Here is a 53340-nt window from a genome sequence, read left to right as displayed (position 1 = left end):
CCAAACTAAATCTAACCCCCCCCCCCCCGGCGTAGTAGATCTACATATTGAATCTAAAAAATAAATGTATTTAGGCCTACATCATGTACATGTATATCTTTTTATATTTATATGTGATGGATATTAAAAATGTGACTCATACGGCACATCATTACAAATCAACGGCACAAATAGACTGTCCTTGCAAAGAACCTCTTGTGCAATCTGCCCGTAAGAAATTTTACAAAGAGCCCTGGGCAGGCAACTCCCTATTCAATGTTAAAACTTCCCCAAGAATGTGGCAGATGTGGCCAATAGATTCTGAAAAGTAGCCCAATACATGTAGACCCCCTATACATTTTTTTTTTTTTCTTGTCTGGCGAGATATGTGGAGTCTGGAGAACCCCCCCAAAAAAAAATTTAAAAAAATAAAAAAATGAATAATAAACTTTTTTTTAATAAAAACAAAAGTCGAAACAGCAAAATTTTCACTTTATCCCAGGCCAAGGAAAGTCATAAAAAGGGAGGTTAACGTTAGACAGACCTTTAAAAAAAGAGAGACAAATGGAGAGGAACTAGTACAACTAGAAGTAGAAGGTACATGTACTGTAGTAATGGAAGTCTTTAATTTCTATTTACTGGATGGCTATTCGCCGCTGAAACCGATATAACTTAAAGAATTATTTCAAATAGGAACAAAAATAATCTTTGAAGGTCATTTTCGATGTTTCATACATAATTAGAGCCTACACATTTACTTGCTTCAGGGTGACTTTTAACAGCACTGCACCGGCAATGACCTGCCTAACCCAGGGAGCTCCGGCCCGCGCAGCTCCCCCCCCCCCCCCCCCCGCTGCGCGGGCGGGAGCTCCCTGGGTTATGACCTGCCGTGTTGTTGATACAACCGTGCATTACCGACACAAAAAGTCAAGTGTGGGACTGGGATTACAATTGTGTGGTAGAAAATTTGTTGAAGGTGAAATTTCGACCGGCGATAAAGATACATTTTCACTCTTTTCAAAATAATTTTTTCCCTGGCATAGGTCTAAAATATATAAATTCTCTGAAAACATACATAATGGAGAAAGAATTGTCTGAAAAATGAATATTTTCTACTTACTCTCTTCCAGATCCAGGATTGTTGCAAGCCATTATTTTGCTTTTTTGGCTAGTCTTGTGCTGCAGACCCTGTTTACAGCTGCAAATCAGCTGCAACTTGCGTTCAATCGCAAGCCTTTTTCTTGCAACGCAAATTGGCGATTGATTGCTAATTGCAGTCGATCGGAATCGGCTGCAAAGTTGCAGTCGATTTGCAATCAATTGCAACGTAACTTTCTTGCAACACCCCATAAGGCCCATTAGTGACTATCATCATGTTGAAAAGTTTCGCCCAATTTGTTGCATCTGCGTAGATGAAGGTCACCAGAAAGACACTAGCAGTACGCGCTGGTCTGACGCGTGTTCATGCGCGTGCTGGGACAAGTACAAGTACGTGTGATTTTTGCTCACCTCATGTACAGCGCGCATGACCTCGATGCGTGCGCTGTGCTGACAAATTACGTACCAATTTAGTGATCAGTCTGAACCAACGAACGTAGAGGGCAGCAACACACAAGCGTGTTGCTCTAATGGGGCGTTGCAAGAAAGTTACGTTGCAATTGATTGCAAATCGACTGCAACTTTGCAGCCGATTCCGATCGACTGCAACTAGCAATCAATCGCCAATTTGCGTTGCAAGAAAAAGGCTTGCGATTGAACGCAAGTTGCAGCTGATTTGCAGCTGTAAACAGGGTCTGCAGCACAAGACTAGCTGATGAAGCAAAATAATCCTTGCAATAATCGTGATTGTGGAAGAGAGTAAGTAGAAAATATTCATTTTTCACAGCTTTCTTTCTCCATTAAGTATGTTTTCAGAGAATTTATATGTTTTAGACCTATGCCAGGGAAAAAATTATTTTGTAAAATGTGAAAATGTATCTTTATCGCCAGTCGAAATTTCACCTTCAAACATTTTTTTACCACACAGTTTAAACCCAGTCCCACTCTTGACTTTTTGTGTCGGTAATGCACTGTTGTACCAACAACACGGCAGGACATTCCCGGTGCAGTGCTGTTAAAAATCACCCTGAAGCAAGTAAATTTGTAGGCTCTAATCAGGGGCCGCGGAACGGTTTTCAAAGTGGGGGGGCTGACCATGCTAAAAATCACAATCATATGATCATTTTTGACGTTTTTGTACACGGTTTTGGAAAAAAGTGGGGGGCTGAAGCCCCCCCCCCCCGGTTCCGCGGCCCCTGCTATTGCTAATTATGTATGAAATATCGAAAATGACCTTAAAAGATTATTATTGTTCATATTTGAAATGATTTTTAAGTTATATCAGTTTCAACGGCGAATAACCATCCAGTAAATGGATTCAATGCAGTCGACAGAAAGCAATTTTTTGTTTTTAACTAAAGGATTTTTAATTTAACGTTAGGCTTTAAATCAAAGACTTCCATTATTAGATCCTCTCCATTAGTCTCTCTTTTTTAAGAGTCTGTCTAACCTCCCTTTTTATGACTTTCCTTTGCCTGGCCTGGGATAGAATGAAAATTTTGCTCTTGACTTTGGAGGAATTTTTTTAATTTTTTTATTATTATTTTATTAATTTATTTTTTATTTTTTGGAGGGGGGGGGGTTCTCCACAATTTTCGCCAGGCCAAAAAAAACCAAAGGTATAGGGGGTCTACATGTATATTATTAATTATTTTAAAGATGTTATCGGGCTAACCTATTGGCCACATCTGCCACATTCTTGGGGAAGTTTAACATTGAATAGGGAGTTGCCCGCCCGGGGCTCTTTTTAAAATTTCTTACGGGCAGATTGCACAAGAGGTTCTTTGCAAGGACAGTCTATTTGTGTCGTTGATTTGTAATGATGTGCCGTATGAGTCACAGTTTTAATATCCATCACATATAAATATAAAAAGATATACATGTAAGCCTAAATAAATCTATTTTTTAGATTCAATATGTAGGTCTACTATGCCGGGGGGGGGGGGGGGGGAGGTACTTAGATTTGGTTTGGACAAAGGTGTGTGGCTGAAGGTTTCAAACCCGTACCCATATTTACAGGTCATTTTGGGATTCATTGCAGGGGCGGATCCAGGATTTCTACAAGGGGGGGGGGGCACATTTTCGCCTGGAAAACTTGACAAGCAAAAAAAAAAAAAAAAGGTTATCGCCCAAAATGTAGTAAGGTAATTTTGTATTTGCACCTAAGACATTGGAGTAGTATATGGACCCATGTTTAAGGCCAGTATCTAAAATTGGGCCATGTTTAGGGATTTTCCAGCATAAAACCATACCCCATGTTTAGGGATTTCTTCCAAAAAGGCAACCCATTCCAGCGGGCACATCCCCATATGCATTATTTCGTGAGTCCCCCCCCCCCCCGGGCTACTATGTAACTGACTCTAGTCTTAACTTGATTTTTATGCAAGCACATGAGGTGCTATATAGATGACAGATTTTTTTTCACTTTAAATTGTTTAAAGGATGATTACAATGCTTTTCCAGGTGCTTACAGTAAAAGGGTGTCTCATATGGTGCATCATTATCATTTTATTAATATTGAATGCATAATCATGATTTTTTTTTACATCCTTTTACATCAAGCACAATACTCGGGGGGGGGGGGGCATATGGTCCCCCTTCACATTTTTCAGAATAAATCTGCCACTCAAAATTTTATTACCGCACCACTGACTGGCGTTTTACTTTCAAGTCTCACGCAACTTTTGAGACCAAATTTGCAATTCCCAGGTACAAAAAAAATACATTTAAGAAGTTAAGAAAAAATATTTAAAAAAAAAACATGAAAGGATTTTTTTTTATACCAGATTTTTTAAAGTAAAGTTGTTAGGAATGCTCTAGAAAGGAATATGTACACCAAAGTTTAGCATTCTATTTCAAGCTTTTTTTTAGTAAATTAAAGCAAAAGGTATGATTCATAAATTTGTTATTGCGCCGCCCATGGCTGAGGAACCATAGTGCCCCTCCCCAGGCCAGAAGTGACTTTAATCAAAACACCCTGGGACTTCTATAATGATTAACACACTGGCAACTGAGCTTAATTTGTATATTAATTTCATGAACATGTTTTATCTCTTTGCTTTTTGCTTTTAATTGCTTACTACAGTTATGATGACAAAGAAGTCTGGAATAAACAAGAAACCTCAGAACCACCTTAACTGTGTCTGCTACAATGTGTGTTCTTGCAACCAGCTGATTGATTCATTTTATCAACTCTTAAATGGTAGGTTACATGTAAACTGTATTATTATTAATAATTCACCATGATCGTAATGCAGATGGGGGTGAAATCTGTACACATTGACCCAAGGATAATGCAAAATGAAAAAGGCAAACACAAATCCCTATCTTGACTGGACTTCTCAGCAATGAAGACACCCCATTGATGGGGGGGGGGGGGTTGTTGTGCTCATCCAAGGTGTACTGTATGAAAGTGTGTATTTTGCTTTCATTGATTTAATTTATTGCATATTTTAATTTCCATGATTCTTTTATTTGGGGAAAAACAATCAGTTCACACTTTTTTAGATTACATCATGGCAAATTGCCAATTACTATGGTCTCAGGAGTAAGCCACTATCCCTCTATCATATCATCATTTGGGTGCAAACAAGGCCCTTACCAGCAGACATAGGGGCATTTCTGCACCGATGGGTGCACAAAATTTGTTTGCTAAGGGCGTTCTTGCACTGAAAGGACAAAATTTGAACTAACCCAAGCTATGTATAGTTATGGGCTTGCATTATTTCCCATATTATTATTTTTTTATGAACAGGTTGATTATCAGAACTGAATTCAGAGCTGCTCCTGTCTGTAGTATCATTATTAGAGTGGACTTCAGAATGAGGGCGTTGCTTGTTTAAAAACTTCACTCCATGAAGCTCTCCAAATTCACCTCAAATTAGACTGCTTCTGGAAACCAGATTTGTTCCTTCAAGCAGAAACGCTTGTGGCTTTCCTGACTGGACTTCTATGGATTCTTCATGCCAACCTTAAGGACTGTGGTCTTCTGCATGATACACGTCAATTTCAAACAAGACATTCTGTGGTGAAACACTTGATGTACTGTTAGATGATATGAAATTTTATTTCATATAACTGAATCTCAGAAGTAACTCCTTGGGAGCAAGAAACATTGAAAAATAAAAAATAAAAGGTCCATCAATAATGAATGTCTTGAGCAGTGTTCTTTTTTGTGCACAGATCAATGGATCTTTTCAAGTCCAAGCAGGGATGTAGTCAATGCTGACCTCGAGGCAACATTTTGCTGGCCTTGGTCCGAGTCACTGTACAGAATCTATGGGAAGTTCTCTCAAGCTGCCTCATGACTCGGAAGAATCAGCCTCGACCTCATCCCTGTATGCAAGTGTGATATATATCTACGATGCAATCTCATGATTAAAGAGAGAGAAACAAGAGAGCTTCAGATTTTGAAGTGTAGCAATCTCCTGAAATGTATGTTTTATTTGAAAATCAAACTAAAATAACTTAATTGGGCATGTTATTCATTATGATATGTATGAATGAAAGCATTTAAGCAATTCAGTGCTCTTGCAAAACATATTCTGAGTTGTATTTACTGCAAACGCTCAGAAATATTGATAAGCATTTGCCAGTGCATGAAGTGTTTTTAATAAAGAGTGGCTTTTGTGCCTATGGAGAGTTATTATTTCTTCAACATTTCTTCATACAAATTATTTCAGAAATCACAATTTGAATATTCCATGACCTCTGATAACAAGAGCAGAATATTTTTGGTTATTGACACACTTTAAAATGATATTAGGAGAGAATGTACTGAAATTGTGTGAAAATAATGGCATAATTGCTGAAGAGGCCTATAAAGATTGAAAATAACATTATTTCAAGTTTTTCTTGAAAAAACCCATGGAAAATTGAAAATGGCATAATTTACACAAGTTTTCAAAACAAAATACAAAAAAAAAATTTTTTGCAGAATTTTTAGTACACAAGCCTATGGACAATCAATTGAACGTAAATCGAACGCAAATTTTGCGCATCCTCCAAAATCTTACATAAGTTACGTTCGATTTGCAATCAATTGCAAAGCTTGCGCTTGATCTACGTTCAATTGATCAAACGCAACTTCTTCTTGCAACAGGATTGAACGTAACTTTCGTTCAATTGCAGATTTGCGTTTAATCGGAGGACTTACGCTCAATTTTGGGAGTTGCGTTCGATTTGCGTTCAATCGCAAGTTTCTTGCAACACCCCATAAGGAAGGTCAACTCCGCTCGAATTTTGTGACCACTTTAAAAAATAAGGTGGGGTTTTGGGAAATTTGTCGAGTTGATTTTTTTTCATTTGTTAATTTCAAATATTTTTTAATGAACAATTATTAGATCGGTTATTCTGGGTATAAATATTAAAAATATTACTTTCATTTTTAAAGAAAATATTTAGCTTAAATAATCATGATTTTGACATTTTTCCTCATTTTGGAATATTAAGCCTGTGACGAGGATACCTCATATCTCTTATTTTCTTCTGCTGAATTTCGCTGCACCACTAATAAATGCATAGACAACCACCGTAATAATCGAGGTCATTTTTCTGGCCTGGGTGCGCCGAGTCTGGGCCGGTCGCGCAGCTAGCTAGTGACGTTGATGATGCGCTGGGGCTTCAGGCGACTCGTCATAGATCTAGCAACTTAGACAATGACATCTAATTTGCCTGGCCTTATTTGAAGTGTAATGGCTTCAGGGCTGATGTTTATCAACGATGATTGTTCAAGGTTAGATTTCAAATTTTAAATGTCATTTGACTTTTAAGTCTATAAATCTGAAATAAAGGCGCTGTATCCCCGAAATCCGGGTCTAAATTTCAACTCTGAGTCCGAGACCATGGCATGGACGGCGAAAAAACAACCCATGCATCGGATGCATTGCATTGGCTGCGCGCTGCGCTGCAGCTGCACTGTGATGATGGGTTCAGCGAAGAGCTCAGAGAAAATAAGGTGGTTATATTCAATCCCGAAATGCTTTGCGAGTGGTCACAAAATCGTCTCGACGCAAATCACCTAATACAGCCGTCTGGTGAAATCGCTGATAACAACAATCACCGATTTGGTAATGATTTTAGTTTCTTGAAACTTATATTTGTAAAGTTTTAAATATCAAAGTATGTTTTTATATGTATGTATATTCCTCAACATATTTTTTAAGTTATCTTTGATATTGTTGTAGTCATATTCTTTCATATTCGTTTTTTGATCGCTACTAATTTGTTGTTGTATTGGATCGGCATTTGATTTCGTTGGCATGAACAATAAAATACGCGCGCAGCTCAGCTGCATGCGCGTATCGAGTTGACCTTCCTTATAGCAACACGCTTGTGTGTTGCTGCCCTCTACGTTCGTTGGTCTGAACCAAGAGATCACATTATATCAATCATAAATAATCTATCAATTTTTATTTCTTATAAGCTTTTAATTATGAAAAATAAATAATTATGTGAAAATATGATAAACAACTGACAGCTAAAACTTCGCAAATATTAAAATCAAATAACATGGCGATTGCATAAGCATTCGTTGCAAGTGTATAAATGCGTAATCAAAATTGGCAACAGATTACTGAGTACTTCGTGACCCCAAAGAAACCACTTCTATTCATAAAAAAGGCCAGAATTCTATACAGCCAATATGAAGGACGAATAGAAAAAACAATGTACTCGTTCTCTTCTAGCTATTAGACATTTCCACTGGTACATTTCTGCCACAATTAGAAACACTTCTAACCAATCAACAAAAATCACCTTGTCACTGTACTGTGGTTCGACATCTTTCCCCATAGACATACGTGTAATTAGGGGCTTTTTGATTTTGTGTGAAAAGAAAAAAGGGCGTTTTAAAACAAAAAAGGCCGGAATTCTACAAAAGATACGATATAAATTGTGTGGACAATAGTTTACATGTTTATTCAATATTTACATTCTTTTTCCTCTGGCTCGAATAGTTGATCAATGTAAAAGATATGGGTAATTATAAAAGTAGAAGTTCAACGTTTTTGTATTTAATGTACACATGTCTATGGAGCAGGCCCGTAGCCAGGGGGGGGGAGGTTTTTTTTTTTTTTTTTTTTTGGGGGGGGGGGGGGCACGTGCCCCCCCCCAAGATCACACACCCATCCTCATAGACCCCTCCCCAGGACGTCGATCAATTACATGTATGTGCCCCCCCCCCCCCAAACATCAAACTCTGGCTTCGGCCCTGCTATGCTGGAGAAGGTTTGGCTCGCACTGTACTAGCGCTAGCGGATAGGCAGACGCGCAAAATGCAACAAACTTTTCGGTATGAAAAACATAATGGCAAATGCTCTTCGACTTCCTGGCTATTTGGGAATAAGTAAGACATGTGTCAGTTTGCAACAGAAATGGAAAAACGCGCATTTTGTTGAAATATCACGAACATTTTATAAATCACTTGTATGAAATTGAAAATAAGTCATGGTTCAATTTCATTGGGGGGGGGGGGGGGGCTAGCGCCCCCAAGACCACCCCCCCACCAGTAGGCCTATACGCCAGTGCGTGGTCTTGAAGAGGAGGGAAATGAATTGGCGGGAAATAAATTGGCGGGAAATGAGGGGTAGTTAATTAATATCAACGGGTTAATTGCCGTCACGTATTAATTTTGGAGGGGGACTCGGATCACGAGGAGTATATTCCTCGTGGTGTAAGTCCCCCTCCTATGGGAAATTTGATGATCTTATATTAAGATTCTTAACACGTAAGGGGGACTTACACCACAAAGAATATACAGACATGCAGTGTATGGTGTTTTTCAGAGTTTTGGCGGCACCTAAAGGCAATACATCTGTTTTTTTTAGGCCTCATAATATGCTATATGCATATCTCATGCACATGCAGCTGCAGCTCTCTACTCTAGCAAGGCACAAAATAAGTGGAGTTATGTGGATCATATCTAGATCTAAGTATTAAGTAAGTATATCTGTAAGACTGTATTCATATCTTCTGTAGATCTTTTCACTGTTAAACTGTCCTGCAATTGGACCATTTTTCACACGAAATGTCCTGCAATTGGACCATGTAAATGATGTAAATCATGTAGGCCTAGGAATAGGATCATTGTACTAGAGATTAGCGTTTTAGCATTCCAAATAGCTAGGCCCTTGCGCGCATCGCGCAGCGAACGTGCACGTCATAGTATAACTACAGTTAGAATCTATCCAATTCCAAGTTGTCTAGGTGACTAGGTCTATAGTGTCAAGTTCGCAAAGTTCTGATTTGAATAATAAAATAATAATTCATCTTAGAAAAAAGTCTAGGTCTAGACCTCTAGATCTCGATCTATTTACTAGGCCAGTTAAACAATATGGCATCCAGATCCAGTCTGCCTACTTTGGCTAGCTCAATCCCTTCCTTTTCGATAACCATTCCTTGTTCATTTGTTGAACACATTAAAATTCTTTGTCAAGATTTTGATGTTGGCTGTTATGCCTGTCCCTCAATTTATACCCCCGAGAGTACCTTTTTTTCCGGTCTTTGAGGGATTTTGATATTTGTTTAATGTTGGTTAAAAGCTTTGAGATTCCATTTAAAAGTGCATCTCCTGAAGGAGTTATAGTCAAAGTAACAAAAACCGTGAGTGTGACAGCGTTTCCCATCTAGATTCAATTCGCCTCCAGGTAGGTCTAATCCCCAAGTCCTTTGAAAGTTTGTTGGAGGGGTGATACAACCTCGTAAATAAAAAAATGTTAGCTTTGTTGCTGTGCAAGCCCCATATATTTGCAGTTACTATTCTTAGGGTTAACTTGTCTGACAGTTTCCTTTCAAAGTTTCAGTTTCAGGCCCTCAAATATTATCTAGATCTAGTAGATCTAGACGGTAGACCTAGTCTAGAGTCTAGAGCAATTAACATTTTGATTTAAAAAAATAATATTTGGTAGGACCTTAAAATACTTGCCAAATATATGGACCGTATTGTACATCGTTCAACGTTTTCACCCATATACTGTAGAGGGTCTACATCATACATGTATGCCTTAATTAGTACATCATGTATGCAATGATGCATGTACATCAATGTCTTTGCTATTATTATTAAATTTGCTATTGAGTATTGTCCAAAGAAGACTGTTCTTCATTAACATGTACTTTCTCACTCTCTCTCTCTCTATTTTTTATATTTTTTGATGCAGTATAGAGGCTAGAGGGGAACATACATGTATCTGCAAGAGAATAAGGTGAAGATAGGGAGAAACATATATACCCCAGGGAGGCTGGAAGCTTCATTTACTTTTTTGGGAAGAAAGTGTGGTATGTACCTCTATTAAATTTAGTTAGCTCTGTATTTATTTTTACCGCCTGTGAATTGTATTAGTTGGATGTAATACATGTACATACTACATGTAGACTAGTGTGCATCAGCACCATCTACAATAACTGTTTCAGATACTTTCAAAACATGGATTTTTTAGTGTTAATAATAATAGGGGTATCTATGAATCTAAGTATGCATGATGTGTAAAGGTAGTGCTATAGACTCACTTATTAGAGTGGCACCCTGTTTCATTTGGAAGTAATGTACATGTATCACAAATACCATGGTGTTGGACATACGTGCACAAAATAACTTTTTCAGACTTAAAGATTATAGTGTTCAAAACTCTTGTGATGTGTGAAGGCTTGTATTTTAAACAGTAAAATTGGTACCAGTTTTGATTGTATGAAGGATTGAACTTTATAACATATATCAGCATTATGTATAGATCTAAATCTGTTCTGAAAGTTGTGTAAATCATCAAAGTATGTTGGTGTCGGACGTACATTGTATGGTGTTGGACGCACCCGTGTGAAATAATCAGACGGTACGTCCGACACATGATCCCGTTCATAAATTATGAACTACTGTACATGTACAAAGAATATGCAAGTAATGATTCATATTTCAGATGCTAGGTCATACAGACATATTTGTTACTACCATATTTTGTATGGAGGTGTGTTATAGTAAAATCTATACTTAAGTGTTTGGTGACGCTGCCACCTGTGTTCCGTCTGTTACAGGCCAAAGGTCATATTTTAGTGGCTGTCTATGTGACACTCTGTGGTCACCAACGTCATAGAATATGTTACATAGTCTAGAGAGAGAGATGCGCAAAGAGTTAAATCAACCCATGATCACAAACTTTGCTTTACAGGAAACCATAACAAGCAATGGAACGTCGTACATGTAGGCGCAGATGCCAAAATGCCATCATTGAGGAGTTGGCCGGACTAGAGCGGGACGCGAAATTATTTTTCCCACCGAGTTCTGGACCAACATATGAATATTCATGACTTGCGTCTTCGGATTAAGAGTACGCATGCGCGTGGACTTCGCCTCGACCAGTGCCGGTAGGTCGTAAGCATTCACGTTCAGTTGCTCAGAATGAATTAGCATCGTCAACTTACCGGTACCCTTACATAGTTACATAGGCCTTACAGGCTTAGATCTATATATATATATCCAATTCTTAAACATTTATCAATCTAGCTGCCATTAATGGCAAGACATGTGCTAGGCTAGGGCTAGCTTAGGCTAGCGCATTAACTTTACCTCAAATCTGGACCTGTCTAATGCCTAATACTAATAGTAATGGCCGACTAATGCCATGGTTAACTTCGGACCGTTAAATTCCGAAATTTACGTTTGATTTTAATTACCATGGTTTAATATATGTCTAGTCCGTATACAGAACCAGTCCTAGCTCTAAAAAAACAATATCTTAGTTCTAGTTTAGTCTCTAGATCTAGACTCTGATCTACGCTGTATCAGCATGGAACAACCAGTGTGCCAAGGGGGGGGGGCAGACTGCCCCCTGACGATTTACAACTGATCCAGGGGACGTGCCCCCCCCCCTTTGAGAGGCCAAATTAATAATTTGTAATGTAAAAATGCAACCAAAAAAGACTTATGTGCCCTCTTTTGAACGTGAAGATCTTTTTTTTGCTTGTCAAATTTTTTTCAGCTAAGAAATCCTTAATTTGGGGTGAAGACGGGGATCAAGATCACTGACGTTAGTTTGTGCCTGACGTTAGAATATGTTCCATGCACTGCAGTGGCGTAGCTAGGATTTTTTTCCGTGGGGGGTCCTTGCTTTTTCAGGGGGGGGGGGGCACCGGCCATTTTTTCCGGTGTGTGTGTATGTGTCACAAGGGCGGATCGGACTTTCGCCAATAGGGGACGGGGCCCGAAATTATCTTCACCTATGTTTTCCCCGATCAGTCACTTCTTAGTTTTATTCTTATAAAACAACATAAACATGAAATAATCTCATAAGCCTTATAAAAAGTGTGAGCGCGAAGCGCGAGCGATTTAAAAAAAATAATATTATGGGCAATGGTATGTGTGATCCTGAACAAGATTCGTATGTAACTAGATGGTTATTGCAAACGCCAAGCACGAGCAGAAATTTGTATTAACTGTTCTAGCATTATCGAAAAGGGACCTGTTAAGGACTGCTTTCAGTTACCCACAAAGACGGTATATATTTCAATAATGCGAGCGCGAAGCGCGAGCAATTTTTGACATTCCGACCTAAAAAAATGGTAATTCTAAGCACTTTTTGTATTAATAAATGGGATAGGTATGTAACTAAACAATTGATGCGAGCGCGGAGCACGAGAGGAAGGAAATTGAGGTTTTAGACCTAAAAGCAGGACACTCTATTCATTTTTGTAATCATAAATAGGATATAGTTAATTGGGTATCATTAATAATGCGATCGTGAAGCGTGAGCAGACAATTATTGATATTCTGATGTGAAACTGGATAATTTAAGTACATTTTAAATAAAGAACATGCAGGCTATCGCGCATGTTTTAGATAATAGACCTAGAATCTGGGCATTCTAAATACATTTGTTTAATGGAACATTATGGAATACACGTAGACATTATGAACCTGGCAAATCAAACAATGTGACCACGCAGCGTGAGCTTAAAATGTTGATATGTAGACCATAAAACGGACATTTTACAGAGCACGTAAATTTGTAAATGAAAACAAAAATAATGAAAGCTCGAACGAAGTCCGAGCTAAATTATGTTTTGTATATTGACTTCAAAACTTGCTCCATATCAGCCTATTGAGCAAGATATGAATCTCATCGAACAGGCAATTCTGGCGCGAAGCGCAAGTAAAAATTTTATATAGTAACATGAAAGATTTTCTTTTCAAGTCTTCCCCTCACATTATTTCATTCACTCCCCTTCCTCCCCTTATTTTCCTCTTTTTTTTTCTTCTGTCTTTATTTTTCTTTTCCTTTTTCTTTTCTTCTTTCTCCCCCCCCCCTTTTTTTTGCTCTGCCAATTTTTTTCTGGGGGGGGGGGGCACCTGGGGGGGGGGCACACCAAATCTCAGGGGGGGGCACGTGCCCCCCAGCCCCCCCCCCCGTAGCTACGCCACTGATGCACTGGCGTACCTAGGATTTTCCAAAAGGGGGGCAAATTTTTGGAGGATATTTCTTCCGCGAAAAAATGTGACAAGCCCCCCCCCCAAAAAAAAAAAAAAAAAAGATCTTCACGTTCAAAAGAGGGGACATACGTCTTTTCATTGCATTTTTACATTACAAATTATTAATTTGGCTTCTCAAAGGGGGGGCACGTCCCCTGTATCAGTTGTGACTCGTCAGAGGGGCAGTCTGCACACCCCCCCCCCTTTGGTGCACTAGTGGTTCCATGCTGATACAGCGTAGATCAAAGTCTAGATCTAGAAACTAGACTCGAACTAAAATCATTTTTTTTAGATCTAGGACTGGTTTTGTATACGGACTAGACAAACCATGGCAAATAAGCTAACATCTGTCTAAACCTTATTAAACGTAAAGTTCGGAATTAACCAGTTCGAAGTTAACCATGGCATTAGTCGGCTATTCAGTGTTGTAGCCAAGGCTCAAACCTCCAAGGCCAAGGCCAAGGCATGGAAACCCAAGGCCAAGGCCTGAAAACTTCAAGGCTTAAGGCATTTCAAACTTACGATATACAGAACAATGAACTAACAATACTTAGGCGGCAGACATCACACATGGTAAAATGTATGTGAGCGAGGGGACTGAGCGAGAAAAAAATTAACCTTTGTACATTTAAAACAAAAATAATTTCATGATAGAGACATATTAAAATAATGATATAGTTACCTGTGTACACATAATCCATAATTTTTCTAGGCAATTTACATTGCAATAATTATTATTACCACGGTCATCTGATCCTGGCATTCTCAACGTATGTTTTTCTCCACTCCCTGGGACAGGGGCAGCAGAAAATTATTATTGGGGGGGGGGGGGTTCAACGCCAAAAAGGCACTCATTTATAAAAATGAGTTTTTTGTGCAAACAAATACATGTATTTTCAAAATGAGATTATGAACTGCGTGAAGTAATTGTGTGTTTTGTAGAAATTAAGTTGAGCAAAGGCTTTATAAAGTGATTTTTAATTATAAGATAGATATTTTGATTTAGGTTTTACTTCTCAGCGGCAAAGCATAGCGAGCAAGCGGTTTTGAAAAAAAAGTTGTAAAACTTGATTTATGGTCAATTATGGGGCTAATCATTGTTAAAAGGGCATCCTTGCGCAATGTTGCCAGCGCGAACCACCAGCTCAAACTTCTTGACATGTCGTGTAATAAGACATGGAAATTAAATATTCTGAGCTGGTTTTGTAATCATGAAAAAGATGTGTATCTAACTAAAAATAACTGTACGCTCGCTAATTTTTTTTTATATACTCACCAGTAAAGGAAGCAGTTATTTACTGCATTTTTAATAGGATACATAACTCACCAATAAATATAATGCGAACGCAAAGCGCGAGCTCAAAAATTTGTGATATTCCAAAGAAAACTGGACATTCTAAGCATTTTTTTTTTGTGAACGGGAAGAGAACGAGTACAATAATTGATGCGAGTGCAGGAAGCGAGCCAACAATTTTTGATATTCCAACCATAAAGCAACATTCTATACATGTTTGTAACCATGAGCAGGATTAGTACTGTACTAAACAAGAATTGATGCAAGCACGATTCAAAATCTGTGATTTTCGAACCTAAAATGTATTATGTCTTATTATTAAAGAAGGTATATTTCTTTTTTAAAAAGGGCATATTTCATTTGGAAAAAAAAATCCTACAGGGATTTTTTTTTGGGGGGGGGGGGGGGGGGCAAGAGAGCACAAAGCGCAAGCTAAAATTTTCAAATGCTTAAACTGAAAATGAGTCATTTTTAGGACTTGTCAGTTTTCATATTTTTTTCTGCTTACAACCACTTTTAAATTTCAATTCTCATTTCTTGTATCTTCTACACTTATTTTTACCTTAAAAAAACAGAATAAAGAATACTTACAAAATAAAGTTATATTCAAAAGGATATAAAATAAACAGGGTGCACCCCATATCCTTAGTTGGGAGAGGGTAAATCTTAATTATTTCTTTAAACAGTTAATCAATCATTAATTATTAATACTTATTGATAAAATTGATAATTATTAATTATTCAATTATTATTTTTTATCAATTATTATTTCTTGAAACCATATTGACACAAAACAAATACGTTGTTTATTTCCTTGAAACTGTAGAGACATGAAATTCACTGTTGAACGATATATGATTAAAAAGAAGTAAACATTTTTTCCCCTTTGTTTTGTCAATCTGACCCAAAACAAATATACAATTTAGAAAAGAGATAGAGAGAAGAAGAAGTTCCACCACCAAGAATAAACTTAGACAAGGGGAGAAAGGGAAAGGAAAAGATGGAGTATAAATGTGATATTATTTTTTAAACAATCTATCGCAAAATTAGCTTTTCCTATAGAAAGAGGGGGACAAATTTTGTTCACTCGCTCGCTTCAATCGTTTTCTTCTCTTTTTTTTACAGAAATTTTGCTCTATATGCCATGCTTGGCCCCTCAAAGTTTCTGGCTCATCATGCCATTGACATAACCTATTTGGATATGATAAAATTGAAGACTGTGTTCAAGTTTACCAAATCTTTTCAGAATATCTTAAAACATTCTTGTTGGCCAAAGAAAATAATACAAGGAAAATCCTAATGGAATAGATATCAACCTTGTTATCGTTCTTTAGAATTAGCTATGTTTACAGTATGAAAATTGTTGTCAAAATTGCTGTCAGATGTCAAATTTATTCTTGTCATCAAAGCACTATTATCTTGATCATGATCATTATTATTTACTGTCATTATCATCATTAGTCATGATTACAACACATTACCAATACATAATGCTATTTTTCATAACTGATGTATTCTTTGTTTGAAAATTCTTGATAATGGTGACAAAGTCCCCAAGGCCAAGGCCCTCTCAAGGCCAAGGCTTTGAAAAAGTAGGCCTTAAGGCGCCTTAAGGCCAAGGCCGAGCATCAAGGCACTACAACACTGATTAGTATAGGCATTAGACAGGTCCAGATTTGAGGTAAAGTTAATGCGCTAGCCTAAGCGAGCCCTACAGTCAGTCCGCAGCCCGTCCGAAAGTGCTCTATTTTATTCAGCGGTATGCATAGCCGTCCGTGGTTTTGCATACGTAATGAGCTGTGAAGACGAACTTTCCGATCGGTGTTTTTTGCTCTTAGAATCGTTTATTCCTCACAAAATTGGTCTTATTTTATAGATAAAACTTTGAAATTTCTGATCAGCTAAATAAAATGCACATTTAATGTATTTTGAAGACCGATATTTAGCTTAGAAAAAATGATTTTTTTCAAGAAATATATGTGAATAAACAGAGCGCATTTTTGCACCGAAATTACACTTGCGTCAAATTGATATTATAATCAATATAAAGCGTAGACATTCTTCTTTACGACTGAAAAAGAATTATGAAATTTCATGATGTAGCAAAGTCAGGAACCACAAAAAACCCCGGCAATGTCCATCGCAAAATGATTGGAATTGCAGTAGAATTGCCGACGCGTTCTGATTGGTCAACAGCGGCGCACAGACTTGCAACATTTTATATAGCTTAAAAAACCCTGAAGTAGTATGGAAGAGATCGATGGCGAATTGCGTAAGTGCATTGTTTTGGCGTGTGCAAGGACCCTGGTTCGAACCCGCCGGACTGTTTTTTTTTTTTTTTTTTTTTTTTTTGGGGGGGGGGGGTGATGGGTATATGTTTATGCTTTTTCTTTAAATCATATTCCTTCATCGTTCCTCCCCAGCTTTATTCTCTTTTTACTTTCATGTGAAGTTCTATTTAGGCCTGTATTTATTAAATCATGGAGCTATTAATAGCTCTATGATTAATTCTTTCTTCTTCTTAATCACTGCTTTTGATTTTCAAGTTCTTGATTACACTTATTTGGGCAGGGGTGGGAAGGGAAGTGAGTTAAAGGTCAAGTGCACATCAACAAAAAATTATTTGAATAAATCCAGAAATTTCCCTTTTTTAACACAAAACAGTTATATACACAAAACAATGGTATGCAAATAGAGTTGATTATGTCACTTACATCACATTACTTTTTAAATTTTTGTTGCATTTTTATTACATAAATTTTAGCAAATTTGATCTAAAAAATCTTCCTCGAATCACAATAGGTTACATTTATGGAAACTACGAATGTTAATGGAGGAATTAAAATCCCTCTCAAAATTTGTTAATGAAAATTAAAATAAAATATACATGTCATGTACATGTATCAAACAAAAAAATACACAAGAATTTAGAGTGCTTGTGACATAATCGGTTCTGTAATTTGCACATTGACCAAGATGAGCATATAATTGTTTTATAAAATTAGGCAAATTTCTCAATGTCAAAATAGTAATTTTTTTAATTTTGAATCATAGTTTTTATGAAATTTTCTGCAATACTTTATTTTTCTTTAAATTCAAATTAATTTTTTGGTGGGGTGGACTTCTCCTTTACTCTTTGCTTGGAATAGGGAATGCACATTAATATTTATCCACGAACAAAATTGTCTAAACATATGCAAATCCGTAATTGGACACATGCTCACTTTCCTTTCATCCAGGCCACTCCCTCACATCCACCAGGTTTACAGTCTTATAACAAAAATGATGAATTAATTATAATACCATCACACCATAGCTCCATGATCACACAACATTCATACAGTGCTTCACAACAAATATTTCACTTCTGTTCATATATGCAATAATTACTGTGGAAAACAAAAACAAGGCGTAACCACATTCAAATACCGTTTAAAAGGACAAATATATTATACCTTCGAAAAAAAAAATTGTGAACATACATGGCACTTAACCTTCAGCACATTAGATAACATATAACAGAGTTGCTTGAGAACAAAATATGATTATGGGGCATTGCAAGAAACTTATGTTCAATTTCAATTGCAAATCAACTACATGTTTGTGTTTGATCAAAGGACTTACCCTTAATTTTGGAATGTGTGATTGAGTAAAAAGTTTCTTGCAATGCACTATATAGTAACATTAAAAATGTTCTTTGGTTTTGAATTGTGAATTTTTATTTTTGTCAAGCTGTATTCCTGTCCAAGTCAGTATTCTTAGTCCTCCCCAAAACTGTGCTCTAATTTTTTTGTTTCCAATATCGATAAAGATAAATTTTCTGTTGTATCAGTCCAAAATTTGCAAACGAAATAAGGGCTTTGTCGAAATCATAGTCTGACCATTATAGTACATGATGGACTCTCCCAGAATGAAGTAGCAAGCAGAGACCAGAGTCAGCAAGTATGCAGATCTGTGTGTAGAAGAGACAAAAAAAGAGAGAAATAGTCTAAATTACTAAATAACCATTCAAAGTATGAATTATGTTACATGTACGTCAATTAAGAGACTAACTATTAAAGTTAAGTCTAAGTACTGTCTGTGACAGCCACAATTTTTTTATTTGAACAAAATGGTTTATAAATACGGTAGTACCAGACTTTTTAGTTTGACTTTAAACTGTTTATAGTCTCTAGAGTAGACTGTCTGAGCTAATCATCATTTAATTCTTAACCGCAGCCTGGGCTGGGCTGGGGCAAAAATCATCATGGGGCTCAACTTCGACTAATTAAGAAAAAAGGTTAACAATTTTCAACATAAATCAAGAAATATCTCAATCTATAATAAAAACTTGATGGAATTCGGAAACCTGATAATCATTGAATAAAACTTTAGAAGGGATCTACTTATTAAGCTTCGTTTATATTAAGTCTTAATTTAAAAAAAACAAGTCCACCGTCCACAGACACATATAATGCGAGCCATCTGCCATCATTACAGAAGTTTCAACGTATGGGACCAAAGGCGAAATTCTACCAACCCGCGACGAACGTAATTTTGGCGTTATTTCGCGCCATCGTGGAGTGAACGAGAAGGTTACTTCCGGGTAAAACGTAAATTTCTCGATTTTTAGGGTATCATTTTCTCTAAAATAAAAATATAAGGTGAGTTTGCGTCAAGTTGGTTCTGACATATTTTGAACAGTGACTTTTCTTCTTTCTAAAAAATCCTGATCGAAACAATTTGGTTATGTAGCAAAGTCAGGAACCAAAAGTGAAATTCCGACTACAAAATCACAGTTAAAATATTACTAAAATAAGCATCAATTAAAGAGGTAAAAATGGTAGGTTGAAAATGTCGAAATATGGAAAATTATATACCAAACTGTAGATGAAGGTCTTGAGAATAACTTACCACAATTCGTTTCGACGTAAACTGAAGTTAGCGACCAGTACAGAGCTATAACTTCAGCCCCTCCAATTCAGTGGGAAAATCAAGCCAAATTGATCGCACGTTTTCCTTCGGAGACCGCTAGAGGGCCGCTGAATAAATTTCCGTGAATATGCTCATTATCGCGCGAGCTGCGGTCTGACTGCTAGCCTAGCACATGTCTAATTGCCATTAATGGCAGCTAGTTTAATAAGTGTTTAAGAATTGGATATATATATATATATATATGTATAGATCTAAGCCTGTAAGGCCTATGTAACTATGTAAAGGTACCGGTAATTTGACGATGCTAATTCATTCTGAGCAACTGAACGTGAATGCTTACGACCTACCGGCACTGGTCGAGGCGAAGTCCACGCGCATGCGTACTCTTAATCCGAAGACGCAAGTCATGAATATTCATATGTTGGTCCAGAACTCAGTGGGAAAAGTAATTTCGCGAGCGGGACAAGGAAGGATTTGAAATAATAATCCTGCCTAAAAAAGGTATACTATTCTGTATTGAAACTTCGATTTTATTTGCATCCTTTTGTGTGGTATCCATCATTGTGTGTATAGTGTGCATACATGTATACTTCCCATTGCCCTGTTCATATCATGCAGTGTATATCTTTTCACGAGGTACTTCTGGCCCAAAGATTCATGGACTATGTCTCACATGGTTCAAGGTTTAATTCCCGCTGCAGCACTTACATGTATGCCCTTTGGCGAGGAATTAATCTACATTTCTCACTCTCCACCCAGGTGCAGTAATAAGTGGGTTCCCGGTAGGAAAAAATTCCTTGAATGCTTGGAGCGCCTTATCATTGTAGCTTGGCTACAGCTGGGGTATGATATGATTGCAGCTAGGCCCTCAGGAAGAATAGTATACATGTCATGACATGTTGAAGTATATGTGTATTTTTAAATTGTGCGCTTGCGCGTGTCCTTGTACGTAGACTAGTTAGAACAACACGAGTTCGTAAAATCACAGCAGTTTGCTTCATTCGATTGATCACAAGATTTCCATAGTTTTCACGCTTTATGCTATGCAAGGTATGTTGAGATTTGCTCAAAAACTTTTGTAGATTTAATGAGAATGTGTAGTTTATTAATATCTTTGTATTCCTCTTTTAAATACCTTGTTGAAGAGATTTAGGTTTAGATTATACTTTGAAAATCCATCACACTTTCCAACGAAGGACCTTGCGTATCTTGAATACACGCGGAAGTTCTCTGCGGTCGATATCTTCAAAATATTGTCTTGTGACACGCAATTCTTAAGATGTACTCATGATTATGACTCTACGAATTTAGAGTATTTTCTTAAATCCAAGTTTGTAGGATTTATTGTTGTTTAACATATTTACAAGCCAGTTTAGTTATGCACTATTTTTCCTACTCATTTGGTGTGGTATGGCCACAAACTTACGTGCGAGTTGGCTCGCGGATTGATATTTCCAGGAATTTCGGTGTGATCCGCCGCCCGGAGTTTACACGTGTTATAGCAGGGTTTCATGACGTTATTGTTTATCTTTCAGTAGTATTGATAGTTAATGTTGTCTTACAGTTAATTCTTGTTGATAGTTAATGTTGTCTTACAGTTAATTCTTGTTACTTAGAAGTGATGTCTTTAAAATTACATTGCTTACACAAAATTCGTGAAATAATAATTCAATCACCACTAATATTGATAATTGTTTTTCAAGTGAATTTTATTGATTCAGAAGGGAAACAAAACAATAGGAATTTTCTGTTACAGTTTTAGAGATTTAAATGATTAAATCTATACCTTTTGTTATTTTGAAGACAAATATATTTTCACAGATGTTTGTTGCTAGATAATTATGATATCTTATCATATAGGGTAGATTTGTTGGAATTGGGAAACAATGATATTAAGACTGAATTAGGAAAGTTTCATTAATTCTCTCTTATTACTTTCAATTAAATTCTACCTTTGACAGCAAAATGGTTAAAGGGCATGATTGATTATTCCTTATGTCTTTAATGAATTTTTTGGGAAAGAATGATGATACATGTACAGAAATGCTTTCTTTACTAAGATATGTTTATCCTTTATTGTTTATTTACAGGAATCAGTTGTTGAATAACTGAACTCTACAATGTTATTAGACATAATCTAATAAATGGGAGCATATAGTTCACAGACGCCTTCCTTGTAGTTCATTGCAACAACGTGTCAGAACTTACGAATTCGTGACATCTTCAACAACTATTATAATAGTGTATATCAACCTGCTTCAACTTACATCATGGCTGACGTCAACAAGTTGAAGCTATCAAGACGAAACATCAAGGGTCAGTTGACGCAAACATTATCGACAATTGACAGCCTTACAACAGATGCCGTTGGTGATCTAGACATGTTAAAGAAATACATCACTAAAGCTGAGCAACAATTTGAGAAAGTGGAAGAGAAACATTCGGCGCTGATGGATATCATCGAAGATCAGAGAGAGTATGAGGTGGAGGAGAAATGGATGGGAGAATGTGAAAATGAGTACGTCCAGGTGTTAATACGGGGAAGGAGGGTCGTCGACCGTCAGTCTCAATCTCCCCTGGACAATCAACAGTTTCTCCCCTCTTCACCTACAATTCCACATCCAAGATCCAGTCCAGCTTCATATGCGCCATCTCCTATGCCCCACACCGCTACGTCGGCTGCTCCAAGAATGGCAAGAATGAGATTCCCAACTTTCAATGGGAACCTTCGAGACTACAAGCGTTTCAAAGAATTGTTCACCCACTGTGCAACAGAGTTAACAGAGATGGAATGCTTCCATCAACTGACCGAATCAATGATTAATGTCAAAGAACGCGACAAAATCAAAGGGTGCATTAGTGTTGAACGAGCCTGGCAGGTACTTGATGAGTGTTACGGCGATCAGGACAAAGTAGTAGACAGCCTACTAAAAGATCTAGAGAACCTGAGGACATACGAGATCAAAGGCAAAACAAACCTCCCCGCCATGGGTCATTTTGTCCAGACTCTTCAAAACTTCGAAACCCAAGCTGAGACCATTGGCCTATCTGGAGAGCTTAACAGTAAGATCATGTTGAGTCAGATTAAGCAGAAGCTCCCAGAGGAACACCGCATCGCATATTATAAAGGTGTTAGAGATGACAGGATTGATGATTCCCTCACCGGTCTGGTCAAGTGGTTATACAGCCAACTTTTGCTGCTCGAGAAGGCGAAGCCTAACAGTGGGGACAATTCGCCTGGCCCTCCACAAAGACAACATAAGGTGTATAAGTCTACAAGCGCTGCTTCATATACTTCTGATAACCAGAGCCAACCAAGCAAGGCCAGACACTCCGGGGTCGCCAAGTGTGCCATCCACCCCAATGCAGACTCGCACTACTTGAAGACCTGCAACAAGTTCAAGAGCCTGCCACAGAATGAGAAATATAAAGTAATGAGAAAGAATGGTATCTGTTACCGATGTGGGCATAACAACTGTGTTGCTGGCAAGCCTCCACATGACCAAAACTCTTGTCAGTTTGTTGCTCCATGCAGAGTCCAAACGTGTGGCAGTGACTCACACTTCGCAGCTGTCTGCCCTGTCATATACGGAGAGAGTGGTCAAGGTCCTGCAAACCAAACACGCAACACTATGGAATCTCCACGTTCAACCTCAATCAACGTGACAACAGCCCACACCAACGAGACAGGGAAGCTTCAAAGCACTTTACCTACTGTTGTTGGTTATCTACGATGTGGCGATGTCCGGCACCTGGTGCGCATCCTGTTGGATGGTGGCAGCCAAGCTACACTGTTAAGGGAAGGGATTCTTCCAAGGACAGAGAGAGGCCTTTTCCAGGACCATGATCTGAGTCTTGTTGGTGGCAGCAAGATAACAAGGAAATTGAGACTGTTCGACTGCTACATTGAAGATATTGCAGGGAATTGGTCATGTCCTTTAACCATGACAGAGATAAATCAACCCTGCGGTGATACTCCTATTGTACTACCAGAACAGCTTCGGCAGTATGAGCATCTGAGCGCCATTGATATCCATGCTGCCCCATCCGAAACCATCGACGGACTCCTTGGTGTGGACAACACACACTTGATGATCTGGGAAGAATACATCCTTGGCGAAAAGTTTGATGATCCTGTCGCTGTAAGATGCCCCTTTGGCTGGTTTGTTCAAGGAGGACGGTCTACAAGTTCAACTTCACTGCTGAACTACATCAATGTGTCAGCCATTGGACCATTGGAAGAGTTCATAGGTCTGGAGACTGTGGGTCTGGAGCCCAAGAAGTGTAAGTGCTCCTCAGATGTATTGGACAAAGAAGCAACTGAGGCAATGCAACGGAGCGTAACTCAGCTTTCTGATGGATCGTACGAAGTCAGACTGCCATGGAGGAAGTCACCCGATGACCTGCCGGACAACTACAACTATGCTGTCAAAAGGTTGAGAAGCCTTGAGAATCAGTTCAAAAACAGGCATGAAGATTGGGACATCTACTGTAGACAGATGAGAGACCAGTTAAAGAGGGGTGTTTCGCGCCATGTCTCAGAAGAGGAGCTACAGCGAGACAGAAGCACTGGAAAAAAGATGTGGTTCCTGCCACATTTCGCTGTCACCAAGGACTCGAAGACAACTCCTGTCAGAGTGGTATATGACGCGAAGGCCAGGTTCCAGGGCCACTCATTGAATGACTACCTCATGAAAGGTGAGAATATCAACTCTGATCTCTTTGAAGTTGCCCTGAGGTTCAGAGAGAACGAGGTGGGCATCATTGCAGACGTCAGCAAGATGTTTCAAGCCATAAAAATCAAATCTGATGATGCTCGATTCCACAGGTTTGTGTTTCGAGAGAATTCTAGCCACCCAATTCAAGTCTACGAACTGACAACTGTCACCTTTGGGGACAAGCCCTCACCAACTGCCACTATAGTCACCCTTAGACATGTGGTAGATGAACATGCACCGGAAGACGACAAACTCAAGGAAGTGGTTGCCAGGCAGTTCTACGTTGATGACCTCAATGAATCTGGCACTAATGTCCCAGAGGCTCTAGAGCTCAAATCTAAGCTTAGCAAGACTCTTCAGAAAGGCAACTTCACCATCAGAAAATGGCAATCGAATGCGACAGAAGCCTGCGACGAAACAGAAGACAGCACAGATGCCACTGCCCTGGGCACTAAATGGAACCTCTCAAAAGACACGTTGAGGGTAAAGGAGGTGAAGTCGACTCTACTTGTTCCTACCAAGTGCAATATCCTGGCCCAAACTGCTTCGTATTACGATGTGTTTGGCATGTTATCTGGGCTCCTCGTTAGACCGAAGATTCTCCTGCAAAAGCTATGGCAGCTAAACCTAGACTGGGTTACCCCTCTCAACGACAAGGGTGAGCTTTGTGCCATTCTACGAGACATCAATAGAGACTTTGAGGAGGTAGCTAGCATTGAGATTCCAAGGTGCTTGATCCCAGAGCCTTTCAAGGGGATAAGGCCTTTACCAGAAGTGTCCCTGCACGGAGCAAGCGATGCTTCAGAAGATGCCATGGGTATTGGTGTTTGGCTACGATGGTCTCACCCTGAGGACACTGAAGCACATCTATCATTTGTATGTGCAAAAGCCAAACTCACTCCACTGAAGCAGTCTAGCATTCCTCGAAAGGAACTTTAGGCGATCCTTCTGTTGTCGAGGCTCATGCTTACTGTGAAGAAAGCCTTGCGGCTCAACATCGCCTATTCCAAGATCTGGACAGACAGCATGACTGCCATTAGCTGGGTAAGAGGTCAATCCAAGTCCTTCCGGTCCTACGTCGCATATCGTGTTGGCGAGATCACAACAGAGTTCGACCCCATCAAGGACATTGCATATGTACCATCAGATCAGAATGTTATCGATCTGGTTTCCAGAGGAGGAACTGCCAATGAAATGAGACAAGTCATTGAGGGACCACTGTACTTGAAGCAATCACCTACGTTTTGGCCAAAGACACCAGAAAATGTTCCTGTGAGCCTTGGAGACGAAGAACAGAAAAAATTCCATGTCCGGAATGCCAAGACACTGGCTCTCAGAATCAACGTCGTCTCTAAGCCTTCTCCGATAGTTGACTCAACCAAGTTCTCCAGCTGGTGCAGGTTAAAGATGGTGACCGCTAGAGTTCTCTCCGTGAAAAAACTGCCCAAGAACCAATGGCTGAAGCAGCTCGCAAAACAGATCTCTATGTACCCTTCTCCAAAACTTGTCAAGGAGGCTGAATTATACTGGATAAGACAAGCACAGCGAGATGTTGACTTCCAGGATCCTAACATCATGAAACTGGACCCATTCTTCGATGAAGAAGACCAAGTCTTCCGTGTTGGCGGACGAATTGACAGGGCTCCATTGTCATATGATGTGCGACATCCTTATCTTCTCCCTAAGAAGAGCCACATCAGTCTGCTGATCGTGAGAGATAGACATGCACATGCCCTTCACGGGGGTCACTTGAGAACGGCAACAGAAGTTAGGAAGCATTACTGGATTGTCGGAGACGTGAACATATCCAAACGCGTGGTGTACGACTGTGTCGTATGCAGGAGACACAGAGGCAAGCCAATTCAACAGAAGATGGCCGACTTGCCAGAATTCCGAGTCACTCCTTGCTCACCCCCATTCAAGACTACATTGGTTGATTACCTTGGACCAGTGAATGTAAAGCTGAACCGGAATACCACGACAAAGGGCTACTGTGCTGTGTTCACGTGTGCAGTGACCAGAGCCGTGCACCTCACCTGTGTTCAAGACCTGTCTACACAAGCGTTCCTACAGGCACTAGAACGGTTCATAAGCATCAGAGGGGCGCCATCCTTGCTGGTCAGCGATAATGGCACTGCCTTCAGAGGAGCTGATAACACCATCAATGAACTGAACTTGAAACTGAATCAGACAGTACTGAAGGACCATTGCCAACGGTACAATGTTCAGTGGAAATTCGGACCTCCAGGAGGACCTCACCACCAGGGGGCCGTTGAACGATTGGTCCAAGAAGTTAAGAAAGGTATGAGACACCTGGTGATAGCTGATCGTTTGACTTTCGTCGAGTGGGAGACTGTTTTCTGCCAGATATCCAGCCTGATCAATGGTCGACCCCTAACTGCAAAATCATCGTCACCGGATCATCCTCCACTAACGCCAAACCACTTCCTGATAGGTAGAGGTGACTTACCATGCCCCGAAGTCCCGTGTGAAGAATACAAAGGAAACCACCGGAAACGTAGGGAGATCTGCAATTTCATGGTAGATGGGTTTTGGCGACGTTGGATGGAGTGCATCCACAAACTCTCACCACGCCAGAAGTGGCAGAAATCTGCTGAGAACTTAGGAGAGAGGGACATCGTACTCGTCATCGGTGAGAACCTGAAGCGCGGCTCCTGGAAGATGGCGGAAGTCACGTGTGTCTACCCAGGAAAAGATGACCTCGTCAGAGTAGTGGACGTGAGATTCGCGGACGGTACAAAACTGAAAAGACCTGTGACAAAGCTTGTTCTGCTAATGAAGGAATCTGAACGTTCATAGATTAACGTTTTAGGCTTTAGTAGTTGGGTGACACCGAACTCTGCCAAATTTTCACCTTGAGATATTTTCACCTTGGGATATTTTCACCAGACTCTTAGTATATCTAACTTCGAACTTGAGTGCATCAACATCAAACTTTGGACGTTTTTCATCGAAATCTAAGTGTTGAATTTCGAACCTTGAACTCTGGACTTCTATCAACTGTTTTGTTTATTTTTATATGAACAACCACCAGTGATATTTTCAGTATTGTTATGTTTACAATGTATGTGTATTCAGTGACATTCCGTCACCTTTGGGGGGATGGGATGTCATGACATGTTGAAGTATATGTGTATTTTTAAATTGTGCGCTTGCGCGTGTCCTTGTACGTAGACTAGTTAGAACAACACGAGTTCGTAAAATAACAGCAGTTTGCTTCATTCGATTGATCACAAGATTTCCTTAGTTTTCACGCTTATGCTATGCAAGGTATGTTGAGATTTGCTCAAAAACTTTTGTAGATTTAATGAGAATGTGTTGTTTATTAATATCTTTGTATTCCTCTTTTAAATACCTTGTTGAAGAGATTTAGGTTTAGATTATACTTTGAAAATCCATCACACTTTCCAACGAAGGACCTTGCGTATCTTGAATACACGCGGAAGTTCTCTGCGGTCGATATCTTCAAAATATTGTCTTGTGACACGCAATTCTTAAGATGTACTCATGATTATGACTCTACGAATTTAGAGTATTTTCTTAAATCCAAGTTTGTAGGATTTATTGTTGTTTAACATATTTACAAGCCAGTTAAGTTATGCACTATTTTTCCTACTCATTTGGTGTGGTATGGTCACAAACTTACGTGCGAGTTGGCTCGCAGATTGATATTTCCAGGAATTTTGGTGTGATCCGCCGCCCGGAGTTTACACGTGTTATAGCAGGGTTTCATGACGTTATTGTTTATCTTTCAGTAGTATTGATAGTTAATGTTGTCTTACAGTTAATTCTTGTTGATAGTTAATGTTGTCTTACAGTTAATTCTTGTTACTTAGAACTGATGTCTTTAAAATTACATTGCTTACACAAAATTCGTGAAATAATAATTCAATCACCACTAATATTGATAATTGTTTTTCAAGTGAATTTTATTGATTTAGAAGGGAAACAAAACAATAGGAATTTTCTGTTACAGTTTTAGAGATTTAAATGATTAAATCTATACCTTTTGTTATTTTGAAGACAAATATATTTTCACAGATGTTTGTTGCTAGATAATTATGATATCTTATCATATAGGGTAGATTTGTTGGAATTGGGAAACAATGATATTAAGACTGAATTAGGAAAGTTTCATTAATTCTCTCTTATTACTTTCAGTTAAATTCTACCTTTGACAGCAAAATGGTTAAAGGGCATGATTGATTATTCCTTATGTCTTTAATGAATTTTTTGGGAAAGAATGATGATACATGTACAGAAATGCTTTCTTTACTAAGATATGTTTATCCTTTATTGTTTATTTACAGGAATCTCACACAGTTGTTGAATAACTGAACACTACAATGTTATTAGACATAATCTAATAAATGGGAGCATATAGTTCACAGACGCCTTCCTTGTAGTTCATTGCAACAACATGTCAGAACTTACGAATTCGTGACAATACATGTACCGTATTTGCCGGCGTAAAGGCCTGAGTATTTTCGGAAGAGAAAATATCAAAAAGTCTGGGTGCGGCATATGCGCAACAACAGTATAAAAAAAATCAGCAGTCAAAACATCACATATTCGTACATATGGGACAACAATTATGACTACCAGTTAATGTACAATGGTACCAACTATTAACATATACAGTACATGTAATATTACTTGCATAATTTATATTCTTAATTTGCAGGCCGAGCTGTCATTACACAAATAGGCAGGGTTAAAGGAGAATTTCTCCTTTGCTATATTGGGGAGCTTATAACAGGAGAGGAAGGAGATGGGAGGGAGGCAATGGAACAGACTGGATTCCGCTATTTCTTCAAGTGGATAAACCCCATGACAAATAAAAGAATCGCACTTTGGTAAGTAATAAAGTTTCTGCTTATTATAATATTATACCCGCCAAACAAACGTTGAAGGGGCTCTATAGGAATCAGAGTGTGGTCGGGCAGGCGGTTACAGTGGCGGTGGAACAATTTTGAATGTGGGTGGGCCAGTCATGAGGTAATATTAATGGAAAATGGAAGGTTGCCAGATATTGCGAGGGAGCGTGTGGGAGGGGATTGTCCTCCCTCCCACTCCCGCTTACAACCCTCCCACAGTTGTATAAGTGGCACATACCCGTCTGACATTATACATGAGTGAGTGCCCCCCCCCCCCCTCCCACAGTATTTTTCTTCAAAAACCTGACTATAAAACTCGCAGTTTAGATCATTCCCGAACGGGTTTAATGGGGTGATTAAATGTTGTATAAATTCTGTGCAGTATTGGTGCAGAAATAGTAATTTATCTTGTTTGCGCAAGTAGGGTGTCTGATCGCGCACCCGATGTTGTGTGCTAAAATCCTTCCCATAGAGATTGCACACAGCCCTATGCAGTCTATGTGCATTACGCGATCATGCAAAATTGGTCAAAGTTTTTTTTTTTTTGAAGTTCAAACCTTTATTCTTTGTGATCCTGAAGGTGATACTCAATAAATGAGGTGTCATATGAAAGAGCAGATTAATTCCAATATTTCCAGAGGGGCGTCATCTCGAAATTCTAAAAATATCTTGGTCAAAACAGCTATTTAAACATTGTTTCCTGGCTTACTCCGAAATTTGCCACTTATGAGATATGACGCCCCTGGCGATATGTAGTCCCAGTCGTAAGGAAAATATCCCTACGCTTATTTTTTCGCTAGCCCCCAGGGATCACAAACAATTACAGTTTGAAAATACCCTTCCCCACATTTTTCGGATCAGCTAAGTAGGGTACTAGTATTCAACCCGGCATAATTCAAAGATTTTGACATATTCCCCAAAATATTTAGAAATAGGGAATTTATCTTAATTTCATACCTTTGTTATTTCCAGGGTAATCTGTTGTCGGTATTTTCGTTGTCAATCTGTCGACTGTATGCGCGGAGGATCGAATTATGCGGCGATGGCCTTTTGCACTGAATGGCATTAGTATTCAACCTAGTGAGGATTGATAGCAAATCTCAAAAGGGTTTAGATTGCTAAATTAGATCTAGATCTATGTAAGTCTCTGGATTTGATTAATTCCCTGTTTGGTCTCATCTCAAATGGTCTAGTCCATAGTCGGATGGGACAAGGGCAGATTGAGAGACAGGGCCATCTTTCATCGCTAGGTTGAATACTAGTGCCGACGGGTTGAATACTAGTACCAAAATCCGTAGCCGTATAATTCGATCACCCGCGCACACAGTCAACTGGTTGAAGAAAAAGAATAACCAGCATTTGCTCTTGAAAATAAGACGGGTCTGAAATTCAGGTAAATTCTATATTTCTATATATTTGAGGAAACTCTCCAAACGGGTTGAATACTAGTGCCCTTACGGTATACGTCTTTTTCGTCGATTCTTACAAAAAATGGATGAATATTGTAGGGAATTGAAGGGGCTGTAACTTTTGATAGAAACATCGAAGAGTCTTGAAATTTGAAATGTATTATTCTGAGTAAATAATTTTTTCAATTATCCAACCAAAATGGTGAAAAACGATCCAAAAGGGAAAATTGAAAAATCGTTCAGACACCCTAATACAAGATTGAATGCGAGCGAGCTAACGGAGCGAGCGAGATTTGAATTTGTTAGTACTTTCACATTTTAAGTCATTTCTTTGTATACTTTCGTTGGTACATAAAATATTTTGTCTTCACAATATGAAATGTTCCGACAAAACAAAAATTCACTGACCAATATAGTAGGGGGCCATGCCCCTCCAGTAAAAAAAGTGGGTGGGCATGGTGACTTCTGAGTGTGTATCAAGTGTGCACAGCAGTAGATGGCGCTATACCAGGCAAGACACATTGCCTGAGGAAGTGCTATTACATAATATATTTCATGCTGTTCAATGGTAAAATAAACAATTGACTTGAGTGATAAAGAATTCCGAGTGCACTTTCATCAAAATGGATGTATTGTGGTTGCTCTCCAGAGTCGCCTTTCTGTGGTAATGGTAGAGAAGCAGACTTTTTCCCAATCAGCTGGCTATTTCTTGTGGTCTAACTCTAGCTGAATACGTGTTGTCTGTATTACTCTAACAACTCCCTAAAATTACCTTCATTTGACTTCCACTATGTTTTTTAAATTTTGTTTTTGTATTGCATTTCAGTGTCGATGCTACAGATGAGCCTGATCCCAAGTCCAAGTGCCAACTTGGAAGACTTGTCAATCATAGCAAAGGAAAGGAACAAAACAGCAAAATGACAGCTAAAACGGTAGACGGAAAACCTGTTCTCTGCCTGTATGCTATGAAAGACATTCCAGCCAAGTCTGAAATCTTATATGACTATGGGCTTCCACAGGGACACAATTGGAATACACCATATTATTCTCAACTAATCGGAAGAATGCAAGAAGACTTACAGAAACATACAGTAAGTGCAAACTAATTGTTAGTTATTTAGTGCTGTAACACAAAATAATTTGTTGTTTACCATATGGTTGCAGTGATACATGCATAAATATGTAGCAATGGAAATACCCACATGAAGTATGGGCGACCAGAGTTGGACTTTCATATAAATATTACCAGGGTATTCACAATATCGATGACACCTACAGTACAGGTCATAAGAAAGGCTTCAGCTATTTAGTTGGGAATTTAGTTGTAACCAATTGGTCCATAGAGAAAGCATTGCATACAATTCGTTGCAACCAAAAAAATTCGGACTAAAATAGCCCAATTAGTTGAGACCTATAGCTAGCGCGCTTTTTTAAAAACCTGTACTGTAGTAATTAAAATGTTGACTTGCAATGTCCTAGCAATTATTAAATTGATAGTGGAAGTTGAAAAACTATAAAGATCATCCTTACCTGTTGTTAGTCATGATTATATGATTCTTATGATATTGTAGTCTTTAAAATAATGAACAGTGTTGTAGTTGAGGCCACATCTTCCTAGGCCGAGATCTTTATGGTCTGAGGCTGACTCTCTTCTGGCCGGGACAGATCTGTATTGGCCGAGACCTGGACCTCGAGACCACAACACTGCTAATGAAATATGTGCCTTAAAAATACTTGTATATATATGCTAATACTGAAAAAAATGTGTAACTTTTCAATACACATACATGATGACTTCTGTACGTTGTATTTTTATGCCTCCGCTACAAAGTAGCCAGAGGCATTATGCTTTCTTACTTCTTGTAATGGCCAAAATTAAACTGATTGAATCTTTGTGCAGCACAACACAAACGACCATTCGGTACAATGGTCTGAAAAATCAGACTATTACTTACTGGCTCTATAGCTCCTAAGTCGATTCGACAACTATTAGTCGTTATTTTCCCACTAAAAGACATTTTCAAGCCCCCCTTTTTTTAGGGAAGTTCTAAATTAGTATATTGTCTTTCAAATGCCGTTGGAATTTAACCTTTTCATTTTTTTGGCCTGCAAATGGGACATAGTACCTTTAATGGATTACTATCAAAGTTGAATATTAAAAATTGCTTCTGTTTTGGTTTTTAAAATCGCTCTATGGCGGAGGCATCATTTTCGACTGCGCGCAGTTGAAGTTCCATCTAGTTTTAAACTATAGATTTTCCTTCTGACAAAGAAACAAAATATTCAGGATTAATCATCCAGCTTTGAGTCTTTGACAAAAATTATTAAACTCGGTATAATCGCTGTCGGAACTGAAGGATTTTATGCATTATAGTTTTTGACGCAATTATATCAGAACAATACAAAAAAAGGCACAGATGCACTATACATGTACACTATTGAATGGACATCAGACGGTCACTTATAATATAGACTCATTAGCTATACAACAGCATGAATAATCATGACTTCTTTCTCTGATTTAGCTATCAAAATTCTGGACTACATGTATATATGTCGGAACTTGCTTTAAAAGTACTCATTTCAGGCGCTATATACAATGTAGTTTCAGATGACGAGTATATAGCTAGTCTAGCTGTCGAGTTCATATTGATACCAAATTCTGTACAAAAAACCCATGCAGTTGGATGGCGATCAAGTTGGTCATGTTCTGTGATGTACGACGTTACGACGTAATTAGTCAAGATTGACTCTGAAATTTACACAAATTCCAAATTTAAACTGGGTAGAACTCAAAATAATGTTTTTGTTGAAAAGTAGAAATTGAGAGTAGAAATAATCATATTTTTATTAATTGATTATAAAAACTCAATCTGCATTAGTTTTGTACATAAAATCAAGTTTTGAAACCATTTTTGGTCTGACATTCATATGCAAAATGTGACATGCTGTGCATGCATGAAGTTATTCATTCTGGAAAAATGGACCTTGTGCATGTACATGTACATGTTCTGGCTATAACAATGTAGAACTGAATTTATTATCACTTCCTCTAGGACACCCCAAAAGTACAAGTAGATGGCGAACAAGAGCAAGACAAATTGAAAGGTATGTATATATAGAATAGTAAAAACTGTCCCTGTGTCATATTCTCAGGTTTCTCCTTTTGGATAAAAATATTATTATAGACTAAATACTTCAGAGGCCGTGTCCTGACAGCAACTTATAGATATTATGATATCAAAGTAAATATCTTGGAGAAAATATTGTAAACACTGGTTTAACCCTAAAAGGGCCGGGGTATTTTGGTCACCTAGCTCACAGCCGGGGGGCACTCATGTATAAAGTCAGACGGGTATGTACCGCTTAAAAGACCCCCTTTTTCCCAATGAAGAGGGTTTTCATAGGCCTGTGGTAGCTCCAAAGTCCATGTATTTTGTGTTATTAGTCTGCTTCCTGGACCCCCTAAACTCCCATTTCAGGGATTTTTAAAGTTCCTGTGCATATAGTCGGCTCTTAAGACCCCCATTCAAGGGTGTCGTGGGGCACACCGACGTCAAAAAATAATTTAAGTGCCCCCCCCCCCAGGGTGGTTGGGGGGGGGGGGGAAATCCACTTTACCAATTTAATCAATCAACTTAACCAATCAAGAATTTGTATAGATTTCATGTATTACCAATTAATTATTCGCCATATGGAGTGGGCTTGCAACGAACAGTCACATATCACGTGTCACGCTCACGTTTTGCGCTGTTTCGTGCTGTTTTGTAAAATAGGTGACTCTAATTTACATTGTAGGGCCTACCCTTCGTTGTTTTCCACACCGGTAAAACACGAATGATCATGTACGTCTACCAAAACATGACGTGAGTGTTAATCAATATTTTAAAAATTGCAAGCGCTTGTTACTAAGATTATAGTCATGACGTCACCGTAATATGTATGATTTGTGTATGTACGTACGTAAAGTATACGTATCGCCTGCGCCTAGCTAGCTGACAACGCGTCGCAACGATATTGACGAGGACGAGGCCGGCACGGTTCGACGATGTGGCGATCGAGGCTAGCCATGCAGCGCTCAGTGAGCCGCAGATTAACGATGATACAAAAATGAGTCGAGTGAGACAGAGTGAGAGTAAGACATGGTGACGATGGCCTGGCCTAGTGTTTCCGAAAAGGCAGGCCTGCTTATAGCCTGCCGCAAGCCTGCATATAGCTGCTAAAAAGCAGGTTAATTCCTAATTAGCAAGCAATGACCTGCAAAAACGCTGAAATATGCAAATTAGGCAGGCTTAATTTAGCTTGTACATTTTAAAAGCAGGCTTATTTTAGCCTGCTTATATAAAGAGCCTGCAAAATAATTTTAACCTGCTCAATTAGCCTGCTTTGTTAGACTGCCTATATCTTTAGTCTGCACTAACCTGCAAAAACGCTGAATTATGTAAATTAGGCAGGCTAATCTTAACATGCTAATCTAAAAGGCAGGCTAACATAAATGAAGGTGATTGATCGCCATCACTTATCAGTACTGGTGTTCTATTGGTAAATCGATCTGGGTAGAAGATCTAATGATAAAGTGATACTTCATAATTAATATCCCAGGTCGAAAATCCCATAGAGACCAATAGAGACCATTAGAAAAATTATATTGGTCTCTAATGGTTTCTGTTGGACCCATAGAATTGAATCCAATATAGACCATTCAAACGATCAGAAACCAATAGAAACCAATAGCACCCATAGAAACCAATAGAAATAGAAACCAATAGAAACTAAGAAGACCAATAAAACCAATAGGACCAATAGGACCGATAGGACCAATAGAAACCAATAGGACCAATAGAAACCAATAATTAAGACCAATAAAACCAATAGAACTGATAGGACCAATAGGACCAATAGAAACCAATAGGACCAATAGAAACCAATAGGACCAATAGAAACTAATAAAACCAATAAAACCAATAGAACTGATAGGACCAATAGGACCAATAGAAACCAATAGGACCAATAGAAACCAATAATTAAGACCAATAAAACCAATAGAACTGATAGGACCAATAGGACCAATAGAAACCAATAGGACCAATAGAAACCAATAGGACCAATAGAAACTAATAGAAACCAATAGGACCAATAGAAACTAATAAGACCAATAAAACCAATAGGACCAATAGGACCAATAGAAACCAATAGGACCAATAGAAACCAATAATTAAGACCAATAGAAACCAATAGAACTGATAGGACCAATATGACCAATAGGACCAATAGAAACCAATAGGACCAATAGAAACCAATAATTAAGACCAATAGAAACCAATAGAACTGATAGGACCAATAGAAACCAATAATTAAGACCAATAGAAACCAATAGAAATAGAAACCAATAGGACCAATAGAAACCAATAGGACCAATAGAAACTAATAAGACCAATAAAACCAATAGAACTGATAGGACCAATAGGACCAATAGAAACCAATAGGACCAATAGAAACCAATAGGACCAATAGAAACCAATAATTAAGACCAATAGAAACCAATAGAACTGATAGGACCAATAGGACCAATGAGACCAATAGAACCCAAAGGGACCAATAGAAACCAATATGACCAATAGAATTAAGAAACATAGAAACCAATAGAAACCAATAGAAACCAACAGCTAAACCTATCTCATGCATATTCATGATTACTTTACACGTCTCCACAGAAAAATACATTTATCATAATTTGTTAAGCAACTTATGACAATTAATGCACATCAATTTTGTGATTTTTATTTTCCTTCGGCAATTAATGACCAATAGATTATTTGTCTGATCATGTTACTATTAAATTCACGTTTTAGCAATAGATATATTGATTATAATGATTACTAACCAAGAAACAATTCATGTATGTTTATTATATAGAATAGTACAAGCCTTTCATCGATTAAAGGATACTCTAAAACTCACTTCAAGTGATCTTTGTGATGAAGTTAATGCAATTGAGACTGGAATATACCTTTTCAGTGGACAGTTGATAAAATCGATTTTTGATTTATCATTATCATTATTGATTTACCAATAGGAGCCATTGGACTATTGGTTTCAATAGGGAATTCAGATCATTATCATTATTGATTTACCAATAGGAGCCATTGGACTATTGGTTTCAATAGGGAGTTCAGAATATAGGACCATTAGAAACCCAAAGAAAAGTCTGTAATGGACGAACAGGAACCCATAGAAAATATCTAATGGACCAACAGAAACCCATAGAAGACGTGGGTGGATGTTGGTCCAATAGAAGCTTTCTGTTGGTCCATCAGCATTTTTTTCTGTGGGTTGGTGTTGGTCCAATAGATATTTTCTATTGGTTTCTGTGGGTCCAATATTTCACTTTCCCTATTGAAACCATTAGACACCAATAGCTCTAATGGTTTCTGATGGTCCAATAGGCTATCGGATCCTATTGGAATTTCGACCTGGGATTTGCAAGTGTCCACCAATAGGTATATTCGAATCTCCATTGCATTAACTCCATCACAAAGATCATTTGAAGTGGATTCAAAATTGACTCTGGTAAAAGTGTAGGCTCATACACATATGTATAATAAACATGTACATGTTAAGTTTTTTGGTTAGTAATCGTATAATCAATATATCTATTGCTAAAACGTGAATGTATAATTATAACATGATCGGACAAATAATCTATTGGTCAATAATTGCCGAAGGAAAATACAAATCACAAAATTTATGTGCATTGTCATAATTTGCTTAACAATTAAATCATGATAAATGTATTTTTCTGTGACACGTGTCAGTAAAGTAATAATGAATATTCATGAGATACATAGATCTGTTGGTTCTATTAGTCAGGTGGCTTCAGTCAGACCGCAGGTCCCTATGCTAATGAGCAAAAAGGCCAGATTCATCCAAATCATCTCGTGGCTGAATCCTCCTCCTTGCAAAATCTCGTAATTCGTGAGATTTTCTTTCTCGAAGAATTTACCTGTTTTAACCTCAAGTTAAATGAAATATTATTGCACCATCAGATAGAGTAAATGTTACTCTTTCATATTGGTCATTTATTTTGTATACAATATTTTGTTAAATAAGTAAATGTCTGGCCTGAAAATGTGCCTCAAAACTGAATTTTCTTCCTCTGTTTTCTTTTGCAAATTGTGCAAAACTTTTTATTTTGAGCCTCAATGATATCTATATCACCATAAAGCTGAACTTCTGTACTTTTTCACAATGCCACTCTTGATATGCGGCACCTTTTAATCGGGTCAAGATCACACTTTTCCCACCAAGGTACAAGACGAGATTTCTAAAATTTTGTACTTGCATGAAATCCAGAGTTCTGATTGGCTGGATAAGGTTCACAGAACAACAGGCGCGGGGTATTTGAGGAGATTACCACATGGGAAGTGTGACCTTCCCATGAACCCAGGCACTGGAACCGTTGGAATTTGCCAATGGGTGGTCTCTTTGACCAATCAGTGTGCAGTATTCTTGTTTTCAAGCTGCTTTATGTACTTGGCAAATGAAAAATGTGATCTTGACCCGATTAAACCAATTCTTATTTTGAAACCTATATCATTTTAAAGCATACATATTCAGCTTTATCATGATCTAAAAATCATTTGGGCTCAAACAAAAATAAAGTGTAAAAATAGCAGCTTTTGTCAGGTGAAAATAATTATTTTGTAGCATATTTTAGATCAAAATTTTAACCTACATTACACAATCTTTGAATAAATTCAAACACATGACCTGAAAGAATGATTCTTCTTCTTTACAATGATACCAAATTTATGAAATTCGATGCACAATTAGAGCAGCAATGACCGAATGAAAAGAGGTGTTTTGGTCCGCATCAAGCTCATTAAATATGCAAAACATCTCAAGTCATGAATATCACTTGGATGAAAGAAGCCACTTTCTTGGGACCTGCCGTCTGACTGGCTTAATTAGCATCAAATGTATCAATTATCGAATAATTGCCAGATAAAGCATCATTCTTGGTACAGGGCTTCCTTAGGACCTACTAAACGATATTAGGCTAGGAGCCCCCGGCAAAAATTTCAATTTAAGGGTATGGGGCGGGGGCGACTTTATGGAGCCCCCATATAATTTTATAACATTGAGTCGTTGTTGTACAAATGCCATTTTTGGTACAGGGCTTCCTTAGGACGTATTGAACGATATTAGGGTTGGCTAGTCCCCGGCATAACTATTCATATAAGGGTGTGGGGCAGGGGGCGTCCCCTCGTAGCCCCCAAATAATTTAGAAGGTAATATAACGTTGAGTTTTTGTTGTACAGTCACACCTGTCTATAGCGCCCGCCCAAGGGAAACAGAAAAAGTGGTCTTTGTAGACAGGTGGTCTTTATAGACAGGTTCATTTAGTACATGTTTCAATGAGAAACCATTTTCAAGGGGAACAAAAAATGTGGTCTTTGTAGACAGGTGGTCACTAAAGCAGGTTTGACTGTACTTTTGTTATACAAACGCCACAGCTAGGCCTCCAATCACACACATAATGTATGAATATGTATGCGGGGGGCTCCTATATACCCTACCATCATTGGCCCTGGCGCTGTTGAAGTCCGTAAATTCTGGCGAGCGAAGCGAGCCAGATACGAGGCGCTTGCGCCGAGGGCCTCTTAACAAGTGATCTGAATTATATATTCATAAGACCCGATTTCCTACTGAATTATGCATGTATACGTGAATAATGTAACCACCGCAGCGATTGCCCAAAACAGACCCGGCCCCGGCCAGTCTCACTGCTCTCACGGAGGAAATCCGCACAGAGCGGTAGATATTACGTCATATTAGCTCTCTCTGATTGGATGATTTTCACCGAACTTCAGTTGGGTCGGAATATTCGCCAAACAAGGAAAAACATAAGAAATTCAGATCACTTGTTAAGAGGCCCTCGGCGCAAGCGCCTCGTATCTAGCTCGCTTCGCTCGCCAGAATTTACGGACTCCAACAGCGCCAGGGCCATTGACAAGAGGCTAACTGTTAGCTGGATTACAGGCGCACGCCACTGAACGCCTAGTGTGAAATTTGAAATGTTAGCAGTGTCCTAATATTCAAATTATGCAAGGAAACCTGTTTACTTGCTAGACTTTACTGTCAGACACTATTGAGTGACTAACTGGCTTTTTTTTTGGTAATAACATACATAAAGTGAGCTGTAAAGGGTACATGAGCATTTGTCTACATCAATAACCCACGTACTTCTTGTAATGGCCAAAATTAAACTGATTGAATCTTTGCGCAGCATAAAACGTACGACCATTCGGTACAATGGTCTGAAAAATCAGACTATTACCTAGCTACTGGCTCTATAGCTCCTAATACCCCTTTCATACTACCCTCTTCATTTTTCACCGGCGAACTTCTCCGCCTCGCATTCCTCACTTCCCCGGCGAAGAAAAAAATGTACCCTTTCGCACTGCCATTTCTTCCCCGGCGAAAGTCAACGGGCGATTGCAGAACAAAACGAAAGACAATTGTAAACATTACTTCTTACCTATTACAAAAAGGTATAAAAAAAATTAATTACAACATATTTTGGAAGTATTACGAGAAAAACAAACAATATCACCTTGTTTTTATATTTTAGCGCATTTTATACATGTAAAAAGTGCTTTTTAATAAATATTGTTATAAAAAAAAAATTATGTTCGAGGGTATCTACTTGGCCATAGCATTCAGCTGAGCTTGCAACTTATCGCGCGCGGAATCTCGGTACAGGGGACTTCGGGAGAGAAAAAAATTGACCTCTGACGTCATTAAAGAGGAGAAGTTCTCCGGTTTGCTTTCATACTGGCCTTTTCACCGGCGAACTTCGCCGGTGAAACAGTTTCACCGGCGAAGTTCTCCACCTCTAGAGGTGGAGAAGTTCGCCGGCGAACTTCACCGGTGAAGTTCTCCTGTGTACCTTTCATACTGGACACTTTCCCCTTCGCTGGCGAACTTCGCCGGTGAAAAGCGCAATATGAAAGGGGTATAAGTTGATTCGACAACTAATACCGGTAGTCATTATTTTCCCAATTAAAGACATTTTCAAGCCCACTTTTTTTTAGGGAAGTTCTAAATTAGTATCGTCTTTCAAATGCCGTTGGAATTTAACCTTTTCATTTTTTTGCCTGCAAATAGGACATAGTACCTTTAAAATACGATTTTTCAACAACAAAAAAAGAAAGAAAAAAAATTTAAACCATAAAAATCGCGGAATCGCATAGTAACATGTACAAGTAAACCCCGGAACCCCAACAAAAACTTTGCTTTACAATTTTCTCATTTTTACTTGACCATTATTATAATTCTTACCGTGCAGTTACACATTTTTCAATTTAACACTGATTTTTCTCTCCAAAATCTGATTTTTTATGATATTCACTCTGCATTACGAAAAGCTCTTGTTAAAACTATACCCCGCCACCACTATAACACAGGAACCTATGTAAATCAGGTGGGGTATCCGGACACCACTTTCGTTTCTCTCGTTAAAACTTGGACAGAGCCACCACTATAACACAGGAACCAATGTAAATCAGGTGGGGTATCAGCTGGACCCCACTTTCGTTTCTCTCGTTAAAACTTGGACAGAGCCTTGCAGCTCTGCGTGCATGAGAGATTATGATATTGGATTGCAGCTGTTATCTTCATCATCTTACGTAATAGTGTAAACAAACTCTTACTGGGGCTCTGGCTGAAAGGAAATGAGAAGTAGGAAATATATATTTTGCTTCTTTTAAAGGTAATTAAAGGGGAATCCAACCCAAATAAAAACTTGTTTTTATAAGGAAAAGAAAAATCAGACAAGTTGATAGGTGAAAGTTTGAACAATATTGGACAAACAATAAGTAAGTTATGAATTTTTAAAAGTTGTAAATATTGGTAATCACTATACCCATGGAGACTTCAAATTGGCTGCATATGGGATGTCATAGTGATGTAAGGCAAGGACTACTCTTCTATGTACTCCAATACATACTATGGCTAAAATGTAATTTTTCCCAAAAGTATTATTTCAAATTATATTTTTCTTTCATGAGGACATAAAACAATATACTACCTGGGTTATATTTAGATTACTGCCCCAGGGGAATGGGTACTTAGGAGAAAACCACAAATCCCTGATAATAAAGTACATGGCCTATGGGAAAGTTTTCCTTGCCCCTTGTCATGATTTACTTACCCAGTTGCCAATTTGAAATCTACACAGTATCAGTGATCTCAATTTCAAAGCAGCTATAACTTTCTTATCGCTTGTCCGATTTCTTTCAAACTTTCACCATTCTGTTTAATTTATTTTTCTCCTTCCCAACACAACATTTTATGGCCAAGGCTGGATTCCCCTTTAAAGACCAGTTTTGGAAACGCCCCTCTCTCAAAAATATAAAATGGAAGCTCTCATTGCATATCATGCAGCGCACCGCTGCCACGGACCTCGAACGCATACCGGTACTTGTTTTTTCACAACATGACATCTGTTGATTACAAACCGCTCTCGATAACCTTGTCCTTGATTAAGCCAAAATAGCTCTTCTCGACATTGTTTTTGTTTTGATCACGTTTTTACTGTTTAAGTGTTTCTATCTTCTGAAGTTCTCTTACGCGTTATTATTGACATTTTTAATTACGAGTTAAAACTACGAGAGTTTCATCTTCTTCAGCTGGTACCGCCTACCGGTAGTGGTCGTGCCGTATTTGTTCACTGTCTGTGGTCACTCGCTCCCGGGCGCGGCCGTCCCAGCAGAGCCAGCCAAGCAGTTCGAGCGAAAGCGACGAGTAAAGGGACAATAACTCGGAGTCCACACTTTGTTTCTACAACAAGTCAACGGGCAACTTGCTCAATCGAAGAGGACTGGGGAAGTGTACAACAGGCCTGTCGTTTCCGTCCGGCGAAACAAAGAGATGATGGAGAACTCAGAAGTACCACAACTGAATTGGGAAGGACAGTGAGAAGTCTCTGGAAGACAGGAGATGTGTGTGTATTTGAGTTTTGTCAGACGTGTATCAAGCAGATATGATTATTTACGTCTGGGACCGACCTTTAACATCACAATCTGAAAGACGTGACCAGTGTTCATCCTGGTCCCAGACATAGGCTCTGTTGTTTGTATATACATGTACTGTACATGCACATAGCATTGGTGATTGGATTTCTCATTCAACTATAACAATCCTCAGTGAAACACAAACTTTGTTGTATCCTGATGCATCATCGTATATAACTGCATTCTTCACCTGTTTTTAGTTGAGGCTCATCTTGCTCAAAAGGGAAATTTTACTTCAGTTTTCTGCTTTGGACTTGTATTGCATTGCCATTGCTTTGGAGTTCACCCTATTTTTGAGAGCTACATCACTCCAATTTGTATGGTGAGTTGACCTGCAGCCCAACTAGATACATAATGTCTCTATTTTTAAAGAAGATTTTGCCATCTGGCAAATATAAAACAAGAGCCAAAAAGATCGCTACTGGAGCCAATGCAAGTTTGATTACCGGTACTAGTGAAGAGGAAGATAGTGTGTTAGGATTATCAGAAAATGACCTATCACAAGGGAATAAATCAAGTCAATCTTGCCGTAAAAAGAAAACGGGAATCTCTAGGGGAACAAAGCCAAAACCAAATACTGAAAGAGAAAAGGATAGGAAAGTACCAACCCAATCCAAACTCAAGAGCAGCAATCCTGTTAAACAACATTCTGAGTTTAGCTGCAGCACATGCAATACTACTGTACCTGCTCTTGTTGGCTGTAATTTCTGTGATAATTGGAACTGCATAAAATGTTCTTGTCTCTCAAAAGCAGTGTTCAATGAAATAGGAGAATTCAACAATCTGCATTGGTACTGTGGTAAATGCATAAGTCAGGTAAATATGTTGCTCAGTAATGGAAATCTGGCCCAAAATCACAGGAGTTCCCAAACTGAAGTCTGTGACAGAATACAAAAAGAGAAGTCGCATATACAGAGCATGGAAACTGCCATCATATCTTTAAAATCAAAAGTTGATCAAATACAAATAAGCTGTGACAAGTTGATTGATCAAAGGCAGATATCTGTAGCCCAGAATGCAGAAACCACCCCTGACGATAAACAACCATCAACATCAAAAGTTGAAAAGACTTTGCTTTTCTCTGAAGTTGTCAAAGGAACTCGAAAGGAAAATGATCGTGCAGGACTAGATCTACTTGAAGAACATGCTGATAGAGAAAAAAGGAGTAAGAATCTCATTGTCCACAACATTCCTGAAAGCGAAAGTAGAGATGTGAAGATCAGACAGCAGAAAGATAAGGATATTGTGCAGACAATTATCAACGGCGAGTTACAGATTGACGATGTGAAAATCAAGAAGGCTGTTAGACTTGGTGGTAAATACCAAGACAAGGCAAGACGCCCCGACTGCTTCTGGTAGAAATTGAAGGCTCTCGAGAAGAAGTCCTCTCTAAAGCTAGAAACTTGCGTCATTCTGAAAATTGGGCAAATGCTTACATTGACCCAGATAGAACCCCTCAACAAAGAGCACAGCACAAGGAGCTTCGTACAGAACTCAAAAGACGAAGAGAGGCAGGTGAACAGAACATCAACATCAAACTGGACAAAATCATACAGTCCAGGAAAAGACCCCAAAAGCACAAGAAGCGAGGTACAAGCAGTTCCTGCCGATACTGAACACTTACGAGATGGAACTATTGAAGCTGTAGAGGGTTTACATGTACAAGGAGAAATACAAGCTCAAGGAGATCTTGTGCTAAATCGGAATGGAAATAAGCCAGAAATGAACGAAGAAGGAACTTATCAGGAAACTCAACATTCCTTCGGTAAGGAGCATTCTAAAGATGGAAAACAAGAAATTGATCAGAAAATTGAAGTACATGCCCCAAGAAAACAAGGAATTGATAATGAAATTTGCGGTTCATATGCTGTAGTTGAAAACACACAACCACATGGCATGCCAGAAAGTGCAGATGTCAGGGCCAACTTCAAGAGACCATATGCAGAGGATGAGGGGAGTGAAAGTAGGAAACTAGGAAATGAAGCATCTGCTGAAGCTGAACCTCGTTTACATGTACCTACAAGTAATGAGGGTGGAGCATGTAGTATCTGACTAAATGCTTTCACTCCGAGCCGTGCAGGAATTGGAAAAACAGATAGATCTCACAAGATATCTTCAACATATACATGTATATGTGGATTGGAATCAAGAACAAACCAGACATTTCTTTTAAAAGTATCTGCTCAAGTACATTTAGATGAAATAGAAGAATCTGATGCAGAAATGGAGAAAGAAATAGACAAATCACATGCAGAACCAGAGAAAGAAATAGAAGAATCTAAGGTAGAAACAGAGGAGTCTGGTGCAGAAATAGAGAAAGAAATAGACAAATCCAATGCCGAAATGGAGAAAGAAATTGAGGTATCTGATTCAGAAATGATCAAATTCAATGGAGAAATGGAGAAAGAAATTGAGGAATCGAAGGCAGAAATGGAGACAGAAATAGAGGAGTCTGTTACAGAAATGGAGAAACGACTAGACAAATCCAAAGTAGAAATTAAGGATGAAATAGACAAATCCAATGCTGAAATGGAGGAAGTAATAGAGGAATCGGATGCAGAAATGGAGACAGAAATAAACCTATTCAATTCCATAATGGAGAAAGAATTAGAGGAATCGAAGGCAGAAATAGAGGAGTCTGTTAATACAGAAATGGAGAAAGGAGTATATGTGGACAAATCCGATGCAGAAATGGATAATGAAATAGAAGAACCAGATGCAGAAGTGGAGAAAGAAATAGAGGAATCTATTAAGGTAGAAATGAAGGAAGAAATAGAGGAATCTGACATTGAAATGGAGAAAGAAATAGACAAGTCCAATGCAGAATTTGAGAATAAAATGGACAAATCCAAGGCCAAAATAGAGAAAGAAATAGAGCAATTTGATGCAGAAATAGAGGAAGAAATCAAGGAGTCTGATCCAGTAATTGAGAAAGAAAAATACATAACTGATACAGAAATTGAGAAAGAAATAGCCAAATTTGATGCAAAAATAGAGACAGAAATAGAGGAGTCTCCTACAGAAATTGAGAAAGAAATAGATAAATCTGATACAGAAATAGAGAAAGAAATCGACAAAAGTGATGCAGAAATAGAGAGACCTGATTCAGAAATGGAGAAAGAAATGGACAAATCTGATGCAGAAGTGGAGAAAGATATAGAGGAATCTAATGCAAAAAGAAACACTAAAGAATCTGACTCAAATGGAGATAAGGACTCTGACACAGACATGGGAGAAATTCTCTCAATTGATGCACGTACAATACTTGATGTACTTGTTGATACTTATGATAGAGAAATTGATGCAAACACTGCGGAAACTGGAGACCGTGACTTTGACATTCCAAACACAGAAATTAGAGAAATAGACTCAGATCCTACGGAGGTAAATGACTACGATGCAGACAGAGATATTGAGGAAATTGTCTCAATTCATGCAGAAATTGGAGATATTGACTCTGATATTGGAAATTCAGTAATAGGAGAAATTGACTCAGATAATACTGATATAGAGGGTGAGGAATTTAACTCTGAAGAAGCAGATACAGAAGATGAAGAAAATGATGATAATTCAGAAACAGGAGAAACTAACTCAGATGATACCGAAACAGAAACAGAAGAAGAATCTGATGAGAGGCGTTTGACTGATGATGACACAGTAAGCGAAGGAGAGTTTGGCGAGACGCACAGGAAAGCAGGTGCCGACTCCAATATTGGACAATTGAAAATTTTGTATACCAATAGTGACTGCCTACTCAACAAACTGGATGAACTTTCCCTGCTGCTGGAACAACGAACTATTGATATTATTGTCATCTGTGAATGCCTGCCCAAAAATTGTGATATCAAGCTGACTGTGCAAAATTATCAGCTTGAAGACTATGTCCAGTTTTTAAACATTGACAAAGAAGATGTAAGAGGAGTCTTGGTGTATGTGCACAAACGTTATGCTACTTTAGTCAAGGAAATATTTTTTGAGTCAAACTTCAACGATTGTGTGTGGATAAATATGAAGCTGAAGGGAATGGACTCATTAACTCTGGGATGCATTTACCGTAGTCCAACTCCAAACATATATATGTCAACTACTGATATGATGACTGAGATGCTGTGTAAAGTTGCAGATAGCAATCCTTCGCACCTTATCATCGTTGGTGACTTTAATTACCCAAACATCAACTGGGAGAACTGGACATCCCATCATTCACATGAACAGAAGTTTATCGACTGCTTGAGTGACTGTTTCCTCCATCAGCATATATAGATGAGTGCACACGATACCGGACAGGACAACAACCACATATACTGGACCTATTGATCACTAATGAGGAAGGAATGATTGGAAATATCTCTTACTTACCTGGCCTGGGTCTAAGCGATCATCAATGTATCCTTATTCATGTGAAATTGTATGCCGAACAAACATTGAGAAAAGAAGAAAGGTATCGATACCATAAAGGCGACTACCAGGCAATGAATGATGCCATCATTGACATAGATTGGTGTAGTGAACTGGAATCTATGAATGTAGATGAGTCATGGAACTTCTTCTCAACCATCTATCAAGCAACAATAGACCAACACATCCCTAAAACCACAGGGGTTAGGCTAAAAAAGAAGAAACTCTGGATGACAAAGGAAGCTATCAGACAACACAAGAAGAAACAGAGATCTTGGAAAAGATTTCGTGACAGTGGAGATGATGTCGACTATCAGCGATCAAGAAAAGAGGCCATCAAACTTCGTAAAATGACGAGGAATCTTCGCAGGAAGTTTGAAAAGGACATTGCAAACAATATCAAGTCTAACCCCAAAGCCTTCTGGAGATATGCAAATAGCTCAAGAAGATGCAGAGCTAATTTTGGGGTCATGAAAAATAAACATGGAACCACTGCTGAGAATGACGAGGACAAAGCAGAACTCTTTAACCTCTTCTTCAACAGTGTATTTACAGATGAAAATGTGCAGCAGATTCCAACTTTGGAAGATAGACATAAGGGTAATCTCCTAACTGATCTGGACATTACCACAAGTAATGTAAAGAACAAACTGAAATTGCTGAAAAGTTCAAAATCAGCTGGACCTGATGGATTTCACCCGAGAGTTCTAAAATAAACTGCTGGAACAATTTGCACACCTCTTGCACTTATCTTCAGAAAGTCCTTGAAAGAAGGTAATCTCCCGCAGTCATGGAAAGATGCAAATATCACACCAATACATAAGAAAGGAAAGAAGGATGCTGTTGAAAACTACAGACCAATAAGCCTGACTTCAGTTATCGGAAAGATCATGGAATCTGTTGTGCGTGATGCCATTCTCAATCAACTTATTCAGAATGACTTATTGTGTGATGCACAACACGGATCTACCAGGAAGGTCTTGTGTCACACAACTGCTTGAAGTCATGGAATTGTGGACTGCCTCTCTTGATGAAGGATGTGAAGTTGATACCATCTACTTTGATTTCTGTAAAGCTTTCGATTCTGTGCCCCATGAACGACTGATGAACAAACTCAGATCCTATGGTATAACAGGTAGTCTGGGGAAATGGCTTTACAGCTTCTTGACCCATCGGAGGCAGAGAGTCGTCGTGAATGGAAAAACTTCACAGTGGTTACCTGTTAGAAGTGGAGTGCCTCAGGGTAGTGTCCTCGGACCGACAGTTTTTGTGGTATTCATCAACGATCTCCCTGAAGTAGTAAGCAGTATCGTAAAGATATACGCTGACGACACCAAACTCTTCAGAGAGATCAGAATGGAAGATGACTATGACAGGCTACAAGCTGACTTAGACAACTTAGCTGAGTGGTCCAAGAAGTGGCAGCTCCAGTTTAATACAACAAAGTGCAGATCCCTCCATCTAGGTCAACAGAATACCCATCATCAGTATCATCTAGATGGAGATGTGCTGGAGGAAGTTTCAGAGGAAAAAGACTTGGGAGTCATTATGGACTCTCAACTGAAATTCCATTCCCAAGTAGCCAACGCAGTCTTGAAAGCTAATCGTGTGCTTGCTATGATTCGACGCACTTTCTTGCATAGAGACAAAGAAAACATCAAAAGGTTGTACAAGTCACTCGTGAGACCAATTCTTGAATATGCGAATGGAATATGGTACCCAAGATATGCTTCTGACTTGAAGGCTATTGAGAAAGTCCAGCGACGAGCGACCAAGCTAGTACCAGCCCTGAAAGAAATGGACTATGGCAGAAGACTGCGTGAAATGAAATTACCCTCCATCAAGTACAGACTGCGCAGAGGAGACATGATACAAACCTATAAAATAATTTATGGCATTGATGATGTGAATAGAGACCTATTCTTCACATCAGCTACCACTCAAGCAACGCGTGGCCACCCTTACAAGCTATTTTTGAAAAGGAGTAGACTGGCAGTGAGACAAAACACCTTCAGTGTTAGAGTGGTTAATGACTGGAACTCTTTGCCTACTGAGGTAGTCACAGCATCAACAATCAATGGCTTCAAGACAAAGTTAGACAAGTTCTGGTCTGCGTGGCATTATGTTCACGCATGGGAATAGTGCCTATTTCATTCCAATACATTAATTGGCACAGCACATTGCACAAATAGCACAGACTCAGTTTTCGAACTTATCCAAGCTAGGAAGACAACAAGATAGACCTGGAAACTTGACTGCAGGAACAACTGTATTTTTCCAGTAGATGCGGTATAAAGGTATAAAGGTATTACCAATCATGTGAAAGAATATGTTTTGACTAATACGTGATGATACAAATTTTGCCGGGAAAGTCGGGAAACCGCCTACTAATTGATATATTTGGTAAATTATTATATCTATTGGGACCAAATAGATATCGCGCATGTGGTCGCGTAGTCCCATTTTTCTTATCATTTTGATGATTCCAGAACCTTGCAGTACACACCTATATGCTAGATGATCAACCTTTTCTGATCGATTCCACAACGATTCTTTCACAATGCAATCACAAAACCAGAACTGGTCTTTATCTTTAAGATATTTTCATGTCCAAAAGTCACTCATAATTTAGATGAAGACCAAAATGAATGTTCGAACGAAGCAAAATGACCCAGAATTGGCGATATAATTATAACAAACATTTTAACTCTGAAAACTATCACACTTTCTCCCTTCCTCTCTCCCTCTATATCATGCTTATATATATATATATATATATCTCTCTCTCTCCCTCTCTATCACCCCTTCAAGGTCTCGGTGTGTGTGGGGGGGGGGGATTACATTGGACAGAGCTAGTGTTTACTTTAGGCTTAATGCTATATCTCAGCTCTAGGGGTTTCAATTTTAAACGAAGAGTTTTTCGTCATGTGTTTTTTTTTGTGTCAAGAGGTTGGCATCTCTGCATATAAGACCTTTTTTAATCTTTGTTCATATGATATTTTGATTCCGATAATGGGGGTTTGCTGTTGAAATTAACTCTAGCTCGTTTAATGTCCAATATTGAGGAAAATACGTTTTGTATGGCGGCCATTTTGAAATCCAAGATGGCCGCCTTAGATTGGGTTTAGAAAAGTGCTTCCATCACTTTTATTGATCAGTAATGGCTATAACCGTTTGTGTGCCAAAAATCAAAATTTTAGCCAGATTTGCATGTACTCCAAGCCTATTTATAGCTATATAGGTCCCCCACTAATATGCTGACCTGATAGTTTGTTTTCTGCCTTTTCATATGACACCTCAATGGGGAAAACAACCATATTGTGCAGTTCATTGTCACCGCTATAAGGAGATTCACGGTAATTTCTCTTTGTTTTCACCGATGTGAACGAAGCTTGGGCTTGCTATTTTACCATACACATGTCCACTCCTGTGAGGTGCTCGGGACCAATTAAGCCACTTATATTAATGAAATCTTAATTGTTATACTGAAAACATATATAGACACGCATGCATGTTTGAAATTGAGACTGGGAAAATCCCCTCTTCAAGTCAATATCACGTAGCCATGCTCGTTATAGCGGGAGTATATCTGTATTCATTCCATTATTGCAAAAATGAGATTGAGGTTTTGGCAAAAGGACTATGAGAAACAATTGTAAAGTTTTGATATTTGACCTTGAACTAAACTTTTGCAATCATTGCAGGGCATGCCAGCTCAAAGAATGGTGTTGGAGTTGTGTCAAGAGGTTGGCATCTCTGCATATAAGACCTTTTTTAATCTTTGTTCATATGATTTTTTGATTCCGATAATGGGGGTTTGCTGTTGAAATTAACTCTAGCTCGTTTAATGTCCAATATTGAGGAAAATACGTTTTGTATGGCGGCCATTTTGAAATCCAAGATGGCCGCCTTAGATTGGGTTTAGAAAAGTGCTTCCATCACTTTTATTGATCAGTAATGGCTATAACCGTTTGTGTGCCAAAAATCAAAATTTTAGCCAGATTTGCATGTACTCCAAGCCTATTTATAGCTATATAGGTCCCCCACTAATATGCTGACCTGATAGTTTGTTTTCTGCCTTTTCATATGACACCTCAATGGGGAAAACAACCATATTGTGCAGTTCATTGTCACCGCTATAAGGTGATTCACGGTAATTTCTCTTTGTTTTCACTGATGTGAACGAAGCTTGGGCTTGCTATTTTACCATACACATGTCCACTCCTGTGAGGTGCTCGGGACCAATTAAGCCACTTATATTAATGAAATCTTAATTGTTATACTGAAAACATATATAGACACGCATGCATGTTTGAAATTGAGACTGGGAAAATCCCCTCTTCAAGTCAATATCACGTAGCCATGCTCGTTATAGCGGGAGTATATCTGTATTCATTCCATTATTGCAAAAATGAGATTGAGGTTTTGGCAAAAGGACTATGAGAAACAATTGTAAAGTTTTGATATTTGACCTTGAACTAAACTTTTGCAATCATTGCAGGGCATGCCAGCTCAAAGAATGGTGTTGGAGTTGTGTCAGTAGAATACATGTCAGCGGGTATGTCAGAGCACAAATCGGAGCACATGCCGAAGGAGACGTCAGAATACATCTCATCAGAGGATAAGTCAGAGCACTCGTCAGAACACCTATCGGAGGATATGTCAGAGCACGAATCGGAGCACATGCCGAAGGAGACGGAATACATCTCAGAGGATAAGTCAGAGCACTCGTCAGAACACCTATCGGAGGATATGTCAGAGCACAAATCGGAGCACATGCCGAAGGAGCTGTCGGAATACATCTCAGAGGATAAGTCAGAGCACTCGTCAGAACACCTATCGGAGGATATGTCAGACCACAAATCGGAACACATGCCGAAGGAGACGCCGGAATACATCTCAGAGGATAAGTCAGAGCACTCGTCAGAACACCTATCGGAGGATATGTCAGAGCACAAATCGGAGCACATGCCGAAGGAGACGTCGGAATACATCTCAGAGGATAAGTCAGAGCACTCGTCAGAACACCTATCGGAGGATATGTCAGAGCACGAATCGGAGCACATGCCGAAGGAGACGTCGGAATACATCTCAGAGGATAAGTCAGAGCACTCGTCAGAACACCTATCAGAGGATATGTCTGAGCAAGAATCGGAGCACATGCCGAAGGAGACGTCGGAATACATCTCAGAGGATAAGTCAGAGCACTCGTCAGAACACCTATCAGAGGATATGTCAGAGCACGAATCGGAGCACATGCCGAAGGACACATCGGAATACATCTCAGAGGATAAGTCAGAGCACTCGTCAGAACACCTATCGGAGGATAAGTCGGAGCACTCATCGGAACATATGTCAGAGGATAGCCAGAATGAACAGGAGAGCTATACTGATCATCACAGCGACACTAAAAGAAAAAGGAAATTGCAAAATGAAACCATAAAAAAGGAAGTGACAGGGAATGGCAACAGTAATAATACAAGACGTTATTGTCCTTTATGTGATATTTCCCACACAAAGTTATCGCGACACATTACTCTACGACACAAAGATAGGGAAGATGTAAGAAAGGCTCTAGAATTACCAAAGAAAGAGCGTGATGAGATCTTTGCGCAATTCAAGAAGAATGGGATCCTGAAACACAACAAGGAAATTTTAGGGGAACCTCATCCATGTTTCCAGCAAGAGAAAAAAATCAAAAAAAGAATGCAATCTCATTATGTGCGGACTGTGCAAAGGCTTCTATAACTCACGATTCTTGAGCAGACATAGAAAAACATGTGCAAAGGAGTCGTGTGGAACAACAATAAATATCCCTGTCAATACATTAATGCACATGGACTTTCAACACACAACCGATGAGAGCTTCACAATAAACATTCTGTGTCTGTTCAGAAACGATGATGTAGGTTATTTGTGTAGGAGAGATCAAATGATACTGATAATTGGTCGAAAACTGTGGGAGAAGGAGAGAACAAAAGTGGACAAAAGAGAAGAAGTAAAGAAGAGCGTAATGACTTCAATGAGGAGATTGGGTAGTTTGTATATCCATTTCAAGGATACCGAGAATGAACTGGGTTCCTATTTGGAATCCTATG

General features: G+C 38.7%; 5 protein-coding genes and 2 long non-coding RNA genes across 7 annotated transcripts; 6 read left to right on the top strand and 1 right to left on the bottom strand.

Moving 5' to 3' along the window:
- The first annotated feature begins 1774 nt into the window (after window positions 1-1774).
- Window positions 1775-5228, top strand: LOC129279840 (uncharacterized). The gene is made up of 3 exons (XR_010295576.1): window positions 1775-1836; window positions 4163-4279; window positions 4832-5228. It is a non-coding gene; the product is annotated as an uncharacterized LOC129279840 (long non-coding RNA).
- Window positions 5229-18254: 13026 nt separating this feature from the next.
- On the bottom strand, window positions 18255-19811 carry LOC135156409 (uncharacterized). Its single transcript, XR_010295538.1, has 2 exons — window positions 19722-19811; window positions 18255-18780 (listed from the first exon to the last, which is right to left on the bottom strand). It is a non-coding gene; the product is annotated as an uncharacterized LOC135156409 (long non-coding RNA).
- A 2201-nt stretch (window positions 19812-22012) lies between these two features.
- Window positions 22013-25399, top strand: LOC135156442 (uncharacterized). The gene has a single exon (XM_064108940.1). It carries the CDS (start codon window positions 22013-22015, stop codon window positions 25397-25399), a length of 3387 nt encoding a protein of 1128 aa, XP_063965010.1.
- A 24-nt stretch (window positions 25400-25423) lies between these two features.
- Window positions 25424-27280, top strand: LOC129284160 (uncharacterized). Its single transcript, XM_054919621.2, has one exon. It carries the CDS (start codon window positions 25424-25426, stop codon window positions 27278-27280), a length of 1857 nt encoding a protein of 618 aa, XP_054775596.2.
- Window positions 27281-27376: 96 nt separating this feature from the next.
- LOC135156351 (uncharacterized) lies at window positions 27377-35520 on the top strand. The gene is made up of 3 exons (XM_064108563.1): window positions 27377-29337; window positions 31594-31858; window positions 33824-35520. Exons 1-3 carry the CDS (start codon window positions 29267-29269, stop codon window positions 33887-33889), a joined length of 402 nt encoding a protein of 133 aa, XP_063964633.1. The 5' UTR covers window positions 27377-29266; the 3' UTR covers window positions 33890-35520.
- A 9547-nt stretch (window positions 35521-45067) lies between these two features.
- On the top strand, window positions 45068-47107 carry LOC129269611 (protein starmaker-like). The gene has a single exon (XM_054907121.2). The coding sequence runs from the start codon at window positions 45068-45070 to the stop codon at window positions 47105-47107; it is 2040 nt and encodes a 679-aa protein (XP_054763096.2).
- A 4695-nt stretch (window positions 47108-51802) lies between these two features.
- LOC129274029 (transcription initiation factor TFIID subunit 1-like) lies at window positions 51803-52990 on the top strand. Its single transcript, XM_054910893.2, has one exon. It carries the CDS (start codon window positions 51803-51805, stop codon window positions 52988-52990), a length of 1188 nt encoding a protein of 395 aa, XP_054766868.2.
- Window positions 52991-53340: the final 350 nt, after the last annotated feature.

Source organism: Lytechinus pictus, chromosome 13 (assembly GCF_037042905.1).
Source record: "Lytechinus pictus isolate F3 Inbred chromosome 13, Lp3.0, whole genome shotgun sequence".
NCBI classification, from domain to species: Eukaryota; Metazoa; Echinodermata; class Echinoidea; order Temnopleuroida; family Toxopneustidae; genus Lytechinus; species Lytechinus pictus.
The sequence above is the reverse complement of the archived record's forward strand: the minus strand, read 5'-3'. Positions and strand labels throughout refer to the sequence as shown.

What these genes read in the sequence shown, in the direction of transcription:
- LOC129284160 (XM_054919621.2), top strand. Translation starts at nt 25,424, where the DNA reads ATGCTTACTGTGAAGAAAGCCTTGCGGCTCAACATCGCCTATTCCAAG.
- LOC129269611 (XM_054907121.2), top strand. Translation starts at nt 45,068, where the DNA reads ATGGAGAAAGAAATAGACAAATCACATGCAGAACCAGAGAAAGAAATA.
- LOC129274029 (XM_054910893.2), top strand. Translation starts at nt 51,803, where the DNA reads ATGTCAGAGCACAAATCGGAGCACATGCCGAAGGAGACGTCAGAATAC.
- LOC135156442 (XM_064108940.1), top strand. Translation starts at nt 22,013, where the DNA reads ATGGCTGACGTCAACAAGTTGAAGCTATCAAGACGAAACATCAAGGGT.
- LOC135156351 (XM_064108563.1), top strand. Translation starts at nt 29,267, where the DNA reads ATGGAACAGACTGGATTCCGCTATTTCTTCAAGTGGATAAACCCCATG. An exon ending in AATAAAAGAATCGCACTTTG is followed by an intron (nt 29,338 to 31,593) that starts GTAAGTAATAAA and finishes ATTGCATTTCAG; the next exon opens with TGTCGATGCTACAGATGAGC. An exon ending in AAGACTTACAGAAACATACA is followed by an intron (nt 31,859 to 33,823) that starts GTAAGTGCAAAC and finishes CACTTCCTCTAG; the next exon opens with GACACCCCAAAAGTACAAGT.